Raw genomic sequence first — 72,089 nt, 5'->3', positions numbered from 1 at the left:
TTCTGTACTGCCACATTCATAGCAAGTACAACTGTTTGGCATAATTTGATTTCTTTGGATGGATTGTTATTGAAGTTGTTGGGTTCGGAGTGGTTGTACACGAATGGGTTGGGGTTGTCGGTTCACATGGCTTCACTTGGTTCTACAATTGTGGCATTACGTCCATCTTTACTACACATGTGGCCTACTATCACTCGACATTCTTCTTCCTGCCGATAACCATATTTTCCACATTTAGGGAAGAACCCCTTTATGCGGTTCATGTTTTCACACCAGAACTAGTCTTAGTATAATTCTGAGTTGTAGGACTTACCTACTTATTCAAAGGCCTATCTTGCACTATGCCTTTATCACTTCTCTTCTTTAACACCCGACGTCTCACCTAACGTCCTTCCAGTCCGCTTCCCATAGAGTTAAGTATATCGATGCTGGCTTGTGACACAACCCTTCCAAAGGTTGTATCTTTTACCGGATTGACTATACTCTTTATCGATGGAGTTAGTCCCCAATATAGCGCTCACTTCGCTTAGTTTCAGGGGTAATTAGCCATGTTACCAGACATGACAATTCCTTCAAACTATTAGCGTGTTCTAAGTAATCAGCACGCAACATTTCTATTTTTCATAGCTCAGTTCCCAATCTCTGGACTTAATTACTCGAATAAAAGTGCTCTAGCACAAGAATTTTAAATTCCAACCATGTCCTCTGAGCAATAATTTTCTAACTATAATTTTGTACCATCGTGTTCCATCACGATACAACATAATCTACCAACATATCTGTAGCATATTTCACTACACAATGTTCTAGTCTCTTACCAATATCCTTAATCATTTCGATCTTTTCTATCTACTCGTTAATCTATTCCTCCCTTTACCATCAGTACCCTATTAATAATTTCCTTAACACAATCAACAGACATATCCTTCATACCGGATCTATTCATTACGACTACTATTCATGTTTAGTTTATAACTAATACTTGTAGTCATAATAGTATTCGGTGGAACATTATCACTTTTAGTAATACCACCAAGAATTGAAATATTCATATACATGTGATTGCTCGATCTACAATCTTGCGATCACATTTGCATCAACACTAGTAGTGATCTATGATACGACATTCGGTATCATCATCTGCCATCTTTGAGCAATCAGCTGAATCATATCAATCTCCATCATTGGAGTTACTCTTTTTATGTCATTCTGCCGTACTCATCCCGTACGCAGTAATCAATACTAATCTCACCGTATAACTCATTACCAGCTCAATCATGACAGCAGGTACACATACACACCAAATATTATCATACATATTACACATATCAGTATCTAATATATATGTCCCACAAATATAATAACATATGGACTTAACCTGACGTCGGTTAACGTTCAAATATGTTTCATAATCCTTGTTACCAATCGACGTATAGATCTTTCTCAACAAAGATTAATGTTTAACAGGCTTGATTTCAATATCCTTCTGCATGTCAGCATAACCGATACATGCTCACCGTGAGCACCAAACGATTACATACCACGGAGTTATAATGTCCGTGTTTATTCGTATATCCGGCATACACAGTATACCACCTACGAACGAATATCCAACAATGCTGTAATGATTCCAACACCTCTTTGTGTATAGGTAATCATTCTATTCGAGCATACATGGGTGTAAACATCTAACGGATGTAAGGATAACATAGGGAGTTGCAAGGTTCAAGGTAATTGCGCAACATGGGTTGCCTTCAAATATTATTAATTACTATTATGGGAAACTCTACACTTGCTCAGTCAATGTCCTCAGGCGTTCTAGGCTTGCTAAAATCGGTAATTCTCGATCTGAAGTTGGTCTGTCTCATATGTTTGTGAGTGAGCAATACATATATATATAAATATATATATTTCAATATATTATTTTATTTTATTTTATTTATTTACTCCTTTACCTTAATGGAATAAGAATGGGTTCAGGTACAGGTCCATCCGTACATGAGGGTCGTGGTTCGGGTGGACATAGGGGGTTATTAGGATATACGGTACCGGTGTTGGTAGGGTAAGGAACTTATCAATTTTGGTTGGGAGTGACGGTTACTAGATATTTCTGGTTAATGTCAAACGGAAGATCTAACTTGGTACTATCATAACTATGGCCCGATAAGTCAGACTCATTATCAACCGATGCTCTAGAAATCTCAGCATCCTCGGTACTTTTTATTATTTCCTTCCCCGGTTCCTTATCCGGGTCCTATTTCTCAATACTTGTACCCACATGATATGCACATATGTATATACCCCTTAGCACGTATAAATAATATTATATACTTTACACATATGTTGCCATTTTTACCTATTAATGTACCCCGTGACTTCCCCTGAATTCCCTCGTGCGGACAAGTCTGTTATTATGTTCCGGACCATAATAACTCACTTGTCCATCCAAGTTCATCCAGCTCTCGTCACTAAAAATTATTAGTTGATATTCAGATCCTATAATACTTGAGCTACTGGTTATATTTTAGGTATCTTTTAAAGACATCCTAATTCTTTTATAACCAATGGCTCTGATACCAAGTTCTGTAACACCCCGCAACCGCAGCGGAAACGTAAACGGGATGCGACAGACACCTCTGATATCAACCACATTGTTTATAAAGAAAACTGAATGCATTAATATACTTCAAAATTACATTATCTCATCTTTCATTACCGTCTAGGTGATACACACATCATACAATACGATTCATAATTCTATCTGTTATAATGTATCCTAACATCCCGCACACAAATCTTACACACATCAAGCACTTAGCACGTAAGCAATCACTTCATCTAAATTGTACCTGAAAAGCATGTGAGAAAACGGGTCAACTACGAATAGTTGGTGAGTTTCACAATTTTAGTAAACCATTATAAATCCATATCATAATATAATATTATCTGGGGACACTGTTAACCCAGTAGTGTACTCACTCCGGGGACACTGTTAACCCAGAAACACATCCAATAACCTCTGGGGACACTGTTAACCCAGAAACACATTTAATAACCTCTGGGGACACTGTTAACCCAGAAACACATTTAATACCCTCTGGGGACACTGTTAACCCAGAAACCCATTTAATAACCTCTGGGGACACTGTTAACCCAGAACACTGTTTCGGGCCTTACACTGTTAGCAACTCAGACAATTACCATCTTAATACATTACCGTACGATTCCCGTACAATAAACATTATATAAATACATTCATTTCCATGCGATCAGCATGTACTTAAACATTTTGATAGAAACATGCTTTCCGTCCCGGGAAAATATTTAAAACAGTTCAGTAAAAAGGGGCTCGTCAAACTCACCTTAGCACATGCAAGCAGGTAACAACAATCATTATCAATTAACGCGTCCAATCTGTAATATGATCCCTAAGATCGTTATTATACACTTATTGTTTATATAATCTTTTAACCGTATCGACTGGTACATCTGGGGACACTGTTAACCCAGCACTGTACCCGTTCTGGGGGCACTGTTAACCCAGAAACACTTTTCCGGACTCAGATTGTGATATCGTTTAGAGTTCCATGGTCACAATTGCTATTAGTCGTTTTTCTCGTTTTGCGTGCCTAGCACGATTATCCGTTTTTTTTATGTTTCAAAAATGAGTTTGGTCACACTCGACCCGAAAATAGTGGTTGTCTGATAATTTAATTTAAAATGTGAAATTATAGCTCGGTTTAGACGTCCCGATTGGCCGCGGGACCCGTTTCCGTCTTTGGCGTACCGGAAACTGTTAAAATAGGTTAAAATTACTCAAATCATCCGAATTATTTTCGGATGATTTATTTTTACTTGTTTAACTCATTTATATGAAAATAGTTCATTTTTAGGGTTTTTATACACCAGTCAGCTCGCTTAAGCGAACTTCACCGGTTTACGCGTTTTAACTTTAAAAGTTTGATAATTAGCACGATTAATTATCCGTTTACTCTCGGATCTTGAAATTTTGTGCAAATCACTTTTTAACAGTGGGGAATTTTATAAAAATATTTCCAGAATTAATTTCTATATTTAAAATTTATTTATCTATTTTTAAACACCATTTAAACACTAAATATGTCGTAAATACCAAACGATCTTAGAAAAATCCCAAATTTTTCCTGGATGTCCCCTGCCATCCACATAGTCCCCTGTAATTTTTCCAGAACCAAAATCTTCATTTACATGCCCTTTTTACTAAAACCGAGCTAGAAATCCCTAGAACTCGTTTAACCGAAAAGCCTACTTAGACTTCTCCAACGGACCTCAAATTTTGTGTGTGACTTATACATGATATGAAAAGCCTATCTGAAATTTTCCAGAATTTTTCATGATATTTAACTATTTTTCACCATTTTTGGCCAAAACCGAGCATTAAATTCACCAAATATTCATCCTTTATCCAAAAATTACCAAAAATTCACAGAACTCATATTTTCATGTAAGAACATCCCTGTAAAATTTCATGATCTAACTCTAAACGACCAACAATCTGTCCAAAAACACATACACCGACATAAACCGAATATACCTTTCGTTTTCCGCCACTACAAGCTACAAACTCGTCTTTCCGCCTTATCTACCACTAAACACAGAGCCTACAAACAACATACCACAATACCAAGCAAGTTACACTCACGATCAAGCCATTTCTTTCATGGTTTCGGTTATGATCCCAAAAACAAGGATTTAACCGTAAAAATTCGTTTTTGATCCGTTTAACTCCTTTCTTGGACCAAGATCCCTTGTATAACCCGTATACATCACTTGATCATGCAAGAATCGGTTTCCATTTTTGAAACCTCATTTTCTTGCAAACAAACTCAAGAAACGAAGATGAACACGTGGTTAACTTGATTCTTACCTCGGTTTTCTTGCTCAATTTCCGGATTTTTGGATGTTAAAGTGGAAAGGATTGAAGGATGTTGAGAGAATTGATGAGAAAAAAGAAGATAAGAATGGGAATGTGGACATAGAGTCCGATCGGCAAAAGGGAGGGGTGGGGTGGGACCCACCTCTTCATTTCTAGCCACAAGTTTGGATTCTCGAAATCCGGATAATGTTTTGGATAATCTGGTTTAGTTCGTTTTTCGGTTAAATGTCTGATTCGGCTTAAAACGAGGTTAAAACGGTCGTTTTTCGGCTTAAAAATGAAATTTATATAAAACCGATTTAAAAACTTTAAAAACTTAAACCATGACATTTATTAACTTAAAACGTTATATTATTAATAATTGCGCATCTTTTTCGGCTTGATCGATCATCTCTTGCTCGGATTAGTATTAAAGGTTTCGTTTAATGTACCGACGTACCATTAAATCGAAATTCTTTTTCTGTGCCGTACTTTACTTATCCCGAAGCATTAATGCTTCGTAACATCACTAAATATCATAGATATCGTCTATGATTGAACCCTCAATTCGTTCGGGTTTCAATAACTATCGATCGATTAATAGCATAATCAATACGATGAATTATATATTCACGTACAATCAATACAGTGAACCATGTATTCTCGTATAATTACTGTGGTAATTCATGTACCCGACATTAAATATGACGTAACTATTGTCTACCGGTTAGGGTATACCGGGTTTCGTCGGAATCGTTACATTCTCCCCCCGTTAAGAAATTTCGTCCTCGAAATTTTACACGCCCACTATCCCTTTTCGAGAGAAAGGTGGGGGGTTTTTCCTTCAGAATTCACCCTCGCGTTACCAGGTATAATCTGGTCCTCGCTGCGAATTCCACTTAATCTTAATCAATAAAGCTTGGTATGTCCAAACTGTTTAGTTTTCCCGTCTACTATCTCTACAGAATTATTTATCATATCAAGCATGCCTTCTATGAGTACTTCCATTACTAGTACTTTCGTTGTCTCATCGCTTAGGTACTTTTCATTCCGTATACATGGCAAAACATCATGTATAATACTTAGCCCCTGGAGTACTTTAATCGATAAACTAAATGACCAATCATGGAAATAGTCTCATGAGGTCCAATATATCAAGGAGCTATTTTCGGTTTTTGCCAAACTTTATATCACCTCTCGATGGTGATGCCTTAAAAATGCCTTGTCACCTCTTTCCAGTGACAATGGTTTCCTATGAATGTTGGCATAAATCCCTTGCCAATCTCGCGCTGCTTTCAACTCATCTTAAATATTATAAATCCGATTGGTTGTTTCTTAAATCAATTCAAATCTTATGGCTTGATAACAATTTGGTGATAATTACTTCACCCATAGAAAGCTTCGAGCTCTCGATGCATCCTTCCCCTACTTCCAATAATGGAAGTAGGATGACTATTTCGATCTGAGATCATTGAAAATGGTACTCCACGACGAGATACCATTTCACCAACAGGAATTTGGGCGAGAACTCATTGGGGTAATCGTCATGGATTGGAATGAAATGCGAGGATTGGTTAATCGATCCGCGATTACCCAATTTACATCATGCCTTTGATATATCATAGGCATTCGCGTCCCGAAATCCATTGTAATTTATTCCCACTATCATTGGCGAATTTTCTGTCGTTGTGGCGTTCCCAAGGGTTTTCGGTATGCAGCCTTATCTCTTGCATAACTTAAATTTTCACCAACATACGTAACCATATCTTTCTCCACACTCGGTCATCAACAAAATCCTTTCAGATGTTCGTCTCATCAATAGACTAATCCGATCCCGGATGTATGGAATATTTCGATCTATGCGCTTCGTCCATGATTAATTTACGAAGGTCATGGAGGGTCGGAATCCAAACCCGATTTTTGAAGTAGAGAATTTCGTCCACGCGCTGTTCAAAATTCTTCTCATTGCCGTAAAGTCCCTCCTTTTCCAATTGTTCCTCTTTCAACGCCTCACGTTGAGCGACTCGAATCAGGTCCGCAAGGTTCGACTGGACTATCATCCCCAGCGCTTCCACTCGCAATGGCTTATCCCGATCTTTCCTACTCAAGGCATCGGCTACGACGTTAGCATTGCCGGGGTGATAACGGATGTCACAGTCATAATCGTTTAACAACTCGACCCATCTTCGTTGCCTCATATTCATTTCTTTCTGATCGAATATATGCTGCAAACTTTTATGATCGGTGAAGATGGTGCACTTCGTACCGTAGAGATAATGTCTCCAGATTTCAAGCGCGAAGATAACCGCTCCCACTTTCAAAAGGTATATAAGAGGGAGTTAGAAATATTTTTCAACATTACTTTTCCCTCTCTCTCCTTCCACTGCAACTGCTTACTCACAAAGAAACCTAAACCGACTTATCGCTTCATCTTTAATCCAAACCCTAACTTAATTAGCCTTCTAATTCTGACTCGGTAAGCAATAATAATGTGTTTACCGATTACGATTAGACTACATTGAGATTTGATTGTGTATTTGATTACTAATACTCTGTTTATGTGTTTAGGTTATAAACTTGTCGAAGAACAGGTTCTTGATGATTTATCTCTCTTTCTTCTTCATTTTTATAACTTGAAATGACTTAAAGTACTGAACTTTATGACTAACTTCACTTTGAATATGTTTGATTATGTTGTTCAGATATGGCAGGAGAAGAAGTTCAACCCAAATACTTCTTTGAAAAGAAACATAACATGTGTGCACTGTTACAAGTCACACCTGACAACGATCCGGTGGCGAGAATGATTACTTGGATGGTTCGATCGAATGTCAGTTTTGCTTTCACTAAATGCCCAATCATCTACAGAAATCATTCACTGGATTTCTGGAGATCTGCAAGATACGTTGATGACATTAATGGGAAAAGAATCGAAGAAACAGTAGCAAGACACGAAATTCAAGTGACAGAAAGAGTGATAAGAAGATGCTTACGATTGAATGATGATGACCATAATCCAATAAACTTCAATACAGCACACCTGATGAGAATATTTGTAGAGGCAATGGGTTACCAGGGAACTCTACATGATGGGCAGTTTCAAAAGGGGATGCTCCCTATGCTGTATAGATTACTCATTCATCATGTGGTACAGGGGTTTGCTCCACGAAAAGGATCATGGACTTTGATGAGTCGTGATCTTGCAAATGCCACTGTAGGAATTATATATGATTTGCCATTTAATTTCTCAAAGATGATCTTTGAGGGATTAGTCTCAAATTTGAAGAAGGCTGAGGTAGATAGATTTCTGCAGTACCCAAGGTTCCTACAGATAATCTACAACAGTGAATTATAAGATCTACCCACTATTGGCATTACACACCAACTGCAGAATCCTGACACATATAAGAGAATTAAAAATCCAGGTGTTGCCAATAGATTCAATTCTGAAGTTCCCTTTGAAATTTTACCATGGTTGTTGGACCATAATTGGAGGTGATGCCAGTGCCTGAGTTAAGCTCAGAGGAGGAAGGAGGGGAAGATGTTTCTGGAAGTGATAGTGATGACTCTGATGAAGAGAACAATGCTGATGATGGAGATGAAGCAGGGGCTGGAGGAGCCATGATTATTGGTATACATGATCAGGGTGAGCAACCTGAGCAACCAGAACAACCCATTATATCATCACCACCACAAACTCCACCACACCAAACCACTCAATCCCCACCCCAAACCTTAACCATAAGCCAACCTGAAACATCAACACATATATCCCCAACACCACAAACACCACCAACATCTAGCCCAATTCATTCTGATCCATTCATTCCAAGCCCACCTCATACACAATCACCACCACCATCCATATTCCAAACTCACACTACAACCCAAGACCCACCTGAACATGAACCATTATCTACATCACCACCTACAACACCACTCACTTACACAGACTTATTTCAAAGAAATCTAGACTTAATGTTAGAAAATGCTGAATTGAAGAGGAGGAATGAGGAGGTGACTAATGAAAATGTAATGTTGCTAGAACAGTTGGTTCAAGCAAAATTAAAAATTCAAGCCCTGGAGCAGGAGGTTGAGAAGACCTCAGCTGCCCCAAAACAGGGGGAGAATGAGAAGATACCATCTGATCACATTGAAAATGTTGAAGCTGAGAAGAAGATGGATACAAGTGTTGAAACTGTGAATGCTTTGAAATTGATTTTAAATGTTTATGACAATGAGGATGAGGACAGTGAGGAGAAGAGAATTGAAGAGATAGATTATGAGGCTGATGTGTCTGATGGTGCAGAACAGGATTATGATGTGAATAATGATGTGAATAATGAAGGGAGAAATGAGAATGAACTTGAAAAGACTAATGATGAAGAGATAGTGTTGACTACTGATGTGGTCACTATTGTGTTGAAAGAAACTAAAACCTATGAATTATTCAAGGGATTACTGCTACTAAGGAGCCTATCACTCAAACTGAACAACCAGAAAGCTCCAAGAGGGTAGAGTATGACCCTGAATTAGAAGCACTTGAGAAGGAGATTGATGATTATAGACAATCTGATGACAATGAGGAAGAAGTGCCTAAAAGAATGGATAAAGGCAAAGAAAAGGTTACAGAAGAAGAGCCAATTAAGGCATATCCAGAAAAAGATGTGTCATTTAAAGATGATGCTATTGCTGCTGCCTTAAGAGAACAAGAGAATATTCTGAGAGAAACAAGGGATAGGGAGATTCTGGCCCAAACCTTGACTCCTGAAGAAATGGCAGAACAGGAAACCTTGATTAAACAAGCCAATATTGCAAAAGAAATCTTTGATGATGTGGCCGATCAAGAAGTAATTGATGCTTTGATTAAGTTAAAGTGAGTTGAGGAAGCAGACAACTCTTTGGCTATGGTGGTTAGCATGTTTCAATCCCATAATCAACAAGAAACTAAGTCCACAGAAACTGCTGAACCGACCAATCTGAATACTGATGTAATTATTGAAGAAGAAATTGGTGAGTCCATTTCTTCAATGGCTGCCAAGAAATGGGCTGAGCAAGTGAAAGAAGATCTTAAGAAGAACCCAACTGACAGCTGGTCAGAAAGGGTAAAAGTGACTCAACCCCAAAGATCAGAAACACTCCATCAAAAGAAAGAAAGACTTTCAAATTTGTATGAATAATTTGCTGAGAAAGTCAATAGATTTGCCAAGATTTACATGAGAAGAAATAGGACAAAGGTACAATCTGAAGATGAGAGATCTGCAAAAAAGGGGGAAGTGGGATGAGAAAAACAAATATTTTGTACAAACTCCTGAGGATGATTCAAGCTCAATCAGGGCAGTCCCATTACAGACCTTGCAACCAGATGAAAGAGTTCAAGGTGTTCCTGATGTGCCCATTAGAACTGAACCAAATCCAGAGCACCCACCCTCTGATGAAACCAAGATTGATGTTGTAAATACTTCAACTGAAGAGGAGGATGAGTTTGATGATTCGGATGATGATGATAATCCTGATGATGATCAAGGAAAGAATGTCAAGACTGCCAATGATGAGTCCCCACATGTAACAATGACTGATGAACAGAAGGATAGTATTAAGCAGAGTTTGTTGAATGCCAAACTGAATAATCCATTGATTATGAAATTAAAGGCTCTTGGTGTAAAGTTTGAAAGTGAGGCTCATTTGAGTAATGAGGAGTTAAACGAGAAAATTGAGCAAGAAAATGAAAAGGTCAAGAGAGCCATGCAGCAAAAGAACAGAGATAGTCAAAAGTACAAAGAATATCTAAGAAGACATGACTATTCTGAGAAGGACTTGACACACTTCAACTTTGACAAGCTTCAAGAACTCTACAACAATGAAAGAGAGAAAGTAAAAGAAAAATTTGTCAAATAAAATGATGAGATTGAAAAGATTGAAGCCTTGAAGAAGAGATTTGGAGGTATGTGTGGTTACCTACTGGAAAGAGGGTTGAAGCCTGATGTTGTAGAAAGCCTGTCAAGAGAATCTGTGCTGAATCAATACAACAGGCTGAAAAGAAAAGAAAAACTTAAAAGGACACAAATTGAGAAGTCTGCCAAACAATCTGAACCATCTGATGAACCTCATGCAAAGAAAAGAAGAATTCAAACTTTGAGGGAGAAACAAAAGAAGCAAGTTGAAAAAGAGAAATCAAAAGAAGTACCTGCTGTTGAAACACCTATCCCAGAGGAATCAAACTCTGAACCAGAAGATGATCGAATAATTCCTTGGGAAAATGCAGAAATGATCAATATATTGAGGGGTATAATGTTAAATCAAAGAGGTATGGATGAAGCTTCTTTTAATGCCTTAGAAAAGGAAGACTTGAAAGAATTATTCTATATTCAAAAGGCAGAGTGGGAAAAGGCTCTAAGGAAAGGTGAAAACCCTAGAAGTTTTGTTGTTGGAAAGTTTGTTCCTACAGGATTATTAAACAATCCTGGGTTAGAAAGAATGATGATTCTTCTGAAAGATCTAGCAGGACAGGATGTTGTTGAATTGGTGGCCAACCTCCCACCTGAAATGGTAACTTCAATATACATCAAAACTTTTAATTTGGAGCCTAGCAAACCAAAGAAGTCCATTCCATTCAGGCCTCCAATCTCAAGAAGACATCCACAAGGTGGTAGAGGTGAATCAAGTAGATCTGCACAACAAAGAACAATAAGACCACAATCTGATGTGGATCTTCCATGAGAAATCTACTTTGATTCTGTAACTGAGTCACTGAAGGTAATTATGGAAAGTAGGCAACTAAGAGACATTGTTGTCAGAAGTGACTTTCATGAATACAATGAAGAGCAATTGGAAAGAATGGCCGCGCTTAATTTGTATGATTATAGAAACAGAAACAGGATGGCTGGAAGGCAGATGAATGATCTGTCAAAGTTTTTGAAAGATGAAGCTGACAAAGGATTTAAGTTCCTAAGTCAAAAGAGAAGTTGGAAAATGATTCAACTCCACCGATCAAAAAGAAGAGAAAAGGTGAGAAGAATGGACATTGCTGAAAGGAACTATAAGATGAATGTCAGAGACAGGAATCCATTGTCAAATATGAACACATGCATAAGTCTGGGAAGAAGAATGACACGCCCCAACTACACAGTACAAAGAAATGGCATCATAACTGAAGTGGAATACAAAGAAAATGATGACCATTACTTGCTGAGAAACTCTGATGGAAAAGTACTGGGGATTATCAAGAAAGATGAAGACTTGACCTACTTGCATGATGAGGATCTGATGGATATAAGGGATTTGGTCATACCAGAAAGTCATATTCACTACCGAATCCTTAATATCTTTAAAATGAAAGCTGCATCAGAAATAGTCAACCGAAGACAATGCAAGGAAGAGACAAGATTCATATATTAGGATTTGTTATGTAATATCTTTGGACAGAATTCTGATTATGTAATTTGTTTATGTTTTGTTGAATATGTAACTTGATTTTGATTTGATGTGTATTTTGACTAAGTGTAAGTAACCATAGAAATGTTTTGGGTCAGCTGAGGTGTTCCAATCTAGGGGGAGATTGTTGAGTCAAATATTTGACCAAAGGAAGATATATGGAAGATTGGAATCTTCTCAACCTCCTCATAATTCGCTAAGTATGGATCCGGGCACACCTTAGACCTCCGAGCAAGCTTTTACTTAGCCGGATACGATATTTTGTCTATCGGGCAAGGTTACCTTCAAGAAGTCTTCTTTAGTGGATATCCGAGCAGGGTTTGCAAGTTAGTGTATTACCAACAAGGTTCACTAATTTACGTAAATCCGGGCAAGGTTCACTTTATCAAGCAAGTCTGTTCTTCATAGCCAAGTAAAGTTCACTTCTGAGTAAGCTTTTGGCTAACCAAGTCCATGAAGCCAAGTGATTGGAAGACCGGGCAAGGTATTCATTAATAATAGTGGTCAAAGCATGCTTGATGATTTAATGGAATATCCTTAAGTAATATCGGGCAAGGTTCAACTCAAGCAAGGAACAGTACTGCTGAGTACACTTTGCTAATAAGTTATTTTCTAGCAAGGAATTGAATGGACCATTTAAGAACAAGGTTGCTCGTAAGGGTTTGTCGGGCAAAGTCTGGCAAAGTCACGAAGATTGAAGTCTACCCGGTGAGTATTTTACTTGGTAATATACTCTTCAAGTAAAGTCTACCCGGAAACTGATCCCGAGCACACTTCTATGTTACCAAGTCTTGAAGGATGGCAGAGTACACAGCCTACTCGGAAAATGAATATTGTTGCAAAGCCTACCCGGAAGACTTGTTTTACACTTAGAATATTTCTGATTATGTAATTTGAATATGTATGTACATTTGGGGTTTCTAGAAGGAATGACAGCTGTATAGGAGGTGTCAGGCCTATAAATAGAATGATTTAGGGCACACCTCCTAAGCGGCAGACAAGGCAGACAGACTCATTAATCCAAAAAGAATATTATTGAGTGTGACGGCCGTCGTAGGATAGTACGGATAAACTTTCTCTCAAGAAACCCTAAATCGATTACCTTTGTATGATGAATATTATATGAATGGAAATATTTTGAGTGAATCCTGAGTGTGTTAGTTACCTTTGATTATTAATTGCAACTACCTTGTTTGTTATTGATTCCGCCTTTAACAAATAGTAATCCTTCTAAATATAGCAACCTGTCATTAACTCACTTGTCAACACATCTATTTGTGTGAGTTATGACATGATTTGACTAAGATCTAGCTGAAATCGGGGACCTGACATTAATTAAAAACCTATTGTTCTTTTACATGAATAATCTAGCATTCAAAACATATCCGACATTTTATGTACATCAATTCAGTCATCAAGAATGAAGATCACAATAAAACACGAACCTATGCCCCTCCACACAGACTAGACATTGGACATACATCATGCATCACATTCTACAAAAGGAAATATCACATAAAATCTGAACTTGAGTTAGGTTTTGTGAAGGCTTTGGGCGGTTTTTGGTTTGGTTTCAATCGACGACAAGAGAACAAGGGTTTTGACCCGTATTTGTTTCTTGTTCATCAATAAGTTAAACCCTAGCTTAATCTCTATAAATACTATTCACTATGTGATTGAAATCTTTGCATCTGAATATAATAAAATAACCTAGTTTCAGCCCGTGATATAAGACTATGATAGAGTTTCTTGGGTTTGCTCAACTCAAGAGAGTTTTCAAAATAACTTTACTATAATTAAACATGATCTTAACTCACACATATAAGATAAAGATGCACAACTAAAAGTAGAGGCTTTTGTTGACAAGTTCTGTAGGGTTGGATTCTAACTATCTCATATACTTGTAGGCAGTTGCAGCTAACAAGTTTACAAAGAGATACATCAAAGGATACGACGGTCGTCTTTTACTAAAATGGTTCATAAGACATGTTGCTTTAAAATGATATATCTTCAACATCCCTAACTAATTGAAGTAAAAATTGTTCAATTTATTCATTATTAGACATTTAGCATAAACAAAATTTAGCTTGATTTATTTACCTTCAATTTGTTAGCTATAGATTTGAGAAAGAAGAAATATACAGAGAAGAAGATGGATTAACTCCATTCAGAAAATTGCTAATCTCACTCAAGAGGTTATGTTCGGTATTAATACAGTAACTGACTATCTATCTTGACAAAGCTACCCCAATTGAATACAGCAATTACAGAATAGACCCTAGACTATAGAATCATGATTTGTCATGTTTGGTATTTATATCTTATGTAACACAATTTTATAATATTTATAATCACCTTAATAATTAAATTTTTAAGGTTACCAATCATTTTATTGTTGACATTATTAGGCGAACCTTTTGAAAAATCCTTACGATGAACTAGCTGCAAATACAACCATCAATAGTTGCATAATTAAAGTACAAATAATTTATTCGTATAGATCAAACGGATTTAACTAATTTTTTTGTTTATTTAAATCGTTTTATAAATACTTGCAAAGGTAGTGTTGAAACTGCGTGTCCTTCCAAAATTGAACTACATCAAAAAACAAAGCCATTGCCTTGATCAAATCTTAATCTTCAAACTTAAGAATAAGGTATCACCAATACGACACGGGTGGAAGTCGGCAAGAATAACGTTATCCTCCAAATGCTTTTCCTAAAAGGCAATTTCCTGATGGGAACGAGGAATACCAAGCTTACCATAGATCATGGATTTCACACATCGGATAGTGTTGGAGGGTTGTACATAAAAAAACAAAGGCCATCCGAGGGTTACTTAATTTCAGAGTGAATAACAGTGTCACACCCCGACCAAAAGCGGCAGAAAATGTCAAGGTGTAACGATTGCCCATAAGCGCATGACACTATTTCAAGCGACAATATATAACAAACTCATTTCATTTCACAACATCTAAAATGTCACATAACGATATTCATAAGTCAAATACAACAACATATAACAAAATATAGCAAATCATATATTGTTCATTTTTGCTAATATCCTGGCGGTATTTGTGACGTTTTCTTCTCCAAACTCCATAATCAACCTAGATGCAAACTTGTAACATTTTATAAAATAAAGTTTATCAACACAAAGGTTGGTGAGCAATTTATAAGTTTGAACATATAAGTATATAATAAGAAAAGCCACAAAACTTGTATACAAAACAATAAATAAGAGCAATAACTTGGATAAATAGATAAAATCGCAAATAGAATTTCGTTAGCGACACCTTGCTATAAGGGGATGCCAAATAGTCTAGGATTTCATAGTTATCATTAATTGCATTATGTTAACGACACCTTGCTATAACAGGATGCCAAATAGACTAGGATTTATAGTTCCACCAACCAAAAGCGATAAACACGTAGGCATATACTTATAGAACACCAAATCGAGCATTTATTTAAGTAAGGTATACAATAACGTTTGTGGTTTAAGACCCAAGTATAAAACATTTAGTTTAGATAAAATGAAATGTCACCCCAAAACAAAAGATAGAAAACGGGGTATGAAGTTACTCACGTTCAAGTAATAAACATGAAAAGTTGGTAATTTAAAGATTTGCCGTAACGACAAGTTAACGTATGAAGCCTAAATAAAAGAAAGTCTTGGATTTAGAAAGGTTGTCTTGAATATCTTTAAATAAAATAATTGTTGCAAAAAGTAAACAATTAAAGTTCAAGGTTTAAAATGTAACTATTTAAGAATTTATAATAATAACCCTTTAAAAATGTAAGTTTGCTCGAAACCGGGTTAAAGTATCTAACCTTAATATTTACTTAACTTATGTTAAGTAATAAGGTGAGAAAATGCTAAATGCAAGTTCCTTTGGGACAAAGATACTAAAACGGGTTTTTAACGAGTGTTCAGGTTGTTGGTTCGGGTCTTGATAATTGGTCAAAACCAAAGTCAACTTTCGATAATAATGAATGTTATGAGATAACTCAATAAAACTTAATAAGACTTAACCAAGTATGCAATTCTATTGTTTTAGAACTAACAACACACGTTAAGCTAGTGTTTGGTTTTGTCGGTCCAAACTACGTTATGAGATCAAGTTGGATCCAACATTTCCAAGTACTTAAGAAAATAATTAAAATTATTTCGTAAACTATTTTTAAAGAAATATACAAGTCTTGATAGCTAAAACATACTTATGTTTCTTAAGCGAGTAAAAATTGGATTGGTTCAGTTTCCATCTCACAGTACGTTCCTTGATGGTCTCCACATGCCCAAATAACCAAGAACTTGTACAAATGAATTTAGAAACATAAATATAACATAAAGCATGTTTAAAACAATTATTTAACAAAACAAGTAACAAGTTCGGTTCACGGTTTGAACTATTTACAGTTAGACCGAGGTTAGTCTCTACAATCCCCACCATGGAACTTCATAAATATGACAAACAAACTAAAAAGAGCATAAGTTTAACAGAGGGTGTGTATTATACATATGTTGTGCCACCATAAACAAGTATTAAGAAGACTACATAAGCTAAAAAGAATGAAAAATTAAACTTAGTTTGACTTTAGGAAGTCAAAACTTCAAGAACACTAAGAAATAACAACCTTGAATCTATGGATAATTGAGAGAGAATTTGGAGTGAGAGCAAGAGTAAAATGAAGAAGATGGGTGTGTATATATAGGGTAAGGGTCAAAGCTTCTTTGCAAGGTTCTCTTTTATGTTTGCATGAAAATAGATTGGTTAAACCAACAAGCAAAGCACAAAACAACAAACAAAATCCGGATTATGTGCAGACACCTCCAGAAGCCGCGCGAGCTCCTCTTAGTCCCTGGTCGCGCAGCGCAGCGTACCCAGGGGGCTGGCCCAGCTCGTCTAGTGGTGCGTTTCACGTCCGGAAGTTCGTTTTTTATGTATTTTGCTTGTCTTAAATGCGTTTTCAAATCCGTAAAAGGGGTTTTTCAAATTAAACAAATGGAAATGATTTGATAACATACAAATCCACTATTTTATATAACATGAGTTTCGGCTTACAAAGCGGGTCGGTTTACAACATAAAACAACACGAAACGAATACAATCGAGACCCGAATTTGACAAATGTCACAGTATCCCCTACTTTAGGAAATTTCGTCCCGAAATTAAGACGAAGATGATGATGCAAACAAATGTGGATACTTATCTTTCATTGTGTCTTCTCGTTCCCATGAAAATTTCGCGCCACGCCGTGATTCCCATCGAACTTTGACTAACCGAATACGAATACGCTTGGTTTTCTTCTCCTTGCGATCCATGATCTCAACGGGTCGTTCAACCATGATCATTGACTCATCGACATGTACTTCATCGAGAGGTACATGGAGATTACCCTCGGCTAGCCACTTTTTGAGATTCGAAACATGAAATGTCGGATGAACACCGGCAAGTTCTTGCGGTAGTTCAAGTCGATAAGCTACTTTTCCAACACGCTCAAGGATTTTGAAAGGACCAACGAAACGAGGAGCTAGCTTACCCTTCTTTCCGAAACGGACTACCCCCTTCCAAGGAGATACTTTTAGAAGGACAAGATCGTCAACATTAAATTCGATAGGTTTTCGCCGTTTGTCGGTGTAACTCTTTTGACGACTTCTAGCGGCTAAGAGGTTCTTACGGATTTGATCAATGACATCGGCAGTTTCTTGGACCATTTCGGGTCGCGTGATTTGAGCTTCACCGATTTCGTTCCAACAAATCGGGGAACGACATTTTCGACCGTAAAGAGCTTGAAATGGATCCATATCAATGCTAGAATGGTAGCTATTGTTATAGGAGAACTCGATGAACGGAATGTGAGAATCCCAATTCCCACCGAAATCACACGCTCGTAGCATATCCTCGAGTGTTTGAATTGTACGTCGGATTGACCGTCCGTTTGATGATGATAAGCGGTGCTAAGATCGAGACATATTCCCAAAGCTTCTTGAAGAGATCGCTAAAAATGAGAGGTAAAACGGGCATCGCGATCGGAGATGATAGACAATGGTAAACCGTGTCGACACACAATTTCCCGAACATAGATTTGAGCAAGCTGCTCGACAGAATACTTTTCGTGAATCGGAATGAAATGAGCAGCTTTGGTCAAACGATCGATGATCACCCAAATGCTATCGTTGCCTTTTTGGGTATTGGGTAATTTGGTGATAAAGTCCATAGCAATGTCTTCCCATTTCCAAACGGGAATCGGTGGTTCCTCGAGTAGACCAAAAGGTCTTTGATGTTCGACTTTGACTTTTGAGAAAGTAAGGCATTTAGATACCTACAACGCTACGTTCTTTTTCATACCCGACCACCAAAACGTAGCACGAAGATCGAAATACATCTTATCCGCACCCGGATGAACAGAATTCCGCGAATTGTGAGCTTCGTCGAGGATACAAGTACAAAGATCATCGTGATCGGGAATCCACAAACGATTGAGAAAGTACAAAAAACCATCGAGTTTGGTTTTGAGTTGAATCGGCTCCACATGACATCTTGTCGTACATGTTACCTTCTTCAACGGAGGTACGTTGAGCATGGAAGATTCGGGTTTGGTTTGAACAACAACGCTTAGAAGCAAAAGCGTTGTGATCGGTAAAAATTTAACATTAACCTTTCGACTTAGGGCGTCGGCGACAACATTCGCTTTACCGGGATGGTAGCGAATTTCGCAATCGTAATCACTAAGTAATTCGGCCCATCGTCGTTGTCTCATGTTGAGATCTATTTGGTAAAAAATATGTTGAAGGCTTTTGTGATCGGTAAAAATCACACATTTTGTACCATAAAGGTAATGTCTCCAGATTTTGAGAGCGATAAACGACGACACCAAGTTCGAGATCGTGAGTTGTATAGTTCTTCTCGTTGACCTTTAGTTGCCTTGATGCGTAAGCGATGACTTGACCTCGTTACATATGAACACAACCAAGTTCTTGATGAGATGCATTGCAAAATACAACAAAATCGCCGTTTCCATTGGGAAGGGTTAGAATAGGAGCATTGCAAAGCATTTCCTTGAGAGTACAAAAGGCTTCCTCTTGCTTCGAACCCCAAAAGAATGGTTTCCCTTTATGAGTGAGGGAGGTAAGAGGCAAAGAGATCTTAGAAAAATTTTGAATGAAACGCCGATAATATCCGGCCAAACCGAGGAAGGATCAAATTTCCGTGGGAGTCGTTGGAGTTTTCCAATCCTTAACGGCCTCAATTTTAGCGAGATCAACATGAATACCTTTGTCGTTTACGATATGTCCCAAAAATTGAACTTACTCGAGCCAAAATTCGCATTTGGAGAATTTGGCATAGATTCATTCGTTTCTAAGGAGCTCGAGAATGGAACGCAAATGATGTTCATGTTTGGCTTTGGATTTGGAAAAGATGAGAATGTCATCAATAAAGACAATAACGAATTTATCAAGGAATGGTTTGCAAACGCGGTTCATGAGGTCCATAAACACCGCGGGTGCATTTGTTAACCCGAATAGTATAACCAATAATTCTAAATGTCCATATCGAGTATGGAAAGCGGTTTTAGGAATGTCTTCTTTGCGAACATGCAATTGATGGTAACCCGATCGAAGATCGATTTTGGAGAAACAAGTTGCGCCTTGAAGTTGGTCGAATAGGTCGTCTATTTGTGGCAAGGGATAACGATTTTTTATGGTGAGTTTGTTAAGCTCTCGATAATCGATGCACATACGAAACGAACCATCCTTCTTTTTCACGAAGAGAACGTGAGCGCCCCAAGGAGAAGAGCTTGGACGAATGAAACCTTTATCGGAAAGTTCTTCGAGTTGGTTTGATAATTCTTGCTTTTCCGACGGGGCTAAACGATAAGGAGCCTTGGCCACAGGCATCGCGTCGGGCACAAGATCGATACAGAATTCAATCGGACGAATGGGAGGAAGGCCGGTGACATCATCGGGAAAGACGTCAAGGAAATCACGAACGATGGAAATATCTTGGATTTCCTTTTCCTTTTTGTCTTTTGTCACCGCGAGAGCTAGAAACGGAACATACTTTTGGCGTAAATACTTTTGTGATTGGATGCACGACATGAGATTAAGTCTCCTAGGAGTAGTGTTGCCGAAGACTTTAAGAATTTTACCGTTGACAAGTGGAATACGAATGAATTTATCGAAACAAACGACTTCGGCACGGTGCAAAGATAACCAATCCATGCCTACTATGGCATCAAAACTTCCCATTTGCATCGGGATGAGATCGATGGAGAATTTATGCTTGGAAAGAATGAGAGAACAATGGCGGACGACGGAATTGATGGTAATAGAATTGCCATTGGATACTTCAACAAAGAACGGTCAAAAAGCTTAGTTCGAGGCATCGTAAGTTTCGACTCAAATTTAAAAGAAATAAAACTTCTATCGGCACCGGTATCGAATAAAATAGAAGCCAATTGATATTTCACCAAAAATATACCGTTCACGACATCGTTTGCCACTTGAGCTTGATTTGCATTCATCATGAAAGCTCGCCCTTGATTGCCATGGTTAACTTGAGGTGCTTGTTGTGGAGGTGGAGGTGGTGCTTGGATTGCTTGGATGGGTTGGATGAGTGGTGCATTGAGTTGGGGAATTTTGGGTTGGTAAGTTTGGACTTGGTAGGCTTGGGTTTGGTAGTAGGGTACGGTCATGGTTTGGGCTTGGTTTGCAAAAGTTAAATTTGGGCAATTGTAGCGGAAATGGTTAGTGTCATACAATTAAAGCAAGCTCAGGGTTGTTGAGGTTGGTTTGGTGGGTAGGTTGCATATCGGTTTTGGGCATTATGGGGAAAGGTTCTTGGTTGGTTAGGTTGGGTTCGTTGGGCGGATTGGCATGTGGTGTGGAGATGACCAAGTCGGTTACAAATGGTACAATGACGACAAGGCATATTTGGTGGGTGGTGAAGTTGGAAAGTATTGAAAAGCGGGGCGGTACCGGTATAGGGTTTTTGGTTTGGTGGTGGAGCTTGAGTTTGTTGTTGAGGTTGGGTAACGGCAAAGTTTCGGTAGTTGGATTTGGGTTTCTTGTTGTTGTTGTTGTTATGACGGGAAGAGTTGGAGTAGTTAATGGCTTATGGTGCGGGTTAAACCTTGGCTTGCGGTGCGGGCTCGGGCTTGGCTTTTTCACTAGGTTTCTTGAGGGTTAGAGTACCCACCTTCACATGATTTTCCGATAGCGCACCGGCTAAAGTGATGGTTTGCTACTCAAGACGGAGTCACGGATTTGCATCGGTAAACCCCCAACGTACCCACCTTCAAGATTCACGGGTTTGCTACTCAAGACGGAGTCACGGATTTGCATCGCTAAACCCCCAATGTATTTATCAATTTCACGTTCGGTTGGGGTAACCAAATGAGGAACAAGGATGCTCAACTCATGGAAGCGGAGTGAGTAAGCGGCGTTATCACCACTTTCTTGTTTTATGTTTCAAAATTCTTTCTCAAGCTTTTGGAGCTCGTGTTTGGGACAGAACTTCTTCATCATAAGTGCCTTGAGATCGGCCCATGGAAGAGCCATAGCCGTATCCGAACCTTGGAGGTGCATAACACTACCCCACCATGTTAGAGCGGTTTGTCTAAATATGCTTGACGCGAAATTTGTCTTTTTCGCGTCAGGGCATTCGCTGTTTCGGAACACACTCTCGGTCAATTCTAACCATTGTAACAAGGTAGTCGCACAATTGGTTCCAAGGAACTCGGACGGGTTGGCACTAGTAAATTGCTTATACAAATAGGATGCGGGTTTGGGTTCAACGGGTGCAATAACGGGTGCGGGTTGGGTAGCGTGGATTTGGGTTATAAGTTCGGGAATCACTGCGGCCATTTGCTTGACGACGAAAGCAACCATACGTCGGTTGGAGTTCTTGCATGGATGACGGCTAACCGGAGGCATGCTAAAAGATTATAAAGAAAATGAGATAAGTTTTGGGTAAAAAAAGATGAATATGAGGGTGTATAAAATAAAATAAGATTTCAAATTTTGTGATTGTGAATCCTAGAGTTAGTAAGGAGAAGATGTTAGTGTTAGATAAAATATAAACCTTTGTTTATAAATAACAAAAGCGAAAACAAACGTAAAAGATTTTGAGATGGTTAAAGCTTAAAAATTTGAGATTTTGAGATTTATAGAGTCGGAAAGTCGTGCATGAACCACCATGACTTGATATTCCAACACTAAAAGTTTTATAAGACACCACGTGGGAGTCTAAACTAGGGATGAGTGTGGGACAGTACCCGTATCCATACCTGTACCCGAGTGTACTCGTACCAAAAATCAATAAAAACACGTACCAATACTCGTACCAAATTTTTCGGTATGGTACGTGTACGGGTACGGGTATTGGTCCGGATATTTCGGTACAGTACCCGTTTTTGTACCACTTTGCCTTTTTATTTCCAAATCTTCGACGATCTTGAAACCGGTTCCGTTACGAGTAAAAACAATCTGAATTAGTCCGGGTATCGGTACTTTCACAGGTACGTGACGGGTACCAAATTAGTACAGGTACCAAATTGGCCGTCGATTTAATGATAAGATAGTATTGAATTAACAAGGTAGTCAACGTTTGACAATTGCAACCGAATTAACAAGGTAGTCAACGTTTGACAATTACAACCCTTTGCAACTTCTAGTTTTATGGGATCGGTTAAACATCATATGTTTAGTTGGCACGTTTAATCCCATCAATACCTTTGAATTCCATGTGTTGGTGACCCCTATCCACATGTTTTCAAATCAAGTCGTCTGACTTACACACACGTCTGAGTTTACACATACAAGTGGCTAGGTGACCCTCATCCCAAAAGTATTATAAAACCACCTTAAGATCACAAGTTTTCTTAAATATGGTTAGGTGACCCTATCCCAAAAATCAAGTCTACAAGTGACTTAAGTGTCGTATAAAAGGATGGTGTTCAACTTGTTTTGAAAGGGATTTTAGTTTTCAAAATTCTAGATTGGAAAACTATTTAATGTATCTTCCATTTGCATGCATTCAAATGTATGGTACCTTTGAAAATCAATTTTCAAATTCCTTTTAATAAAACCCATTTTATTATGAAATCATTAATTGTTAATAAAACCAATTTTATAACTTAATAATTTCAAAGGAATCACTTTTATGCTACTTGTCAATTTTAATTGTTAACATCCAAACATGATAAACAATAAAATTAAAACAACCATACAAGCATAAAATACAAGCACATGTCCATAACCATAGCGACCTAAAAAATAGGCAACACTTGTTGACCGAACAAGTGTGTCAAAAGGTATCTCCTAAGGGACAAGAATGACACAAGGCATGTGTCGGTGAACTCCCACTTGATCCCGCATCCATATGCTTCAAGTGTCCACCTTATTTTGTGACTCTTCCACTTTATTTGGGCTTCCACTTGGGCTCCAAGTTCAGCTCCTAGCTTCCATGGGCCTCCAAGTTTGGGCTTTGGTCTTTGGGCTAAAATCCCATCTTGGACTATGAAGTCCATTAAGGCCCAAAACCAAAACCGTAACTATGTTGCTTCTTCTTTTACAAAAAATTTATCCTAATACATTTTTCTCTAGTAAAAGAAATACAACTAATCAACTTATTATTACAACCAATATGAAATAAATAAATAGATTACAAACCCAAATAAAAGAATATTACAACCAAATTGAATATTAAATAAATCACAACATAAACACACATCCAAAGGTCATGGCTAGGTTATGAACATCCAAATGCACATCCAAATATACAAGGTCTTAGAAGACCAAAATGGTTCCCCTCTTACCCATAAAACTTTCGGCCAAGAGAAACAAAACCGAAAGTTTTGGGTTTTTGTCCAAACAAAATAATTAATCATCCATATGACTTAATTCTTCAAGATTATCACATGCATGTAAAGTATAATCTTGAGGAACCAAGGGGTAACCAAAAAGGCAAAAACTTTCGGCTATATGGTGAACCACACCATAAAACCCGAAAATTTTTAGATCTATGAAGCATGTATCCGTATAAGCGGCTCTTTATGCCATTGTTGGGTTTTAACAAGATTATCAAAGTCCATATAACCCATTATATAGAAAAACGCAGCGGAAAAATTCTGTTTTAAATCTTGTTTACCAATACATATAAAACCCGTTTTATATAAAACCCAATGCCCGGATCCATATACGAAATACATACTATCAAAACAACCATAGGGTGTTTGGCATACTACCTTCAAGTCTAGAAAACCGAAGGGGATGAATGATATGAACGGCTAGATTCCAAAGGAGGAAACCTCAAGCTTGTATACCCCCCAAGCCTTCAACAAACACCTTGTATGCTAGGATTTGTACTTAGATAGCCTCTCCTTGTTTTTGTTCTCCTTATGGCCGAAATCAAAGGAGAAGAGAAAGAGAGAGTTCTTGTGTGTGAGAGAGAAAGTGTTGTTGAATAATAACTCTCTATCTTCAACATTACTTGCATGTCCTAGTAAATAATAAAATAATAAAGACAAGAGACAGGGGGGGAAGGGGTGGCCCCACTTTTGGTTTCCCTCCAACAAATTCAAATGTCAAGTATTAATATTTGTTACTTATGTGACATGCCTTTTATGTTTGTTGTTTAACCAACTTAAACAACAACATAAAATACTTTCTCTCAAAATATAAATTAACCATATAATTTATATATTACACAAGTGCAAATATCCAGAAACCCATTTCTAAATATTCCAAGTGTTTGATATTTACTTTTAGATCATATCTTCAATAAATATCATGGTGTTTGTCTAGCTTGTTATTGGGTATGACCCGAATTGGATCATAACGTACTAGCCACATCATCTCCAATATGTGTCTTGGGCAGACCGATTCCAACATTCTCCCACTTTCACAAGATACATAGAAGATTGATGAAAGTAGCAAATACCGCCTAACAACGGTTTACTACCCCTAATACGTATGACGAAGTGCCATTCAATAACATCATCCCCTTCAAGTCCCTTGAAGTTATTTAGGTGAAACTATCAATTATCCTTTTGCCACAAATGTCATGTTAAATACAGAGACACAGAGTGATCATTCTCTGTTGATTTAACTTTTCAGGCCTTAGACATTTAACTCTCAACGAATAAGAGGGACAAATCCCGTATTAACTACATACATCTCTCACTATCACCTTGTACTATACTTGAGCTTAGCCTTATGTGCTGACATATTTCAGAGCAGCGAAGAACTAAGTCAAGTATAATAGTCGGCGAATATCAAGACCCAATATGTATCTCAGGTCGGAGGATACTATGATGTTCGCCTTTACTCAAATTTACTTATGATCACAAATCACAAGGATTCCATGCAGTAAAATTGAGAGCGGGTCATGTCCAATATTTATCCAATAAATATCTATGAACCTTGGCAGCAAACCCTTTGCTATATTCATACCTCATGAATATCTACCAGTCCAAGTTCATAATAGTCTTACTTTCATATTTTTTCCCACAAGTATGATCGACTACGTACGTTTAGAATAATCTAATTATTCACGGATTTAAACATGCTAAAATGGAACATAACTCAAAAGTCATAATCATAAACCATAATCATATGAATGAGTCAAAATAACAATTGTTCCGATATCCAAATACAAAATAGATCAAATCCAATCACTAGAATATCGAAATCCTAAGGCGTAAGTATGACCCTCATGCTTCGGCCTTTCAAGGAGCTTCATGAGTGGATCCGCAATGTTTTGATCAGTGTGAACTTTGCGAATACATATCTTTCCCTTTTCAACTTCATTCTTTATGTAGTTGAATCTCCGCTCAATGTGCCTAGTCTTTTGATGTGCACGGGGTTCCTTGATTTGAACAATCGCACCCTCATTGTCACAAAAGATTTCTAGAGGGTCCTGAATGGTACAGACTACCTCTAAATCGGCAATGAACTTTCTAATCCATGCAGCTTCTTAAGCTGCCAAGGAGGCGGCGATGTATTCCGATTCAGTGGTGGACAAGGCAACCACGTCTTTTTTTGCGACAGCACCACCATTTAGAACGAATACATATCCCGACTGTGATCGAGAATCATCTCGATCAGTTTGGAAACTCGCATCCGTGTAACCCTTTACAACGAGGTCCTCCTCACCAGAGCCATATATAAGAAACATATCCTTAGTCCTTCTAAGGTATTTCAATATGCTCTTAACTGTCATCTAATGGCTAGTTCCCGGATTTTGTTGGTATCGACTTGTCATGCTCAAAGCACATGACACATCCGGTCTGGTGAAAATCATGGCATACATGATGGATCCTATAGCAGATGCATATGGGATTCCATTCATTTTGTCTTGCTCATCCTTTGAGCTTGGACATTGAGAAACACTCAACATTGTTCCTCTTTGAATAGGTACCAAACCTTTCTTAGAGTTTTCCATCTTGAACCTTTTCAAGATTTTGTCAATGTATGCACTTTGATTCAAACCTATCAACCGCCTTGATCTATCCCTATAGATCCTTATTCCTAGAATATAGGCGGCCTCACCAAGATCCTTGATGGAAAAACAGCTTCCAAGCCAGGCTTTTACACCTTCCAAGGTTGGAATGTCATTTCCAAATAGTAATATGTCATCGACATATAATACCAGAAAGGTAATGATGCTCCCACTTGCTTTCTTATACACACAAGCTTCATCAGCGTTTTTGATGAATCCAAATTTCTTAACTTCATCATCAAAACGGTGATTCCAACTTCTAGATGCTTGTTTCAATCCATAGATTGATTTCTTCAACTTGCATACTTTATTAGATTGTTGTGGATCGACAAAACCCTCAGGCTGAACCATATAGACATCTTCCTCAAGATGGCCATTTAGATAAAGCAGTTTTGACATCCATTTGCCATATCTCATAGTCGTAATATCGGCTATGGCAAACAATATCCTTATAGACTTTAACATCGCCACGGGCGAGAAAGTTTCATCATAATCAACCCCTTGAGTTTGAGTGAAACCCTTTGCTACAAGTCTAGCTTTATAAGTATCCAAGTTTCCATGCATATCAGTTTTCTTCTTGAAAACCCACTTACTTCCAACCAGTTTGGAATTTAGAGGTGGTACAACCAAGCCCCATACTTGGTTGTCATGCATGGATTGCATCTCAACGTTCATGGCTTCCAGCCATTTATCACAATCAGATTGTGACATTGAATCTCGGTATGTGGTTGGTTCGTCGCAATCCACCACATAGCATCCATCCAAGAAAAATCCATATCTTTCAGGTGGGGTGCTAATTCTACCAGATTTGCGAACGTTTTGTGTGGGTTGATCAACCAATTGATCATTATCAACAACCTCTTGTTGATTGCTAGTGTCAACCAAACGTGTATCGGCTTGTGGTTCTCTATCCTCCTCGAGTTCCATAGTTCTATCAGTTCCTTCCATAAGGAACCTTCTTTCCAAGAACTTAGCCTTGCGAGCTATAAACACTTTATGCTCATTTGGATTGTAGAAATAATATCCCATCGAATCTTCGGGATATCCTACAAAGATACACTTAGTGGATCGGCTTTCAAGTTTGTCCGGGGTGTAGATCTTAACATAAGCCTCACAGCCCCATACCCTTAAATATGATAATGATGGAGCCTTTCCATGCCATATTTCAAAAGGTGTCCTTTCCACTTTCTAGGTTGGTGCTATATTTAAAATACGGGCAGCAGAGATCAGTGCGAAACCCCAAAATGATAGAGGTAATGTGCTTCTAGCCATCATGGATCGAACCATATCTAATAAAATTCGATTTCTCCTCTCAGAAACACCATTATGTTGTGGTGTTCCAGGTGGAGTAAGTTGTGAGACAATCCCACAACTCCTAAGATGTTCTAGAAACGCATCATTGAGGTACTCACCTCCTCTATCGGAACGTAATACTTTGATTGTTTTGTTGAGTTGATTTTGTACTTCATTTTGGAAGACTTTGAACATTTCAAAGGCTTCATTTTTGTGTCTTAACAAGAACACATACCCATAGCGACTATAATCTTCGGTAAAGGTAATGAAGTATCTTTCACCATTCCTTGTCATTGTCTTAAAAGGACTACATACATCCGAATGTATGATACCTAATAAGTCTTTCGCCCTTTCATTAGTTCCATTAAAGGGCTCCTTGGTCATCTTTCCCAATAAACAATATTCACATTCATCAAATGAATCATCGCTTGATTTCAAAAGACCATTCTTTTGAAGTGTATGAATGCGATCTTTGTTTATGTGACCAAGGCGACAATGCCAAAGAAATGTTTTACTCAAATCCAATTTGAGTCTTTTGGTGCTTGCTTGGTACAACGAGTTATCAATGGATGTATCATCATGAACCAATTCATAAATGCCATTAAACGGCATCACTTTAAAATAAAAGACATCATTCATGAATACATAAAAACCATTGTTTACAAACTTGAAATCATAACCAAATTGTCTTAAAAGAGAAACGGAGATAATGTTCCTAGTCAAACTAGGAGCATACAAAATGTTTTTCAAAATAACTTCCAAACCATTTGGAAGCTTCAAAACATAATCTCCTCGGGCTTGGACGTCAACCTTTGCTCCATTGCCCATGAAGAGACTTATATCTCCTTTCTTGAAATCATTTCTTCTTTTGAACCCCTACAATGAATTGCAGATATGAGTTCCACATCCGGTATCCAATACCCATGTGTTAGAAGAAACAATATTAAGATCAATATGGATCATGAAAGTTGTACCTGAGGTTTGCCCCGCATCCCTCTTAGCTTTCAACTCCTTGAGATAGGTCGAACAGTTTCTCATCCAGTGACCTATCTCCCCACAACCAAAGCACGGATCCTCAGCGCTAACATTTAGCTTCTTGAGTTTGGGTTCCGCCTTTGCCTTTCCCTTGAACCCCTTCTTAACTTGCCCTTTACCAACAGAAACCTTTGCCTTTGGTTCCGGGTGATGCCTTTTCTTCAAGCCACCCTCATTGATCGAAAGAACGGGTAAAACCTTTTTACCCATACCGGCTTCGGCTGTCTTAAGCATTGCGTGAAGCTCACCAACGCTTTTGTCCCATCCGTTCATGTTGTAGTTCATGAAGAATGTCTCAAACCTTTTAGTTAGGCCGTTCAGGATCAAATCTGTGGCTAACTCTTTTGAGACGGGACAGTTAAGCCGTTCAAGCCGATCAATGTGGCTTTTCATCTTAAGCACATAAGATGACACGGATTGGGTTTCTTCCATATGGCATGCATGAAGTGCTCGAACCGTTTCGAAGCGCTCCACCCTTGCTTGAGTAAGGAACATTTCCTTAAGTTGGGTTATCATGTCATACGCCCCATGATTCTCGAAATCCTTTTGGATCTCGGGAATCATTTTTCCCAACATGAGGCAAGAAACTTGCACCGAATCCTCGGTGTATTTAAGCCAATCCGCATAGGCATCCAAGTTGTTGACATCGGGTTCATCGGGAATAGGATCATCTAAAATATAGGAATTATTCTCTTGCTTGAGAAAAATTCTCAAGTTTCGATACCAGTCCATAAAGTTATTAAATTTTAGACGATCCTTATCCAGAATGGATCTAAGTGATAGATTATGCACATGAGGGATAATAACGTTCCGTGGATTGTTTGCGGCCATCTATAAAGAATTTAACAAAGTTCAATTTAGTATCTTCGATATCAATAAATTTTAATCTTTAATACCCTTTAAAGTCTCCAAGACAATTATTGATTAAAATCTAGAATCCAACGTTTCATTCAAATAGTAGTTAGGTGACCTTTATCCTACTATCCGAATTAACAAAGTATTCAACGTTTGACAATTGCAACCCTTTGCAACTTCTAGTTTTATGGGATCGGTTAAACATCATATGTTTAGTTGGCACGTTTAATCCCATCAATACCTTTGAATGCCATGTGTCGGTGACCCTATCCACATGTTTTCAAATCAAGTCGTCCTACTTACACACACGTCTGAGTTTACACATACAAGTGGTTAGGTGACCCTCATCCCAAAATTATTGTAAAACCACCTTAAGATCACAAGTTTTCTTAAATATGGTTAGGTGACCCTATCCCAAAAATCAAGTCTACAAGTGACTTAAGTGTCGTATAAAAGGATGGTGTTCAACTTGTTTTGAAAGGGATTTTAGTTTTCAAAATTCTAGATTGGAAAACTATTTAATGTACCTTCCATTTGCATGCATTCAAATGTATGGTACCTTTGAAAACCAGTTTTCAAATTCCTTTTAATAAAACCCACTTTATTATGAAATCATTAATAGTTAATAAAACCAATTTTATAACTTAATAATTTCAAAGGAATCACTTTTATGCTAGTTGTCGATTTTAATTGATAACATCCAAACATGATAAACAATAAAATTAAAACAACCATACAAGCATAAAATACAAGCACATGTCCATAACCATAGCCACCTAAAAAATAGGCAACACTTGTTGACCGAAACAAGTGTGTCAAAAGGTCTCTACTAAGGGACAAGAATGACACAAGGCATGTGTCGGTGAACTCCCACTTGATCCCGCATCCATATGCTTCAAGTGTCCACCTTATGTTGTGACTCTTCCACTTTATTTGGGCTTCCACTTGGGCTCCAAGTTCAGCTCCTAGCTTCCATGGGCCTCCAAGTTTGGGCTTTGGTCTTTGGGCTAAAATCCCATCTTGGACTATGAAGTCCATTAAGGCCCAAAACCAAAACCGTAACTATGTTGCTTCTTCTTTTACAAAAAATTTATCCTAATACATTTTTCTCTAGTAAAAGAAATACAACTAATCAACTTATTATTACAACCAATATGAAATAAATAAATAGATTACAAACCCAAATAAAAGAATATTACAACCAAATTGAATATTAAATAAATCACAACATAAACACACATCCAAATGTCATGGCTAGGTTATGAACATCCAAATGCACATCCAAATATACAAGGTCTTAGAAGACCAAAATGGTTCCCCTCTTACCCATAAAACTTTCGGCCAAGAGAAACAAAACCGAAAGTTTTGGGTTTTTGTCCAAACAAAATAATTAATCATCCATATGACTTAATTCTTCAAGATTATCACATGCATGTAAAGTATAATCTTGAGGAACCAAGGGGTAACCAAAAAGGCAAAAACTTTCGGCTATATGGTGAACCACACCATAAAACCCGAAAATTTTTAGATCTATGAAGCATGTATCCGTATAAGCGGCTCTTTATGCCATTGTTGGGTTTAACAAGATTATCAAAGTCCATATAACCCATTATATAGAAAAACGCAGCGGAAAAATTCTGTTTTAAATCTTGTTTACCAATACATATAAAACCCGTTTTATATAAAACCCAATGCCCGGATCCATATACGAAATACATACTATCAAAACAACCATAGGGTGTTTGGCATACTACCTTCAAGTCTAGAAAACCGAAGGGGATGAATGATATGAACGGCTAGATTCCAAAGGAGGAAACCTCAAGCTTGTATACCCCCCAAGCCTTCAACAAACACCTTGTATGCTAGGATTTGTACTTAGATAGCCTCTCCTTGTTTTTGTTCTCCTTATGGCCGAAATCAAAGGAGAAGAGAAAGAGAGAGTTCTTGTGTGTGAGAGAGAAAGTGTTGTTGAATAATAACTCTCTATCTTCAACATTACTTGCATGTCCTAGTAAATAATAAAATAATAAAGACAAGAGACAGGGGGGGAAGGGGTGGCCCCACTTTTGGTTTCCCTCCAACAAATTCAAATGTCAAGTATTAATATTTGTTACTTATGTGACATGCCTTTTATGTTTGTTGTTTAACCAACTTAAACAACAACATAAAATACTTTCTCTCAAAATATAAATTAACCATATAATTTATATATTACACAAATGCAAATATCTAGAAACCCATTTCTAAATATTCTAAGTGTTTGATATTTACTTTTAGATCATATCTTGAATAAATATCATGGTGTTTGTCTAGCTTGTTATTGGGTATGACCCGACTTGGATCATAACGTACTAGCCACATCAATTCTAATATGTGTCTTGGGCAGACCGATTCCAACATAAAGAATTGACATGTATAACACGATTTGTGGCCTAGAAAACGAGCACTATAACTCAACCATTCCAGGTAAGTAAATCACCTTCGATCCTTGGAATCTTTTTGTCAGATGGTCATTTTATAATGTCTCATTTTCTATGATGGCTACAAACCTGATATAAACGCAACCTTTAAGGGATTTGAAACAACGGGATCCAAGTTAATCTTGTAATCCATAAAACACAATAAAAATCTACGTTTTGCGTTTTAAGGTATGGATACCTTGGAAATACTATGAAAGTGTGTGTATGTGAACATTTAGGATATTGGTGAATTTAAACAAGTTTATAAATAAATGCGATATGAACAATCAAATATAGAGTAAACACGTATAAGCTCACGTATAGGACCCTAAGCATAACAATACTAGGTCGTTACGTCTAACCACATATCCTAATGTCAAGGCTCTGATACCAATCTGTCACACCCCGACTAAAAGCGACGGAACATGCTGAGGTGTAACGATTAAACTTAGTTTGACTTTTAGAAGTCAAAACTTCAAGAACACTAAGAAATAACAACCTTGAATCTATGGAGAACTTAGAGAGAATTTGGAGTGATAGCAAGAATAAATAAAGAAGATGGGTGTGTGTATATATAGGGTAAGGGTCAAAGCTTCTTTGCAAGGTTCTCTTTTATGTTTGCAAGAAAATAGATTAGTTAAACAAACAAGCAAAGCACAAAACAACAAACAAATCCGGATTGTGTGCAGACACCTCCAGGCGCCGCGTGAGCTCCTTTTAGTCCCTGACCGCGCGGCGCTGCGTGCCCAAGGGGCTGGCCCAGCTCGTCTAGTGGTTCGTTTCGCGTCCGGAAGTTCGTTTTTGATGTATTTTGCTCGTTTTAAATGCGTTTTCGAATCCGTAAAAGGGGTTTTTCAAATTAAACAAATGGGAATGATTTGATAACATAAAAACCAGTATCGTATATAACATGAGTTTCGATTTACAAAACGGGTCGGTTTCCAACAAAAAAAAACACGAATTTGAATACAATCGAGGCCCGAATTTGACAAATGTCACAAACAGGCTCTTTCATTATCAGCAATCAAGACATTAATTTTTATAAATCGTTCAGACTTACGCATAAGTGTAAGAACCGCATTATCCTTGATGTAGTGATCAAAAAGGGTATGGTGGTTCTTAAGAGCCACTCGGTTGAAGATGAGCTCCTGCTGGTGAAAGGAAATATGTTCCTTAGCCTGGATCATTAACTTGATGTTAGCAATTTGGTATAAGCATTTGACTTTAAGAGAGATGATTTTACCGGTGCATGTCAAGACTATAATACAAAGATGGAAAAAATAAACATTAAAACAACAACAAAATGTAGCAAATATTCAAATAACGGTTGAAGAAGAATCCTTACACTTTATCTCGTAGACGGTCAATGTTAAAGTACTCTCACCATCGCTAGACCCGCTTTCATCGGGGTCACTAGTGTATTTTCTATCTTGGTTATCCGCCATTACCGATATTTTTAGAGGTCAAGTTGAGAGGAGTATAATACATTGTGGTGTATCTAAAGAACTAAAATTATGAGGCTTTTGGATTGATTCTAAAGCTGAAAGAGAAACGACTTTTCGTGTTTCATTGAAAACGATTTTTTCTTTCTTTTTGTTTGGATTTGGTTGTTAGTGACAGATATTGTTTTTTATAGTTTGGGTAAGCAAACAACACTTTCTTTCTAGTTCTTCTGGCTTAAATTTCCCTATTGCTTCATTTCTTTGACTTTCATTTTACTTCATACACATGTTTACATTATTACCCTTTTTTTACTAAGACATAATACTTGATATGAGTTTAAATCAAATAAAATAAAATTAGCATGTTAATTATAAGTATCAAGTAATTATGTAATTACATTATAGAGTAATTACATAATTACTCAACTTGTATATATAATTACTTTACTTGACAGTGGAAAAGCTTGGACGAAGATGTCAAGGGGGCGGACGAAAATACACATTAAAAAACCGTAAACAAAGGGGGACGCAATCAAATTTTCGGTTGAAAACGGGTACACTTACACTACATATAAAAAATGTCGGATGAATACTACCGCACAAAAAAACAGAGGGGACCGGGGCCACCCCTGGCCCCAACTATCCTTCACCACTGCTACTTGATTATCACAATTAGCACGTTAATTTAATTTGTACATTATGTTTCTCTTACTTAATATTAATTAACATGTGATAAAAAAAAGTTTAGAATTATGTACAGCATATACTAATTATTCGATTAAACTCTAGTTACGTAATTAGATTTTAAATTTTATGAAGATAAGAGATAATTTAAATTGAATGTGTTTTGTTAGTTAAATTAGTATTGTATATTTTTATAAGAGATGGAGTCTGAAAAAAAGGATGAAAAGAAACACAATGTCATGACTTATGACTTATGAGTGATATTTATTTATTAGATATAGATTCACCACTAGAAAAGGATTTGAAACAAAAACTACAATCAAAAGATTCTATTCTTAATCCACCTAGAGTTCCTTTATATACTTTACAAATAAAACTTATGCTATGTAAAAATATTATGAATACTAACACAAATCACATATAGGAAAGAAGTCCGATTCAACCACTAACCCGGTTTACTCACGTTGATTGAGTTAGTGATGTGGTGGCCGACTCTATCAGTCGAACCGCTTTTAAAACAAGGAGCACAAAGCTATTGCTGGCCGGTTCCATCAGTCGAATTAGTAATGTGGCGTTATCTTTATACTATAGATTAAAATTCACATGTCGGTGCCATATAAAAGATTCAATTTCTAGAACTATTTTAGTCATTATTTAGGAAACAATACCAATTATCATTTGGTGGTGTGGTGGTTAAGCCAGCATTCATTGAAACATGAATTGTTGCTCTGTCCATGTTCGAACCCCTCTCATGTTTTTATTTTTGGCTACTTTATTGTGCTGCAATATTGTTTTTAGAATATATTTTACTTTTTTTTTTATTGTTTTCATTTTGTAAAGTATGTTTTCTTCAACCAAAAAAATACATATGTTAATTTTTTTTAATATGTTAATTGTATTTTAGCGTTGACGAATTTAGATTTTTTTGTTTAGTTCCAGTGTCATTGATATTGATCGAATTCACAACTAACGATCACATTTTGTGTGTATTACCAACCGACTACACGTTGTTTTAGGCATGTTTTTTTATCACAACTCTATTCCACAACATGCGGGTTTTTCCAACCGACTACACATCTTTTTAAACATGTTTTTATCACAAGTATATTTGATTGTCAATGTTATTTTAGCCGTTTACTTATCCTTTTGGATTTGTCACCGTAACGAATCTAACTAATACCAACCGAGCACGTGTCTTGCATCGCCGCAACACGGCAGTTTATTACCTAGTTGTTTTTATAAAGTATTTGTCGGTTACAAAAATGAATGCCAATCTAATCATAAGGTAATAACAGAGCCACATATCAAAACAAATTATTTGTATATCAAAAACAACATTTATCATAAACAAAATGAATAATAGAATCAACTCAGAACCATCGTAACCAAAACAATACAACCAAAGTGTCCCGCCAACAATCAAACACCACAAGAAACTTATACAACCATCCACTCGAACCAAATCAGTTGGCAGCAACTGCAGTAACCACCTGGTCAACTATTGCAGTCAAAACCTCAACAGTCCCATTAGGAGCATCATCTTTAGCAGCTGTTGCTGGTACTGCTGCTGCATTCTTTGTGTCTTTAGAATCCTTGGAGGCAGGCGGTGGCGTTGGAACCATGTGTGCTGGCTGTGATTGCTTCAACTTCACCAGAATCTGTCTCAACCTGGACAGATCAGTTGGTTTTCCAGGCTTCGGTCCTTGAATGACTTCAATGGACGGTTTCTTGTCTTTATCTTTCTTGCCTCGTTTCTCGATGTTCGGAACCTCAGGAGGAACCAACTCGGCTATTGCTTTCCAGTATTGTTTATTGGCTTCTTTGTGGAATTTCTCTTGCTTTTCTAGATATAACTGTTTTAAACAAAAAATACTGATTTAAAGCAAAAAAGATGAAACCATTGAGATATAAAACACAAAGATGTGAGTTTAAAATGCAGTCCTAATGAGGTGTGAGCAAAGGGGTGCTAAATGGGTCGTGTTCGCTGGTTGGTGGGTCGAATGTGACACGCTAACCAAAACACGACAAGAGTAATCACAGGTTAGCACAAACACAAACCGTTAACCCGCTACATTTTATTTGCATATCAACACTCTAGAATTACAAATTTACAACCCAAAATATACAACAATTATGTTTAAAGTTTAAACTACTAAAACATGATGCCCATTTCTCTTTAATCTTTCTAATTTGACATAAAATACCTAATTAAAAAACACGTCTTAAAAAGTCAAAACCCTGCTTGCGGTGCGCGCATATAATGTATATATGTGTGAACCTTCGGGTGGGCAAAATTGAAATTGCACTTATTTTGACGTTATTTTACTAATCTCGTAAAAATAACGTTAAAAGTAGCGGAAGGTTAATCAGGCATCATGTGGTGGCGTTGATAGCCGAAAGACAAGGGTACATGCACCGATCAGCCGGTGTCCCGATGATTGAGTGCTATGTGCCTCATGTCCAAGGCTTGATGCAAAACTACTATCGAGCCGGGGGTCTCACCGGAAGCAGCCTCTCTATCCCTATGGGGTAGAGGCAAGGCTGTCTACATCTTACCCTCCTCAGACCCTACCATAGCTTTGCTATTGGTGGGATATACTGAGTACGATGATGATGATGATGATGATGTCTTAAAAAGTCACAAAGGTAAACGAATCAGCCCGTGAACAAGCCAGGTATGGGTTGACCCGTGGCTTACATGTTCGCAGGTTCAACACTTCAAGCCAGATTCATTTAGACTAACGCCTAACTTATGAATTCCGTGTTAGGTTCAGGTCAGAAACTCCCAATTCCCCACCCTTATAATAGTGCCAAGTGTGTTTGAGTAATAAATTTTTAATGGTTAACAAAACTAGTACTATAATTATTAAAGAAACTAATCATTGAGTGATTAAATCTTTAAAATATTTAAAAAAGATTAGAAATCATAATGTTCATCATCATCATCATCATCATCATCGTACTCAGTATATCCCACCAATAGCAAAGCTATAGTAGGGTCTGAGGAGGGTAAGATGTAGACAGCCTTACCTCTACCCCATAAGGGTAAGATGTAGAAATCATAATGTTGATAGTGTATAATAATGTATATCTGAGGGGGAGTGTTATAAACCAGATATAAATAAAGTACCCTACATAACTATATGTGACGGTTATATTCTTGCTTATACATATAAATTCATCTTGCACAGAAATATATATCTATACTATTGTAAACATTAATAGCATGATAACATATACAACAAACCGTGAGGATGATTATGTGTACCCGAATACGATGAACAATCGGATGAATTTATGTAGAGAGCAATTTGTGCTGATAATGTAAAATGAAACAGAGAATCCAGAGAGACTTTGTATAGTATTGAATAATATCAATCCTAAATGTTCAGTACATCAGAATATATATACAAGAATATAATCATCACATATAGTTATGTAGGGTATTGTATATCTGGTTTATAACAGAAAACAATATATTGCTGAAATATCACACTAGTTCACTTTCAACTAGGAGTGTGCATAAAACCGGAAATAAAAAACCCAAAAAAACCGATCCTTCACAGTAAATCTGAACCAAATTAGCCAAACCCAAACTAAAACCGACGGACTGGTTTTCATTTTTCGTAAAAACCGTATTTTTGGTTCAGTTTCGGTTTTGCATGTAAAAAAACAAAAAAATCAAACCGAGTTTAAAAATCTTCATTTTTCATTTAGTACTTTGTAAGAATTTAATAAATAGTGTTAACCCGAAAACATTAGCCCAACTTATAATAATCAATTGATTATTAACCAACAAAAAAATTAACGCCCAAATTTTTGTTCAAAATCTTTGTTTTGGGCCAAATTATTTTCGACCCAAAAATTCAAGCTCAAATGGTAAAGCTGAAACATAAACAAAACCCAAACCGAAATTGCGCGCCGAAACAAATGATTTAAAATAAAAACCAGATATTTTGGTTTTGGCCCAAAACTGACCCATGCAGACGGCACACACCCCTGCTTTCAATTAGAGCAAGCATGCACGGCAGCTTTTAAAACTAAGAGGTGGACAATTCAACCCATTTAACTATACGTGGGCCGTTTTGGGTCAGATGAGCAAACTATGAAATCTTAGCTATAAAAACATGTCAAAAGTGACGCAGAGTGTTCTCAAATGCTTAGTTCCGCGATTCTTGGGTTTAAAAACAAAAAAAATAACAAAATGTGTTGACGTGTTGGCCCGATCCGACCTGACCAGTTTAGAACCAAACCCAATTTGACCCCCCAGCACGCCCATTTTGTCTTATACGTGTAATCAGAATTACCTTTTCTCCTTGTCTGTTGGTGAGCTTGTTAGTCTCGGTGTTGTGGTGTCTTTTCTCATGAAAAGCTCGTTTGTACATTTCACTTTCTTCCATGATCTGGTTTCTTAATTCTTTCTCCTTGTTTTCCTTGTCCTCTAGGCGAATTGCATTCAGTCTGGACAAGAAAGATAAATCACATTCTGAGTACTCCTACAGTTGAAAGCAAACCTAAACTTTTGCTATACACAACAGAGGTTTATACATATCAAGATCTAAAGGCTGGTGATCTGGTGGTAAGACATATCAAGATCTAAAATAAATAAATAATTTGGTCGGAACTTGAAATGAATATCACATATAGATCTTGATTTGTATTCAACATATTAAACCCCTTGAAATTCTTTTTTATTTTCTTTAATACAGATCAATAGATTAAACTAAGCACAAAAGCCACTCAGTGTTTGAACCAAAAACATACAAATAAATTATTTGCATATCCCAAATCCAAGCTCATAATTATGGATGGGATGATGAAGAAACAGAAGAGAATTATGAGAGATCCAGTAAATAATAAGTTACCGGCGCCATTCACGAAGAGCGAATCCTTGTTCGTGTTGTTTCATTTCAGATGGAGGCGGAAGCAGTGGTCCGTCGGAAGTGAATATTCCGTCAGCATCTTCTCCGATATTATAAGCATGAGTGCCATTGCCGTTGGAGTAAGTGCTGGGATCGGAATGACCGAATCCGAATGGATCTGATGCGGGTTGTTCGCCGTTGAAGTAACCGTCGCTCAGGTGGCTGCCGGAATATTGGATCGTGGATTCTTCGCCGGAGAACGATGTCATTTCTCTCTCTCGACTCACTGACTCTTCTTCCGGGTTGGAAAGTAGGAATACGAGGGACTTCAACTTATTGCAACCGAATACATAAATAATTTGGATTATTATTAATTAAATCATATTAATATCTTTCTTTTCAACATGGTGTGGTGGCAAGAAAAATAAAAACTCCAAGTTCAATCTTCATTTATTATGATTTGAGAGGAAACTAATGAGTCAATGAAAAAGTTAAGATATTTGTGATCTTCAGTTCGATCTTAAATGCATTTAGGTTATTCTATTATTGGGTCTTCGGACATGTGGGTTTTTCTTAAAACTATATATAACTTGGAGGCGCTTAATAGCTCCGTACGGCTAGGTTGGGCTAGCTGGCTGTAACCTTTTGTCATTGAGTCACCTCATACGATGTACCTAGACATTATGTTGGTCATTCAAAAAAAAACAAGTTGATATTAATGTTTACTAGGGTTTGGCTCAACGTGTTCTATTTTGTTATCTAAACATTCCTATTTATAAAATAATAAATTAAAATAAAAAAAATCTATAACCTACAAGCTTGAACTCGTGTTGAATTGTAATAGAACATCATTACCTTTCACCACAACATAACTTTAGATTTGTTATTGTTGATTTAGTTTCAAATCTATACATAGAAGAAATTACTGTTTTCTTGAAAAAAGAACTTAAAACGGGTTGAACAAGGCTCAAGCCTTGATCTACCGGCTCAAAGACAAAACATAGTTACTACCACACCACCTTACCTCTTTGTAGTTTTTTTTAATCTTCAAGGCTATATATACAAAAACGGAATTCGGAATATTATATATAAAAAAAGAAACTCAGTTGCTGTCACATGGAAACCACTGATTGAACCTCAAAGTACCGTAGCAATTAAGTTTGCTATTACAAAAAAAAAAAACATCAACGGCGCCCACATTGCAACCACTGATTAGACCTCAAAATTATTGTAGCAATTTGTTATAAGATTGACCAAGTGTTACGGTAAACAAAAATGTAGATTTAAAAATAGGAGAAGCAGGAGTAAATGGGCCTATATAAAAAAACATTAGTGTGTGTATTGTTGATTCAAGGTTGGCATATGACAATGATCATTGATATACGATTATATGATTCTGTAAGTGTCAAATTAAACCACGACATCAAGTTCGCGTACAAATGCCCTAATAAAAGCGGTATCATAGGCAAGACTAAATGTGCAATTGTTACGTGAAATATATGTTTGAAATAAAGAATTTAATGATCTTATATTGTTAAACAATTTGTGTGAAAATATAAATGTAAAACATATATGTTTGTTTTATAGAAATTGAAAATTCTATAAAATATAAACTTACATTTATAAAATGTAATTCTAGAAGGAATTTGACTTTGCATGTGAGATGAGAGAGGCGATGGCGTCCACCTCATTTGTGTTGGCTTCTTCCAAAGAAGTGATTCCTTTTTGGTTAATGAGGTCAACAAAAAGTGGTGAGTTTCGTATTCAACTTTTGCACTTCCATTGTGTTCTTCTTTCCTTCCCATATATATAAGACTTGGTTTTTAAAACGAGAGCGATGAGAAGGAGAGGTGAAATTGAACAAAAACCTTGCAAACTTCTCCTAACATAATTCATTTTTCATTAAGTTTGCTCAAGATATATTTTTCTACTTTCACTTGCTAACATTTGTCATAGATTGTTTATTTGGATCAAATAGAACTTCTGATATTGGCCAGCACCACCTCTTTGAACTAAAGACTGATTGGTGTGTATATTGTAGGTTTTATCTTCTACTACAATAGAGAAAGATTATGTTGGTATTCCTTTAAGTACTCCTATTTTCTTGAAAATTCATGTTTCAACGTTGTGTCTGTTTTAGTTAAAAATCAGTTCAGGATAATGTAACCAAATTTGTAAAGTGAGGTTTAGTGCTTGAATGATAACAACGATTTTGAAATGAATGTAAGCCATAACACAGAGATTTGTTGCGAGGAAAAGCCCTTGATCTTGGTCGGATCGCCGGCACAAAAACCTCGGGTGATGACAAGTCGTCTATCACCGGTTTATTAATCAAAAAGGGTGTTACAAGGGTTGGAGATTATGATCAGTAATACAATAATCGCTATGTGTGTGTGTCTATTTCTAGAGAGAACTTTGAGTATGCTAACGTACATGAAGTGTTAGTATCTAATCTAATTGATCTTAAGCTCGTTATAAACAAAAATAAAAGCTAACAACTAGTCCAATCTTTACACCACTCTCCCACTAGCTGTGTCCAAGTCTTTTGACCACGTACTGAATGAGTCCAGTAGAGAAATAATAGGTAGACTAGGTCTTCCAGCCGTTAGACCTATTAATTATAAACCTACACATGAGAAACAATCATTAGTAATAACAAATATCGAGGATCCTTGATCCTGATTTATTTCTGGAACTCTTATCAAGGATAACTGATCCAGACGCGTCTCAAAAATAACATATCCTCAGTACAGATTATCCGTAACCTAACAGTTTTACTATAGCAAACATCATATGCACGTTCGCTTGTGATTTATTAACTTAGACTATTGGTGGAAGTTTCAAATAGATTAAAATTGATGCATCTTAATCTAACTATCTATATAATTGTCTACTATAAAATCCTAAGTGTCGCTCTCAGGTTGTTCCCCCTTTCTTTAGAGCCACCAGATTACTTGATTTATAAATGGAGGCTTCTCATGCATTTGACCCAAATTCGCGGGTATGGGTCTCACTGAACCCGGATAGTCTTTAAATGGGTTATAACATCTCATTTATTTGTAAAACTATTTCATAAGCAAACAATAATTTTCACGGGTCATGGGTCTCACCAAATCCGGATAACCCTTAAACGGGTTATAACATCTCATTTATTTGTAAAATTACCCCTTAATTATCAAAGAATATTTTTTACGGGTTATGTGTCTTACCAAACTCTAATAGCTCTCAAATGGGTTATAAGATCTTATTTATTGATAAACACTCTCATTATCAAAACTTAATTTAATTTATCTACTTTACATGTTCTTCGTTGCTGGTCTATCATCTCCATCGTCGATTAACTTCCAATACTACCCACTATCGTCAACTACATCAACGCCTCTTTTTTCATTAGACAAAATTTGTGTTCATGTTTGTACATGTTAAAAAATCAACATGCTCGTGTTCGTTTATGTTTGTTCGTTAAAAATAAAAAAAAACCTAAGCATCTCAACTGATAAAACCCAAACGTTAAAAAATATAATAACAAACTAATATATATGTATTAAATTAAAACAAAACTACGTTAAAAAATAAAATAATCATCATAAAATAGCAAAACGATTAAAAACAAAACTTTAAATAAACTCTCGTTACACGGGAGGATCAAACTAGTAATATATATAATCTTATACAAATCCCAATGAAATTGGGAAAAGATATCATTCTTTTCGAATATTGGATGTAAGTAGAAACTTATAATTTTTATCTTACATTGTGTTATGCTACACATTTTTTTTCTTCTTTTTTGCAATATCTTTGTGGTGAAACATACAACATAGATTGTTTATAAGATGATAAAAACATATACGAGCCAACTCCATCAACCTACCAACTAACTACTATCCGATGATTATGTTAATATATATGCTTACTTTGAGATTTCGTTAAATATTAAAAAACTGCAAGTCCACAACCCAAAACCATGAAGTATGTATGTAACATGAAAAGAACTACATGACTCAAACATAACATATGTGATATGACATTAATACGTAAACATATCAAAATTGCAACGCGTTTAATAATTTCCTAGCTATACCAACATTTTTTAAAATTCTTTCAACTCATAATAATAAAACAAATCCATGAAATACGTTATGTTTTTAATGAAAATAAAATCATATTAATACCTTTTATTAGTACCATGGTAAATAGGGTTTTAATCAGGGGAATAAACGAGCCAAGTCATTCGCGAGTAACTCAAGATCGACTCATAAAAAGCTCAAATCCTACCGAACTTATACGGGCTTGAACCTAAAAATAAAGTTGTTTAATAAATGAGCCTGAGCTTAACTTATTGTGTTTGAGTTGACTCGTGACCTTAAATGAGCTTTTAGGCTTTTATCTATATAAATTTTATTTAATATTTGTTTAATGACTATTGTTATATGTAAAATAATGATAAAAAGTAGCTAAATAATAGATAAGATGTTATATTAAAAAAACATGTAAAAAATTATATTAAAAAAAACACATGTATAAACAATATAAATATATCTAAGTTAATTGATAAATACAAACGAGTGGAGTCCGAATCAAACTCATGCTTCAAAAACGAGTCACGAGCAAACTCGAGTTCTAGTAATAGACAACGTTACACAAATCCCGACTAGACATCGATTAATTAGTTATTCTCACTTCACTGATTAATTTTGTAGTAATTGGCTCGAGCGGAGTTTTAGTTTGGGGTTACAAAGTTACACCCCAAGGTTTTAATACTATGGTAGGGTTAACGTAAAAAACAATAGTTTTGTGAGAAATATAAGAATAGATGTAGACCCTTGGATCTAGTGGTTGAGATTCTATTTTATTTGAACCATTTTATTTAATACTATATATTTTATAATTGTTGAAAGAGGGGAAAAGAACAAGGGTTCACCATCATCAGCTTCACGATCCAAACCCATCGACAAAAATAAGAAGAAGAAGAAGAAGAAACACATCAACAAGATGATCCAAACACTGAAGAAATCCTCACCGCTACTGCCGCCACGGAAGAAGGTTCCAGAAACAGGGCCGTTCCAAGGGCTGGCTAGGATCAAGCTATTGTCAGATTTATATATCCTAAGTCAAAATAATAAATATTTTATGAATTTCAAATTCGAATTCCGTTATTACGATTCATCGTTCATTTGGTCAAGGTACTGGTTCCAAAATTCACTACCAATACTCGTACTCGCTCTTGATCTGAAATTTCTAAACGACTCTCAGAAATTCCAAGTCTTGTATACACGAAATTTTCCCAACACTTATTAGAGAAAAGGCTTTAGATTAGAAAACAGTTGATTCATGAAAATGTATTGCATTTAATTTTCTTCTGAATCTATACAGTCCAATTGCAGTATACCTAGTTGTTACAAATTTGGTATCTGCACGGCAGGATCATTGAAGCTCAATGATTTATGTATATTCGGTGTTCTTGTCGTATCTATGAAGGTTTTTTTTACACCTAGACGACATCTGAGTGCTCTGAGTCTTTCGTGTTTGACTACCTAGGTTTGATTTACACTACAAGACACTTGTGTTTTTACCAACCTCTTCTTTACTCGAGGGGAGTTGCTTCATAATATAAAGCTGAACCATGCTTAAATTGACTTTGAGATGCACCTAGATTCTATGAGCAAGGCTTGGATAGAATGATTTTGAGGACCACAGGTTTATGCAAAAGGGTTGTTTCGCATAAACACTAGGGCAAAACTACATTGAAAATTTTATCCTAGCACACACAATCTTGAAGAACCTTGGTACGTGAGGTTGTCAACTTGTCATTCCTTTACTTAGCTACCATAGTGATTGGTAGGTCTGGGCAAAGGGGTTCTTACGATTCTTTTGTTTAGTACATAACAAACAAACTATTTCCTGTCTGTAGTTTTCTCTAAGATTGACAAAAGTGCAAAACGGCAAGTCGGGTTGGGTTGGCTAACAGGTAGGTCAAAACAAATTTGGTCAAAATGAGTTTGGGTAAAAAGTCGAAATGGACCATTTTTTCTAAAAGGCATGAATATTATGCTTTTGATTAGATGATGCCTGTAAGTCGAAGCATGAATATTAGCATTGCTTATTGTGTTTGATATGGCTGAAGTGCCTTACTTGATTGCCATAACCAATACTTTAAATTATTAATCCAGGAACTGCTTCAGATTAGAGAACAATTGTTACATCAAACTGTGTTGCATTATTTTTTTCTAAATTAATACACTGCCCAATAGCACAGTATACCTAGTTGTTAGTTTGTTACCGGCAGGATGATTGACATGACACGATAGTAAATTTGGTGTCCGGGACGATCATTGAACTTCAGGGATTCATGTTCATTAAGTGTATCTTAGGTTGGCCATGTGAGTTATTTTAGGTGAAATAATCTATGTTTAGACTTGTGTGAGTTTAACATACATGGGAAAGGATTGTATGTTGTATGGATTTTACGCCTAGGCACTCGTGCGAGGCGGTTGCCTGGTATTCGAGTTGATAGTATATGCTTCTCTTTTCTTCTTTCTTTTAGGAAGGTGCTTTTTTTCTAAGCCGATGCCTAGTTTCTAAGGTTTGGGCTTTCTTTTAATCTGTATATATTAATTGCAGCAGACTCAAACTTTTATGTGCATGCTTTCAACCTTTTCTTATATACTTAAAGATTGAGTATTTGACTTGTACTTTTTAATTTGCTTATCGAATCAAAGACTGCAAACTTATAATTTGCTAAAAGTGTATTTTTACGTTTTTAATTACTGCAAAAGGTTTTGTTATGATTTGATTACTAATTATGCTAGGTTTGCTTTTTTATTTTATTTTTGGAATAAAATTAGTTTTCTAAACTTATTTATTATTGCATTTTCTTTGTCTTAGGCGTGTGTGTTTTTTTATATACCTAGGCAACGCGTGAGCACTCTGCACCCTGCACTTTTCACCTCCTAGGTTTTATTTACTCCAAATTCCACAAGAAACTTGTGTTTCTACAAACAGCTTTCTATACTCTAGGGGAGCTACTTCTTAATGTAGAGTTGACCCATGCTTAAAATGCTTTTGAGATACACCTAGACTGACAGATTTCAAGAGAAAGCCTTGGGTAGAATGCTTGCTTCTTAGTGATATGAAGACCATAGGATCACGTCTTATAGAAATGACCCTTTCGCATAAACGCCATGGCAAAATCACAAGAACCTTGGTGGCTGGTAACACCGGGTAAAGGGGTTTTTATGATTCTTCTGTCTCATACATTGCGCATAAAGTACTTCCAACCTTTAGCTGTCTCATTAGTTTGAAATATGCATAGGCTAATATCTGGTTTCATTTTCATCTTTTGGATACAGCTGTCCTATACTAATTGCAACTGTTATCTCATTTACCTCTGGTAGATAATTACAGAGCTATTTGACATGTCTTGTAGGACCGCAGTCGTTACAAATTTAAGTAATTTAGGGGTGACCGCAGTCTAGTTCTTTTGGTTTTCACAAAGTTCTAGAGGCAAATTGATAGTTATGGTTTTAGGAAAAGACAAACAAACCTGCCTGGTCGTGTGGGTTGGCCGAACCGGTTAGTGAAGCTGTTTAACGCTTTGGCCTTTGGCTGTTGGAGCTTTTTTTTTATTAATTTTTAATTTGTGTTAAAAGTGATAAAGATGGTTTGTAATAATAATACATATATGCAACTTCATATTCCGATAATGAAAAATAATTTAACAAATAAAAAAGGTCAAGCGGTCAGTTTCAAGTTTCAAACTCGGCCAGACCGTTAAACCATCAAGACCCACCCGTTAAAATCTCAAACTATCTGAACTGGCCAACTTGCTTCGGTTTGGGCTGTTTGGGCAGCTTCAACTGTTTATGAACCGTCAAAACCGAATCGTTAAAATCTTGTTCTGCTTTTAAGAGTTAACAAGTTTTTACACATCTATAGTTTGTTAATGTTTTTTCTAGTCACCTAATCTGTGTTATAGAATGAACAAAAACAAGCATAACATCTAGATCTTGCTTACTAAGATTTTCGTTTCATGATTCATGACAATGATTTGCACATATCTTTGTTTGTTATCTTCATCTCCTGGTTCTTACAAACTATGTTTTTTGGTTTCTTGGCCTTGAACAGCATAAATGTTACTTGACCTGCAAGCAAGAAGTTGCATCTTCATGTCACCGAGCCACTTCTCGTCCACCAGAATGGGTGTGCTCTTCTGGTTTAACTTAAAAGATACAATTTGACTGAAGTTTGTATTAAAAGAGTGTACATCTTTAAGTGTTATTTATAAACTTTCGCTTTATCAGTTTTGTAGACCTATACATAGTATTAATCAAATGCTCATTGTTTCGGGCTTCGGTGGTCTGTCACAGTTTGCGGTTGTCCATCCGATGGTTTGCTTTTCATTGTCGTATATCACCATTTTATCTTGCATCGATATATCTACAAATGCAAACCATAAATTAAAACATATGTTTATATCATCATTTTAATTTGTTACTCGATCAAAATTTTACCTCCGATTATGTTGAAATTTTGAAGTCCGACCTCTGTGCCATTGAGAATTCCCAAGCATACATTCCCTCTCGACTGCCCAAAATAAACGCTTCGATTTTTAAACTTTCGTTATCTGGATGATATGTATCGTTAGGTTAAGAAAGACGAGTTACCGAGATTAGAAGGTATCCTTCAAGGGGGATTTCAAACTGAGTTTTGGACCTCCATCCACTAGAGAACCTCAATGCTAAAGGCTTGAAGTACTTGCTTACATCCTTTATGCTTCTAAATGGTTTTCTTCCTTTCCAGCAAAAGGGTAGTGTTCTGTCATCTAGTGCTTCTTTTATAGGCTTCCCACTCAATTCTTTTGTTACCTATAATAATAATATCATAGAATATTAATAGTAAGAACAATAATTATGATATATTCTTATTATATTTATTATGAAAATTTACCAAATAAAGTAAGCCTTCATAAGCTTGAGAACTTAGGTATGTGAATGAACTTCCACTATCAAATATTACAAGTAGATTCTTAAGCCCAGTTTGTTTTCCACCATAAATGACTTCTCCATACCCAGGTGAGTAGTGCTTTCTGAAACCAAAATGCATTAAATTTTGTATAAAAAAGTGTATTAACTTTCTACCGAAAGTTGCATACGGGTGCTTCGAACCTATAATCGCGTGACATTGGGGTTGATACGATACGTGATGGATCATATACGTCGTCTCCAAAGAAGAGAAACCCACCTCCACGGCTGCTAAAACAATGGCCAACAACTTTCCGGATTAGACCCTGACTGTGAAGTTGTGAAACAATTCCGGTTTTACCCTTCCCGAGCCCGAGAACCCCATCGAGAGGTTGGTAAGATGGACCAGGGATCTGATCATATCCACACCTGTCAATAATGCGGAACAAAGTATTAGAAAACTAAGTGTTTCTTTACCCAAAAGTGTTATATGAACCATAAATTATGTTAGATACGTGAACCCCAAACATCATACACGCTTATACGCGGGTTAAGACGAATACAGACCGTTTTGACTTGAATATTTGTGTTTTAAAAAACAAGTTTTAACTGGTTCTACAAACTACTCGTGTGTAATCATAAACTACTCGTCACGACTAGTTTATAATACCTATTTTGGGAATTTCTTGCAAATGACACCTAAAACCTGAAAAACGTTTTCATAAACGCTTATTTTGAGAATTTTCCCATGAAACAATTACCTTTAGACTACAAAGTCTAATAGCCATTATATTTTATGTTAAAATGGCATAAAATACTAATTGACATAAAACATGCTTTTTAAACAAACATGTCAAGCTGTTAATGATAGCTTGACTCGAAAATGTTTAGACTAAGCACAAACCCACGAATGTCATGGCAGCTTCATATCGCGTCAGAAAATCACAATTCACACATGTAGGTAGTTTTCGCTAAAAAAGTGTTACTAACCCTATGGTGACACGAGGAGTGATCCGAACTCCAGTAGTAAGATTAACAAGCGAGACATCATTGATAAGTACACCGAGAGACGAACCACCATCGGCATACTCGACCTCATAATCACATTGACCCGGGTCATCACATCTATGATCTCCTGCATGTAGTGATGCACAAAGTGGATCTTTACAAGGAACCAAGTCATTGTTTGGTCTGTAATAAGGATGTGGGGCCTAAAACATACAACATAGTACCAAAAAATCGTATGAGTGAAAAATAATCAAATGTTATAAAACCAGATCATACTAGTAAGGCAATAAGTCAATAACAACAACAATACTAACCTGAGTGCAATGTACACAAGGCGCGTCACACTGAAGCCACGTCAAATCACTGCCCGTATCGGGGTCCACGAAATACGGCCTAGGAGGATGTCCTATATTAATCTGAGCATAATAAAACCTGTCGTTTTTACCATAAATAGAAACTTCATGTGACAATGTTTTCATTACATAACAACTGCCTAAATCTTAGAGCAAACAAACATGATTCCTTAAAACAAGCCATATGTTAGGGTTGTTCGTTGAGGGTGTTTAATTGTGATGACGTGGTATTCAAAACCATTGAAACCACTATCTATCCGTTAAAACCAAAGCAAGTCAGCTGGCTATTTTATTTTTAAAAGTATGTAATTATAAAAATGTATTATTTAACGAACCATCTTTATTTTAAAGTTAATACAAAATAGTGATTTTGAAAATTTTTAATTGAACAAACAGTTAAAAATTTTGGCGACGGTGTTCGTCTGAAAATTTGTATATGTATTGAGTCCCCGAAAACAGGGTCCGTGACTTTCAGTCCCAGTATAAAAGTCCAAGCTTCGCCACTAGTTTGGTGTGTATTTTACTAAAATCATAGTTAGCGGTATAGCATAAAATATTTATATATCAAAACCGGCTGACACAGACCATGAACACCAAGACAGCTAAAACATAAAATCTTCAAATGTAAGTCAAAATTAATAAAAATAAAATAATATTGTCTCAAAAGTCAAGTTGAATCAATCAGCATTTAATTATGAATTAAAATATATATATATATATATATACTACAATTTACCCTTGGGGATAAACATTGCCGTATAATGGAAGTACAACGGACGAACATATTGAGTTGCCTGCCTGAGAAGACGACGGCCAGTCCCACCATCTTTTACGTCGATCATCGGAAGCCAATACGTTAAACAACATAAAACTCAATGCCAAGATTACCCTTGCCTTCATCGTGTGTTGGCTGATTAATGAGAGCAAATAAAAGGGTATAGTAGTAATTTGATAATTCCTTTTTTTGTAGTTGTGTGTAAAAAACCGTTTTGGTGTGTTGAGTGCCTATATATAGAGGGAAGCTATGATTTGACGATACCTTCCTTGATTGATGAGTATTACATAATAAAATATTATTATTTATTTATATAGATTATATATTTTAAAATAAATAAATGTGCTATTATGTTCTTATGATTATATTTGTATTTTAGTTTGAAATCACTAAAATTTTAAGATACTAAACTAATTCAATTGTTTAATTTCATCAATTAGATTGATTATTGTAATTGTGAGGAATATGAAATTATAAAACTTTACAATATTGATTATTTTTAAATTTAAGTTTATAACAAAAGTAAAAATTTTAGAACAATTTAGTTAGCTAATATATAGGATTAAACATCATTAAATTTGATAAAACCATGTTTATACTATAAAAAACAATTGTGGCTTGAGGACGATGCCTTGAGGGAATCTCTTGTAAACTAAGGCACAACAATGGCATCGCTTCATGCACTTGTCTTCTTTTTCTTTATACATGGGCTTTATATTCATATATTCTATAATTTAAAATCATAAAAACATTTAAAAACAATAATAAAAAAACCACAACTCAACATATAAATCAAAAAAATTAAAAACATAAAATATTTCCTCCGTTGAACTCGTTAAAAAACCCCGGAGAAATGAACCGAAACCGTAAAAATCGGCAAAAAAGAAAAAACAAAACAAAACCGAAATGATCGAAACCGAAGAAATCGATCAAAAACCGAAACTGAAAAAACAGACCAAAATGAATCCGAAATCGACCAAAAGAAGCCGAAACTCAACCCGTCTCGTTCGAAAAGCTCGTGTCGACTTGAAACCCGATCCGAGCCAAAATCTGAACCGAACTCATTTCAATCCAAAGCCCGTTTCGACCTGAACCTACCTCATTTCCTTATGACACTAACTCACATCGACCCATTTTTTTTAAATTTGTCAACCCATTTTAACCCGAAAACAAAAAGGTTAAATTTCAAGTGACCCATTTTGTGACATTCGTCAATTTCCATTTCGAAACCCAGCCCAAATTGTTTTTTCAAATAAAATTCGCATTTCTTTTATAATTAAAGTGTTGGAATTTTATATATGTTACATATTTTGTATGCAATAAACTTCTTAAATTTATTAATGATATTAATCGTTACTTTTATATATATAGATAAATGGTCCAACACAATAATCCATTATCGTACAATAGGTACGCGAGTGCCTGAAACGTCGATTTATGAAAATACGCGGTGGCAATATTGTAATTTTCTTCAAATCCTATTCCGTCCCTAATTAAATCATTCGCTCATCAACCACGATCATACATCGACTCCTAAATTGCAGACCAATATCAGAAACATAATCAAATTTCATTCATAGCCATCGTCTGTTGTTTCACTGGGTTTTAAACAAAACATCAGATACATGTACATGATAATCAAAATCGATGAGAATTGATCAATTTACATCAACCTAATTGATCAATTAACCTTAAAATTGATCCAATTGATCATCAATTTAAAGTTTCAATCGATTAATTTTTTGAACGTATTAGTTCATTTTGGTCAGAACGTTTAAACTTGTGGTTTTGGTCAGAACGTATTAGTTGAACGTTTAAACTTTTTGTGTCATTTTTGGTGTTCATTTTTTGTCAGAACGTTTAAACTTGTGGTTTTGGTCAGAACGTATTAGTTGAACGTTTAAACTTTTTGTGTCATTTTGGTGTTCATTTTTTGTCAGAACGTTTAAACTTGTGGCTTTGGTCAAAACATATTAATTAGCTGAACGTTTAACCTTTTTGTTCATTTTAGTGTTCATTTTGGTCAGAACTTTTAAATTTGTAGTTTTGGTCAGAACGTATTAGTTGAACGTTTAAACTTTTTGTTCATTTTGGTCAGAACGTTTAAACTTTTTGTTCATTTTGGTGTTCATTTTGGTCTAAACTTTTTACTTTAGAAGTTCTAGACAAAATATTTTAGAAGTTCTGTACAAAAGTTTAGAAGTTCTGTACAAAAAAGTCCAGAACGTTTAAAGTTTTGTGCAGAACGTTTAAACATGAACCCTAATCATAGCTCAATTAAGTGTATTATTCTACAATTTCATAATCGATTGATGATTCTAAACACTTCTACACATCAATTCAATTGATTAAATCAACAATTTTTGATCAATTTTGAAGATTTCTTGATTTCAACGACGTTCAATTTTGATTTAGTTTTTGACTTTAGAGATTTCATACTTTAAGCTATGATTAGAGTTTAGAAATTGGATTAGATTGAGCGACAAGTTCCAAATTTGGATCAGAGTTGATTTGTAATCGACGAATTTTGATCGCGAACTACTGTTGGGTTATTTACAAAATTGCCACTGCACGTTTTTTAATCAAACACTCTGGAATGTCGCGTACCTAATGTACGATAACCCATTATTGTACGTTAACCCACCCCTATATATATATATATATCAAAAAAAAATTTATGACACTCATACATTATACTTATGATTTTTCCTTTTTCAAATATCACATAAGTGACATAATTTATTATTAACCTACACATATAATTTAATTGAAACATGTCATTATTTTTACTACTTAAAGTTATTTATTTTTAATTTGTTAAAGAAAGATGAAAAATATCTTCTCACTCGTTTTAAAACTTAGTCACCAACTCCCTACTATTTAAGTTTTGCATTAAAAATTCTTTTTAATTCACCTTCATTGATTCTTAACAGGAGGCCACATTCACTAATTTTTCTCTTGCATATTTCTTTGTTAACTTTAGAGTCAAATATTGTATCTCTTTCTCACTCAAAACAATGAGTGAACTGCGGTTTTTATTAATGTGCTTTGTTCAAATCTGCAGTTTTAGTTCAATAGTTCCAAATTTGTGAATTTTGTCCATGTGATTTCATTTCACTTGAAATTAAACCCAAAATTTATTAACGTCTGGTCGTTAAACTCATCAACGTGCCCCTCACTAGAGGGCCATTTTTGTCATTTTTTCTCCCCAAATAAACCCATATCGTAATTCGTAAGCCCCCTCACGTGAGGGCTGGGTGTATTTGGGGAAAAAGGACAAAAATTCCCTTCACGTGAAGGGTACGCTGATGGGTTTTACGACCAGACTTAACGGGGTTATGAATTCGGGTTAATTGCAGGTGAAATGAAATCATAGGAATGAAAATTCACAAATTTGAAACTATTATACTAAAACCGCAGAATTTGAACAAACCACATGAACGAAAACCGCAGTTTACTCCAAAACAAATTAGCTAAGTGCTATCTTCATTTATGTTATGTAAATGATTGCATCATCTTATTATTCTTTTATTTCAATTTCTTGTTTTATTTATTTAATCAAATGGTCATATGATCATAACAAAATCATGTCTAGGAATCCACATAGTTCATACACCATGGTGTATAGGGTGGATTAGACAAAAAACACAAGGAGATGATCAATTACACGAAGATAACACTTGAAAACGTTCTTACATCTTTCTTTTCTTTTTTTGAATCATTATATTTTATTCAAAGGATCCAAGATTAATGATGATATATCCTCATAAATGTTATATCATCAAAGTACATAATTTTATTTCAATAAAATCCTTTTCAAAATCGTTAAATTATTGCTTCAAACAATGTTTCAGTTTTGATATTAGATTTGGCTATCAAAAAAATGGTTATATCTTGTTCATAAAAAATTGAAAACATGCACGGCCATATTATATGATAAACACCATTGAAATATGGTTCTAACCATTAATTTTACACAATTTAACTCATTTTTACGAATTTACAATTAATATTTCAAAAATAGTGCATAAATTCGTATCATTTGATATAAATGGCTGTATTAGCCAATTTAGGGTGTAAAAACATATAACAAAATTCTAAATGAAAGTTATTTAAAACATTCTAATTTAGTGGATTGGAAAGTCTTGATTTTTAATGAAATTGTTTGATATTTTAAAAACCTAAAACAAAACAGAACAGTTTGTTGTCCAAAAACTGATTTTCTATTCCATCTTCCTTTTGATCCTTTTTCTTGGTTTTATGTTATCATTTGTTCAATTGGTTTACAGTATTTCTCATCCTTATCCTTAAACATATTTCTAAACTTTGATTTAGGGCTTCATGGTTATGATTGATCAAGTCACACAAACATTCAATCATTTCATTCACCAATCTAGTGAGTTTTCATAACCCTATTTTTGCTTTTACTATTTTGGGGTGCGTGTTAAAGATATAAAAGAGTTCAAGCAAAACACTCAAAATTAAGTTATCTTTGTATATAATATCAATTTGTTATTTCTTTCCTTATTAGAATATAAATGATTCCTTGTCTTTAGGATCAAGTTTTGTATTATATATATTTGCATATAGTGATATATATTGATCAATAAACATCACGATTGATAATTCTTTATATGGTATCAAAGCTTACCCTGGTTTTTTCTACTGCCGCCACAAACTAGCTGTCCTATAATCTCCGACCACCTCTCCTCTAGAATCAATAATTTTTTTTTTCTCACCAGAACCGCCATCTTAGATTCGGCCATCCGTTGATCCGGCCATGTCTACCAAACTACACCAGCCCACCACCGCCTCTTTTCGCCCATTCTTAGGAAAATGTCAGTATTGCCTTATTAAATGTCACACCTGATGGGCAAAAATGTAACTATGAAAATTATGACTCGTAACTAAGCTTTAAATTAAAACGGATTAACCTAATAAAACTTCACACAACCGGCAAGTGTATCGATCGTAAGTAGTAAAGACTAAGGAAGTCTGAGTATCGAACACAAAGACATGTGAAACTATTTTGTTACTAAACCCTAACTAAGACTTACCTAAGAATAATATTTCAATTTATTTTATTTATTTTAAACTAATTTGACTAATTAACTTAACTTAATGAAACTAACATGAAACTTAACAATCATCATGGTGCAAGGCAATGCAAACCAAGTATGCTGCTCTCATCCGCAACAACACTTGGACTCTTGTTCCCCCCGACTCTATTCCTAATATCATCGGGTGTAAATGGGTTTACCATACCGAATTTAAACCCGATGGTCCGTTGACCACCTAAAGGCAAGCCTCGTTGCCAAAGGTTTTTAAAAACGACCCGGCTTGGATTACAAAGAGACATTTAGTCTGGTTGTGAAGCCGGCCACCCTTTGTCTCATATTTTCCCTAGTCGTTTCCCATGATTGGTGTCTTCGCCAACTCAACATTAACAACGAATTCCTTCGAGGTAACCTTACCGAGACCGTATATATGTCTCAACCACACCGATTCCTCCTTCCCTAACCATGTTTGCAAACTTAATAAAGCAATATATGGCCTTCATCAAGCTTCGCGTGCTTTGTGACATTCGTCAATTTCGGGTCTCGTTTGTATTCGTTTTTGTATTCGTTTATCATGTAAACCGACCCATTTTGTAAACCAAAGCTTATGATATAATCAAAATGATGGATTTTATGTTACAATATTGTTTTACACTTGTTGGGTCTTGAAAACATTCTTTTTGGTCATTAAAACTCCTTAAAATGACTTAAACCAAACTTTGGGGACTATTATTGCCATTTACCAAAAACTTGTTTGACCATTTCAACCATCACATGCATCTTTACCCTATTTGTATGAACCATACTCTTACCATTATAAAAGCAAGGCTCCATACACCATTTTGGTTGTTCATCTTCTCCAAAATCTCTCTCAAATCCAAGTATTCATCTTCAACATTTTGTTATTTTGATTTCTTAAGGTCAACTAACTATAGTCTTTCATTTTAACTTGTTCATATAATATTACTAACACTTGAATATGGTGGTACAACATATATATAATACACACCCCTTGTTTCCTTTATTTGTTACTTCACCGACTCCGGCTGGTTAAGTTTCGAATGTCATAAGACAAGGCTTTACGGAGGACTTCGTGTTCTTAATATATATATACACACACACATAACTTATTATACATATCACTTATGACTAACTTCTAACCCTTTTAGTTTGTTCATCTTATTTACAAGTTCCATGGTGTGGGTTTGTATAAGACTAACCTCGGTTTAACCGAAACTAGTCCAAACCGGAAACCGAACTTTTGTTTACTAGTTTTGTTAAAATAGTTATTTAAACATGTTTATTGCTAGATTTGAGTTTCAAAAATAATTTTTACAAGTTCTTTGATATTAAGCATATGGAATCCATCTATGAACTCGTTGGGAGATGGAAACCGAACTAAACCGAAACTTTTGCTTAAAAGACTTGTAGTTAACTTTTTAGTTGTAAAATTTAAGTTTTCTTCATTTATAAACCAATATACAAGTTTTATGATATTTGGTCATGTAGAAACCATCTATGAACTATTTGTGAGATGGAGACCGAACCAAACCGAACTATACCGACTTTTACTCGCTTAAGACACACAAGTGTGTTTTTAGCTATCAAGACTTGTATATTTCTTTAAAAATAGTTTACGAACTGATTTTAATTATTTTCTTAAGTACTTGGAATTGTTGGATCCAACTTGATCTCGTCACATAGTTTGGACCGACAAAACCGAACACTCGCTTAACGTGCGCTGTTAGTTCTAAACAATAGATCTACATACTTGGTTAAGTGTTAGTATATTTTAATGAGTTATCTCATAACAATTAATATGTTGGAAAGTTGACTTTGGGTTTGACCATTTTTCAAGACCCGAACTGACAACCCGAACACTCGTTAAAAACCCGTTTTAGTATCTTTGTCCCCAAGGAACTTGCATTTTAGCATTTTTCCCACCTTATTACTTAACATTGGTTAAGTAAATATTAAGGTTAGATACTTTAACCCGGTTTCGAGCAAACTTACATTTTTAAAGGATTGTTATTATAAATTCTTAAATAGTTACATTTTAAACCTTGAACTTTAATTGTTTACTTTTTGCAACAATTATTTTATTTAAAGATCTTCAAGACAACCATTCTAAATCCAAGATTTTATTGTCATTTAGGCCTTGCTCGTTAAACTTCATCCATCCGGTTATTCATCTTTTACCGATCAAGTTTTATACTTGAACGTGAGTAACTTCATACCCCGTTTTCTATCTTTTGTTTTGGGGTGACATTTCATACTTATTCAAATCAAATGCTTTATACTTGAGTCTTAAACCACAAACGTTGTTGTATACTTTACTTGAATAATTGCTCGATTTGGTGTTCTATGCTTATATGCCTATGTGTTTATCGCTTTCGGTTGGTGGAATCTATAAATCCTAGACTACTTGGCATCCCCTTGTAGCAAGGTGTCGTTAACGTAATGCAATTAACGATATTCTATTAAATCCTAGACTACTTGGCAATCCCTTGTAGCTAGGTGGCGCTAACGTAACTCTATTAGCGATTGTCAATTTATCCAAGTTGTTGCTTTTATTTATGGTTTTGTATACTAGATTTGTGGCTTTTCATACTATATATCTATTGTTCAAACTTATGAATTGCTCACCAACCTTTGTGTTGACAAACTTTATTTTATGAAGTGTTACAGGTTTACATCTCGGTTGATTTGATGCTTGTGGAGAAAATAAATGTCAAGACCTCTAAGTTATTAGCAAAAATGAACAATATTTGATTTGCTATATTTTGTTGTATTTGACTTATGAATATTTGGTTATGTGACATTTTCGATGTTGTGAAATGAAATGAGTTGTTAATATTGTCGCTTTAATTAGTGTCATGCGCTTATGGGCAATCGTTGCACCCCGGCATGTTTCGCCGCCTTTGGTCGGGGTGTGACAGATTGGTATCAGAGCCATGACAATTAAGATAGGTGGTTAGACGTAACGACCTATAATTGTTATGCTTAGGATCCTATACGTGTGTTCATACGTGTTTACTCTATTTTATTGTTCATATCGCATCTTTATTTATGAACTTGTTTAAAATTCACCAATATCCTAAATGTTCACATACACACACTTTCATAGTATTTCCAAGGTATGCTTACCTTAAAACGCAAAAAGTAGATTTTTATTGTGTTTTATGGATTACAAGATTAATTTGGATCCCGTTGTTTCAAATCCCTTAAAGGTTGCGCTTATATCGGGTTTGTAGCCATCATAGAAAACGAGACATTATAAAATGACCATTTGACAAAAAGATTCCAAGGATCGATGGTGGTTTACTTACCTGGGATGTTTGAGTTATAATGCTCGTTTTCTAGGCCATAAACCGTGTTATAAATGTTAATTCTTTAAGTAGTCGAATGCGAGCGTTCCGGTCGCCATCCTAATTTTTTGGTGTTAAAACAATAGGGCTACGGTGATTTCGTGGACTAGTGTTTTGGCATGACGTTGTATCTCGATTTATTGTGTTATCATTGTTATTTGAGTCTAAAACATGAAAAAGTCGCGGTGGTTACGTACACATGTTTGGACTCCAACGTGGTGTTTTATAAAACCTTTTATTTAGTGTTGGAATATCAAGTCATGGTGATTTCATGCACGATTCTTCCGACTTTATAAATCTCAAAATCTCAAATTTTCAAGCCTTAACTATCTCAAGCCTTAATTCTATTAGCGATTGTCAATTTATCCAAGTTGTTGCTTTTATTTATGGTTTGTATACTAGATTTGTGGCTTTTCATACTATATATCTATTGTTCAAACTTATGAATTGCTCACAAACTTTTGTGTTGACAAACTTTATTTTATGAAATGTTACAGGTTTACATCTCGGTTGATTTGATGCTTGTGGAGAAAACAAATGTCAAGACCTCTAAGTTATTAGCAAAAATGAACAATATTTGATTTGCTATATTTTGCTATATTTTATTGTATTTGACTTATGAATATTTGGTTATGTGACTTTTTCGATGTTGTGAAATGAAATGAGTTGTTAAATATTGTCGCTTTAATTAGTGTCATGCGCTTATGGTCGGGGTGTGACATGCTTGGTACGAAGAACTCAAATCATACGTTCTTTCGGCCCGTTTCAAACCAACAATTTCCTATCCATCTTTGTTTGTTGACCATTCCACCTCTTCACCCCATATATATTATTGTCTATGTTGATGATATTATCATCACCGGTCCAAACTCCTCATTGGTTAATAACTTTATACAATCTTTTTCCTCTTAGTAATGTATCATACTTTCTTGGGGTTGAAGTATTATCTCATTCACGTGGTCTTTTTCTTTCTCAAGCAAAATATATTCTTGATCTCCTTCGTCTAGCCAACATGAACGATTGCAAACTGACCACCACACCAATGGTTTGCTCAATTCCGCTTACTAAAGACAATGGTACCCCTATAAAGTTTACAAAAGATTAGACAATGGGATGTTGTCTTAATTATTTGTTTTAAAGGTGGAGGATTCAAATTTTAAAAAGAGTAGCAACTCCAAGACACATAAAATGTAATCTTTAACGAGTTTCGTAACACAAAAGGCAGTCTGATTAGTTGGTAAGTGTTTAAAGCTAAATTTAACTCGCTTAATGACCTCCCGTAATATGGTTTGCCAGTTCATCATTCCACAAGTGATAATTAGGGTTTTTTTATTTATAAATATTTATTGTTGTTCAGTGTGAGGATATGGAAGCATTGGAGCGGAAACTAAAGGATTTAGACATCAAGTACAAGAAGAGAACGGTGGGTGGGAAGGAAGACGGGGTGATCGACCAGATGTTTTTTAATGATCCGGATGGATTTATGATCGAAATCTGTAACTGCGAGAATGTGAAGCTCAAGCCTGCAGGTTCTTTTGGCCGAATTAAACTACCACACGACCGCCACAATCCGCCTGTCGAGCTAGGCTCTAATGCTGCGAAAGCCAGCTGAATCATGGGTTTCTACGTTTTCCAGTTGTATGGCGAGTTGTTTCCTTAATTTGTACGTGTGATTCGTATGTGCTATGTTTCTTCATATCTTGAAAACTATATTAGTATTACTTATACACACGATATTGTTTTTTTTTTTTTTTTTTTTTATCACTAGTTGTTACTAATAATACTAGTTGATCAGATCAGACAAGACATCCAAAAAGCTCATAAAAAATAGGGGAAAATAGGGGTTTCATGTAGGGCCGGCATATGGTATTCGATCTCACTAAAAATAAGTTTGCTGGCATATGGTAATTCTCACTAAAGATAGTTTTCTCCCAGAGGAGAAATTATAGATGGCTTGTAGTGCGTTAGGAGGGTTTGTATTGTTGTGCGTTAGGAGGGTTTGTATGGACCCGAACCCGACCCGGTTTCTACCAATACCTGATCATACCCGAACCTGGTTCCATACCCGAACCCGGGTATTTAAAAAGCCCGATATGTGCACCTCTACTCCAAACTATTAAAAAAGCGTTATAGATTAATATATATTTTATCGGCGTATTACATACTGAAATGACCTTTGTGTTGCTTAGTGGTAGGTCGCAAATTCAAGACCGATTATCAACACTTATTTTTAACATAAATTTTTAGAAAGTGGCATAAATCTCATTTTGATTTTAACCCATGTCATTTCCTTTTATCATCGTTGAGCTGGCCCTTCTAGTGGTACCAAAAAATGGGTTAAAATTTTTAATTTAACTCATTTCCTCTATCATCATCATGCTTCATTGAAATTATATTTTCACTTCTAACACAAAAATAATATTACTAACATGGGTTTTCAAATAATAACAATAATGATTATATTTATTCAAGTGCGCATTAACATATGATGCGCGCTATACATAAATAGTAAATGTGCTGTTTATGTAGAAATGCTAATTAAGATTTTGAAGAATTAGTCTGAGAAGCAAGCCATTTCTGCACAATGATCATTGATTCTTCAGGCTTGTAAATTGCCACCGAGTGTCCCGCTCCCTGCAAAGCATATATCATTTTCTCGTGTTTAGTCTATAAAATATAAATCATATGAGAAACTATTGTTTTCAACTCACTTTAGTTAACATGACTAAAATAAATGGTCAACTGGGGACAAAGTTTAGTCTACAGTATTGCAGATGTTCTTATAATTAAATACAAATGAAAATGCACATAAGTGCTCAATACTATTACTAGAGTATTAATATGTGATTGATAATTTTTGCATCTTACCTTGATGGTGGGCATATTTCAAAGAGAAATTGGCCTCTGAGTATGTCTTCTCATATCTGCATATCAACAAGACAGATGTTCATAATCAAGACTAGGCATACTTAATACATTTTTTGGTGTTACTTTTTACACTTTGTGGAACGAAAAAGATTTTGCATTCTTAATAATAAACAACATACGCATAAGCCGGATTTTATATGACAAATGTCTAGAACATTAAGAACTCGAACTCACCCAACAACTTGGGTTCGAATGAACCATGGTGAAGAAACACTAAGTGACCCCGGGCAGATTATAGGTAATCTGGGGGCTAAGTAATGTTTCCCACGAAGGTTAGGTCCAGCAGAGTAAGTTGTACTTCAGGGAACCTGCAAAACAGACACCGTAAGCTCGTCACTGAGAAGGGGGGGGGTTCCTCCTTGTGACCACCCTCCGGCGTGAGAATCAGTCTATATTGCTCTTTGAATATAAAAGTATATGAATACTATTAGAGCAGTTATCAAGTAAGTTATACGAGATAGTAGATGATGAAATGATAATACCATTTGCTGTCTTTTATAGCCGAAGGTGGGTTTCCAAGGGGTTTAGCCGGCCCAACACGCTACCAACTGTAACCTATGCACGTGCCCTACCTGTGAGTGGTGGATAGGTAGCGGCTGACACAGAGCAGGCGTGCCGTGCACTCTTCGTCTTCTATCAACTGCAGGCTAGGCACGTGGTCTGGCAGGAGTTGGTGGGCAGGCGGCGGCTATTGGTCACAGTGCTGTGGCGTGCTGTCTGCCACGCTGCTGTCAGTGAGCTGTCGCATTCTTGGTCAGATCTTTTGTCTTTACCTCGTCAGGTATCACGCAAAAGATCCTCCATCATACGGACTGGCCCATTTTGGCGGGAGTTTTCCCCCTCCCGCCTTTGCTCATTCTTTCAGGTGACACTGAATATTTGTAAGTGTTAAGCCTTATGCGTGTAGCTATGCTGTGCGGGTAGCCTTCCCTGATGGCTTGTATTCGCAACTGCGGGAACAGGCGGGTTACTTTACCATTGGGAGGCTTTTCCCTGCATATGCAGCTTGCATACTGCGCGTAGGCTTCTCTGAGCATGGTGGGTCCTGCGGGAGTAGATGGTCTTTGCGCAGACATCCCTGTTCAAGGTGAGTCATGCGGGACCAACTGAGCCCTGCTGGGACCTACCTCTTCAAGTCCCCCCAGTCCAATGTTCTTCTCACGAATGTCTAATAAAGTGAGGTGAATTTTTGGACTTAAGCAAAGGGTTTTGAAAAGGGGTTTTTGTAAGGTTTTCCATGGGGGTTCTTCCCGCGGAAGTCCTTGTCACTTGCAGAAATTCCCGAGTTTCCTGCTTGGTCTTTGGGTATGATGCGGGTAGGTCTGTAACCTCCTCGCAAGTCAGGAGCATTGAGTCTTAGTTGTGCGGATTCTCCCTGTGGTTCTGGTAGTTTTTGAACATAGTGATCAATTATGTTTAAACCACCAATTCCATCTTGGAGCCTCAAACAACGTAGTACTCGATGTTCCCGCAATGCGGGGATATTACTTCCGTTTTCACAAGCATTGCCCAGAAGATCCTTCCTGGTTTCAATTCTCAGCGGGTGCTAGGTATGTGAAGGGTTTTGCCTTTACACTGTACCTGCGTCCGTCTTACGGTTACTTTACTTCCAAGGTATTCCTGGCGTCCATTCCCTGCGGGTGCTAGGTATGTGAAGGGTTTTGCCTTTACACTGTACCCGCACCCATCTTATGGTTACTTGGTTGCCAAATATTTTGGCTTCAATTCCCTGCGGGTGTTAGGTATGTGAAGGGTTTTGCCTTTACACTGTACCCACACCCGGCTTATGGTTATTTGTTTGCTAAGGTAAGGGGTATTTTCCCGCTTACTTTTTTGAACCTTAGTCTTCAAATTTTTAAATTTTGAAATTTGAAGAGTTGGATGGATAACAACCCAATACCTCAAACGTCGTGCGACGGTTTCTTCTGACTGTGTCAGGACGTGCCAGAAGTTATGGCGACATGACATTATGTGGTCATTCCAGTTGCTTTTTCAGGCGCGTGGGCACGGGATTTCGGGTGCGTGGGCACGGGATTTCGGGCGCGTAGCCGCGAAATCTCTGGCACACGTCCTTTTTGACAGCTGTTGCCAGTTTGCTTTTGCCACGCGTCATAGTTTCATTGCACCTTTGATTTCTCTCTCTTCCGTATTAAATTCATCGCATTAATTGCGATTGCTATATAAAGGGGGAGAAGGTTATTTGCAATTCACACTTTCCACTTTCATCTCTTCTTCTCCAGTAATTTCCGGCGAATTTCTCTTTTTCAGTAAAGCATTGCTCTGAAATCTCTTCTTTCTTCCACCATGTCTTCTCACGATGCTGATGATCAGAAGACTGCTGGCGAATGCCAGTGTTATCTTCCTGTCGAGCTGTACCAGTATATCGTCAGGAAGTTCATGCTCGAGTCTCTCGAGCCTGAGTTTCCTGAACCCCACCATACTGTGTACGATGCCCCTAGTGGCAAGATCGGGGTTTATGCTGCATTCTTTGTCTACGGGAACCTTAGGTTTCCGTTGACAAAGTTTGTGTACCGTGTCCTAGAGAGGCACGGTGTGCACCTGACAGAGGTGCACCCCATGGCCATTGCCAAGGTCCGGCACTTTGAGTGGGTGTGCCGGATACTGGGCCTTGAGCCCCTTGTTGACCGCCTGATGACCTTCTATACTTGGAGGTGCATCCAAGGGTGGTACACTCTTACAACCCGTATCAAGGGTTTAAAGATTTGTACCACCGAGCGGAGTCTTCGCTCATGGAGAAGAGAGTTCTTCTTTATATCCGCTCGAGCCATCCCCATTGCCATGAAGTTCAAGAATGGCCAGCCTCTTCCGAACCTTCCCGCCATCAACTACGAGGAGGCGGAATGGTTCGCGAAGATATCCCGGGTCCAGTCCCCGGTTTTCCGTTTTCCGGAGTCGGCGATGGTGATGCTGGGGATGAGCCGGGTGTGGAAGGCGGCGAATGCGGATAAGGTTCCGATCGTCCTTGAATATGGTTCGAACTCTACCCCTTATGGTATGTCTTGTTTCTTTTTTGCTGACTACGATTTTTTCTAACTTTCTTGTTGATTTCAGAGGGTAACGATCTTCAGTCGCTCCTGAATCCGCGGGAGGAAGATGGTCCTGCGCGGATGGGTACTCGTGCTCTGGACGAGAACGAGTTGCCCATCTTAGAGCAGACTGCGGGTCGGTTCGTGGAGGTTTACCCGCCAGGCCAAGAGATCCTGAGCCACCGACGGCCAGGTAAGCCTATCTTCTACCCTGAACCTCTCAATGCTGTGCCTGCTGCTGGAGTTCATGACATTTCTTCTTCTGAGGAATCCGCAGAAGGTCCTCCACTGGTGCGGAAGAAAAAGGCTGCCGTCGGGAAAGGCAAGGAGAAGGTGGCCTCTACGGCCGACCCGGTAGTCCTATCTGACTCGGAGTCAGATAATGCAGAGGTGGCGGGGAAGCCCGGTGGTGAGGAGACCACCGCTCCGGAGGCTGCAGGTGTTACCTCCGGGGAGGCAGCGACGACGACGGTTACCGGTGTCAAGAGGCCGGCTCCATCGGGTTCGCCCCCGCTCGTCCGTAGCGTTCAAGCTCAAGAAACCCCGTAAGTACCCCCCATAATTCTTGTCTAGATTTGTTGTTTCAAATAAATTTTTCTAACACTTTTGCTTGTGCAGGTGTGGATGTTGACGCATTCCAGGGTGGAGTTGGAGTAAGTATTCCCCCGCCAATGACGGTAGGCTCGGTCAGCCTTCCCGAGGCGTCGACCCAGGCGTCTACGCTTGCTTCCGCTGGTTCCAGCCTTCCTGAGGCTGTTCCAGCTGAGAAGGTGTCTCCGCCGGCCGTGAGTGCAATTTTTACAGCATCTTTCACGGAGCCGGCGGTTACTGTTGCTGAGGAGACGGCGCCAACAATGGCTACCACGGCGGCTGCCACTATACCTGCGCCACCGGCACCGACGGCCGGACCATCAGGTACGCGCCGGGCTCCCCGCCGATCTACGCCACCTTCCCGTCTGCCTGACCTGTTGGATGGATTTCCTTTAGGTTCAGGTGATGGGTTTGGCGGCTATCGGCCTGTTATTGACCCTACAGGTACGTAGGGTTCTTTTTTCTTTGTATATTTTTGTCATCTTTTCCTAACTGCCTTTGTTTCTTTTGCAGTGTCGGATTCCAATGAAGTGTATGTTCCAAGATGGAACATACGCCGAGGAACAACCCTTCGCACCCCTGTGGAGTGCGTGGACTGGGCTCGCCACGCTGCTCCTCATGGTGCGTTGGGGGAAGCTATGGCTAGCTACCAAGAGGGTAGGCTAACCAATGAGCTTCGGGTTCTCCAGGCCCGAACGCAGCCCCGCGTCGAGCTGCTTTGTCGTGAAAACGACAAGTTAAAAGCAGCTCGCGCCAAAGATGTATCTGAAGCGCGGGCTCTTCGGGAGGAGAACCGGCAGTTGGCCGCTGCCGCAGCCGAGAAGGAGAAGGCATTCAAGGCCCTCGAGGTTGAAGTCCAGGCGCGACTCGAGGCCCGCTCCAAGGCTGCCCAAGCTGTGAATGAACAGCTTCGGCTGGCCAAGGAGACTGCGCGAAACTCAACTGAGAGGGCTGCCAAGGCTGAAGCTGTTGCTGAGACCACTTCGCGAAGAGAATGAGCAGCTTAAATGCAAATTAAAGGCTCTTCAGCATGCTCATGACGCCTTGGCAATGGAAGATGCCAAGAAGCTGCAGGAGATCCTTGACCAGAGGGGGATGCTTGACCGTACTGAAAGGAAACTCAAAAGCGTCGAAGAAGCTGCCGCCAAGGAAGTTCAACTTGCCAACCTTGATAAAAGCGGAGCCGAACGTGCTTACAAAGAAAGTCAAGCTACCCTCCAATGGCTGCTTCGAGAAGCGTTGCCTGAGGTATCTTTATATTTTTCTTTACGCTTTCCGCTCGTAATTAGAAAATGTTCTAACTTGTAATTTTCTTTTGTAGGTTGTGCGTCGGGTCCTTTCAGAGACCTCTTACGACGATGCAATGAGCGCAGCCCTCAACGCTTCTCATGAGGATGGGCAGAAGACTGGCTTCCTGCTTGGTCTAGGGTTTGCTGAGAGAGGCTTTCCGCCCTCCAACTTCCCTTTATTCAATGTTAATACTGAGGCTGCTTATGACCAAGCTGTGAATCAGTACGCTGCCTTCCCGCATCCAGTGGTGGAGAAGGTGAATGAAGCTGCTGCTGCTGATGATGGGCTAAGCATCCTTAAGGCTTTCCTTGGGCAGCCGCGCTCTGACGGTGCTGGTCCAAGCGGAGGTGGCCCTGAAGCCTGATCCTGAAGATCCCTTCCCACTGCTAGGATAGACAGCCTTGTATAGATTTCTTTTAGGCGGGTAGTTACCCAGCCATTCTTGTAATTGATTGTGAAATATTAATCTCTTTGCGTATAAGATTGTTATTTCCTTGGGTTCTTTGCTTTATAAACTTATGACTTGCATACTTAGTTTAAATTAGCAATTTCCCAAGTGTTTAGAATAAGAACCTTTGAACGTGGTTGATGATGGGTTAAAGTTTCGCCTCCTCCTTCGTGATTGTGCGGGTAAAACCGTCACTTGCACTTGGTAGGATGGCTAATCTTTACCCTCTATCTGACCTGCGTGTAGGTTTTCCTTTTCGAAATTTCTAAGGCATTAAGTTAAACCTTTGAACGTGGTTGATAATGGACTAAAGTTTTCGCTTCCTCTTTCGTGATTGTGCGGGTGTAACCGTCACTTGCACTTAGTAGGATGGCTTTAACTTTAGACCTATATCTGACCTGCGTGTAGGTTTTTCTTATCCTTTTTTAAGTGTTCATAAGTTAACCTTTTAACGTGGTAGACGGTAAGTTAAGTTTGGCTTCCTTGTTCGTGATTGTGCGGGTAAGACCGTCACTTGCACTTACAAGGATAGCTAAACTTTACCTACATCTGACCTGCGTGTAGGTTTTCCTTAGAACTTTTTAACATTTTGGCGTTGTGTTTATGCGGGTATTGCCGCCTTCCACACGCAACTACTTCTTCCCGTAAGGGAAGTTCATAGGTTACAAGCTATTAATACATCATGAAAGGAGAATCATTTCCATTAGAAGTGGCTCTAGGCCTTTTCTTTACAAGTTGGAATTGATCTACATATAACATTTGCGTAATTGAGCTCCATTCCATGTTCTAGGGATGGGAGTGCCATCGAGCCTTTCGAGCCGGTACGCGCCCTTTCCCAGAACTTCTTTGATAATGTATGGCCCTTCCCAAATCGGGGCCAACTTTCCTGGGCGTTGTTGGTTCGAAGCCTCGTTGTTACGCAGTATGTAGTCTCCTTCCTTGAAGTTGCAGAGTTTTACCCGCGTGTTGTAGTATTTTTGCATTTGTCGTTTGTAGTTTTCTTCACGCACGGCGGCTAAGTCTCTGCGCTCTTCGGTTAGCATAAGGTCTAACCGTCTTTCCGCATCATTGTCTTCTGGTTGGATTAAGACCCTTGGTGAGGGTAAACCGATTTCGACTGGGATCATGGCTTCAGTGCCATAAGTGAGACTGAACGGGGTTTCTCCCGTACTGGTCTTCTTCAGCGTTCTGTTTGCCCAAAGGACGTGTGGAAGCTCGTCCACCCAACCGGATCTATGTTCCAAGAGTCTTCTCTTTATGCCTTCGACGATGCTCTTATTTGCTCTTTCCACCTCACCGTTACCTTGCGGGTGTGCCACTGAGGTAAAGGTGTGGGTGATTTGAAGTTCTTTCAGCCACTGCTGTAGCTTCTTGTCAGCAAAGTTGGTGCCATTGTCGCTTACCAAATTCTGTGGAAGTCCAAAACGACAAATAATAAATTCCCAAATAAATTTTTTGATATGCTTTGCGGTTGTTTGGGCTAAAGGTTTCGCTTCTATCCATTTGGTGAAGTAGTCAATGGCTACCACTAGGAACTGAACATTCCCAGCTGCTGTTGGAAATGGGCCTGTCACGTCAATGGCCCACTTCTGAAATGGCCACGAGGAAGTGACAGGAACAAGTTCATTTTTCGGGCGATGCGTGTTGGGTGCGTAAAGCTGGCAAGATCTGCATTTTCTGATGTATGCCAACGCGTCCATATGCATCCCCGGCCAGAAGTATCCCGCGTTGTTTAGCTTGGCTACCACAGCGCGGGGGCCTGCGTGTACTCCACAGATGCCTTCGTGAACCTCCCTTAGGAGGTAGTCAGCATCTTGGTTGTCCACGCATCTTAACAATGGGCCAAGAAAGTTACGTCTGTAAAGGGTGTCATTGATCAGCTGATAATTCAGTGCTTTACAGCGTAGTTTTCTTGCCTGTGACTTCGACTCTGGTAACGTTCCTGCTTCAAGGTATTTTATTATTGGGGTCATCCATGTTTCTGTACCGGTTTGGATGACACAAATTTCCTTGTGCGGGACTGATGGTGTTTCGAGGAGTTCCACGCGGATGTCCTTTCCCAAGTGGGTGAAGGCCAGTGATGCAAGCTTGCTTAACGCATCCGCAGATTTGTTTTCGCTGCGCTTGACGTGTATCACTTTACAATCATTAAAATCGCGCATGATGGCTTTGGCTTGGGCAAGGTACAGGGCCATTGTGTCGTTCACAGCCGTGTATGTCCCGTTTATTTGGTTTGCCACTAGCATGGAATCTACGTGGGCTTCCAAATTTTTTACACCCATCTTTCGCGCAATCCTCAATCCGGCCAGGAATGCTTCATATTCAGCTTCGTTATTCGTACTTGGAAAATCCAGCCGAATAGCATAAGTATATTCCTGGCCTGCTGGATTTGTTAATTTTAACCCTGCGCCTGAACCCTCGTTACTAGCTGCTCCATCAGTGTAGAGTCGCCAGACTTCATCGATTTCGTGTGCTGGGGAGGGTTGAACCTCCTCCTGGCACTCTTTCTCCCGTGAAGCGGGGACTTCTGCAATAAAATCAGCCAGGACCTGACCTTTAATGGCTGGTCTCGGCTTGTATTGAATCGCATATTCTCCCAATTCAATTGCCCATTTGGCTAGACGTCCCGATAACTCGGGTTTGCCTAGAACATTTGAGAGTTTGAAGTTGGTGAGAATAGTGATTGGGTGACCCTGGAAATATCGTCTCAACCTGCGTGAAGCGTGTATAAGTGCCAAGACCAGTTTTTCCAGGGTAGAGTACCGGGTTTCCGCGTCTGCCAGCACGCGGCTAACATAATAGATTGGCATCTGGATGCCTTTTCGTTCTACAAGCAGGACTGCCCCGGTTGCTCTATCTGTTGCGGAGAGGTATAGGATTAACTCCTCCCCCGCTTGTGGTGCCGTGAGTGTTGGGAGTTCGATCAGGCGTGATCGAATCTCCTGAAAAGCTGCTTCCGCTTCTGGTGTCCAGCGGAAGTGCGTTTTCTTTAAACAATTTCTTAGCGTTGACACAAAAGGGAACGACCTATCCGCATGGTTTGCCAAAAGCGGTTAAGCGCGACTAGTCGTCCATTAAGTGTTTGAGCCTGTTTTATGGTGGTAGGTGATTCCATTTTGACAATGGCTTCGACCTTTTCAGGGTTCGCTCTGAAGCCATCTTTAGTAATAATGACTCCTAAGAACTTCCCTTCTTCCACCCCAAATGAACACTTGCTCGGGTTGAGCTTCATGTTTATCTTTCTGAGCGTGTTGAAAGTTTCCTCAATGTCTTTCAACATCGCCTCTGGCTCGGGGCTTTTGATGACCAAATCATCCATATAGACTTCCAAGTTTCTCCCAATTTGGGCGTGAAACTCTTTGTCCATTAGTCGTTGGTACGTGGACCCCGCGTTCTTAAGTCCGAACGGCATCATTTTATAACAAAATGTGCCATCGGGCGTCCGAAAGGCGGTTTTGTCCTGGTCATCTACAGCCATGTGGATTTGATGGTACCCCTTATACGCATCCAAGAAGCATTTAAGGCGAAATGGTGCCACCGAATCCACCTTGAGATCAATTTCTGGCAACGGATAACAATCTTTGGGGCATGCTTTATTCAAATCTTTGAAATCTATGCACATGCGCCATTGTTTGTTATTCTTCGGTACCATTACGGGATTTGCAACCCATGTTTGATATTTGCTGACGCGCACGATGCCCGCATCAAGGAGTTCCTTGACTTGGGTTCTGCACGCGGTGGTTTGCTCGGGCCCCATTACTCTGCGCTTTTGTACGATCGGCGTAACGGCCGGATCGCATTTGAGCTTATGCTCTGCCTTTCCCCGGGGTACACCAGTCATGTCGGCTGGTGTCCACGCGAAGATGTCTGCGTTTCGCTGCAGTAAGCGCTTGAGTAAGGTGCGTGTTGGATCAACAATTGTCGGGCCAATGGTAACGGCCTGATCGGGATATTTCCCATTGAATGCCCACTGTTCAGGTTCAGTGATGGTTTGTTTGGCCATCTTCGGTTTGGGTTTAGAGGAGACAGATGCGATGCATACCTGGGGAATGCCCGTGATCATCGCTACGCCTTCAGTTGTTGGCCATCCCATCATGCCGTGGACTGAGGATACCACGGCGTTGAATCTTGCCATCCCGTCTCTCCCGAATAGGATGTCATACGTATGATGTGGTTTTTTCATCACAACAAAATCCACATCCTCCGTGCGTGAATAATTCCCATCGGTGAGAGTGATGGGGAAAGATAGGATGCCCAAGGGAGTGTTCATGCTGCCGTCAAACCCTTCCATTGAAGCGTAGACCGTCTCCAGGCGTCCCTTGTCTTCATCATCGAGCTTGTCGAAGAACTGCCTGTACATCACTGTCGACGATGCGCCATTGTCAACGAGGGTGCGGGAGGTGATGTAGTGCCCCAGCTGGCTTTTAATGATAATGGGGCCTTCTTTGTTTGGGCCTCCCGGCACTCGCGGGAAGCGCACTTCTGCTTCCTTCCATGCGCATGGTTCGGTCATCGGTCTCTTTCTTCCTCTGACCTTACCATGGACCATGTTGATGCTGATGTCGACGGGCTTTCGTCCGTTACCCCTGTACCTGTTGTCGTTCCTTCCTCCCTTCTTGATAGATGCCACGAGGTGTGCGAGCCTCCCATCCTTGACGAATGTCTCGACGATGTCCCTCAAGGATGTGCACTCCTCAGTGCTATGGCCCTTTGTCCCATGGAAGTCACAAGACTTGCTCTGATCCGCATTGGGTTTCTGTCGGATCGCTGGGGCTTTTGGCCATGGCAGTTTTTCCGTGGC

The 72,089-nt window shown here is 37.7% G+C and overlaps 2 protein-coding genes across 2 annotated transcripts; both read right to left on the bottom strand.

Moving 5' to 3' along the window:
- Window positions 1-35,958: 35,958 nt before the first annotated feature.
- Window positions 35,959-39,767, bottom strand: LOC143597438 (clathrin light chain 1-like). The gene is made up of 3 exons (XM_077075945.1): window positions 39,467-39,767; window positions 38,909-39,062; window positions 35,959-36,454 (listed from the first exon to the last, which is right to left on the bottom strand). The coding sequence occupies exons 1-3, from the start codon at window positions 39,730-39,732 to the stop codon at window positions 36,065-36,067; spliced, it is 810 nt and encodes a 269-aa protein (XP_076932060.1). The 5' UTR covers window positions 39,733-39,767; the 3' UTR covers window positions 35,959-36,064.
- A 7,691-nt stretch (window positions 39,768-47,458) lies between these two features.
- On the bottom strand, window positions 47,459-50,767 carry LOC143597441 (aspartic proteinase Asp1-like). Its single transcript, XM_077075947.1, has 8 exons — window positions 50,521-50,767; window positions 49,746-49,863; window positions 49,414-49,634; window positions 48,628-48,852; window positions 48,410-48,548; window positions 48,127-48,327; window positions 47,974-48,046; window positions 47,459-47,899 (listed from the first exon to the last, which is right to left on the bottom strand). The coding sequence occupies exons 1-8, from the start codon at window positions 50,682-50,684 to the stop codon at window positions 47,790-47,792; spliced, it is 1,251 nt and encodes a 416-aa protein (XP_076932062.1). The 5' UTR covers window positions 50,685-50,767; the 3' UTR covers window positions 47,459-47,789.
- Window positions 50,768-72,089: the final 21,322 nt, after the last annotated feature.

Source organism: Bidens hawaiensis, unplaced genomic scaffold (genome assembly GCF_021521415.1).
Source record: "Bidens hawaiensis isolate Kalapana, Puna unplaced genomic scaffold, B.hawaiensis_p1.1 tig00048295_1, whole genome shotgun sequence".
Lineage (NCBI taxonomy): Eukaryota > Viridiplantae > Streptophyta > Magnoliopsida > Asterales > Asteraceae > Bidens > Bidens hawaiensis.
Note: the sequence above shows the minus strand (reverse complement) of the source record. Positions and strands in the feature narration are given on the sequence as shown.

What these genes read in the sequence shown, in the direction of transcription:
- LOC143597438 (XM_077075945.1), bottom strand. Translation starts at nt 39,732, where the DNA reads ATGACATCGTTCTCCGGCGAAGAATCCACGATCCAATATTCCGGCAGC. An exon ending in GCTCTTCGTGAATGGCGCCG is followed by an intron (nt 39,063 to 39,466) that starts GTAACTTATTAT and finishes TTTCTTGTCCAG; the next exon opens with ACTGAATGCAATTCGCCTAG. An exon ending in CCAACAGACAAGGAGAAAAG is followed by an intron (nt 36,455 to 38,908) that starts GTAATTCTGATT and finishes TGTTTAAAACAG; the next exon opens with TTATATCTAGAAAAGCAAGA.
- LOC143597441 (XM_077075947.1), bottom strand. Translation starts at nt 50,684, where the DNA reads ATGAAGGCAAGGGTAATCTTGGCATTGAGTTTTATGTTGTTTAACGTA. An exon ending in CTTGTGTACATTGCACTCAG is followed by an intron (nt 49,635 to 49,745) that starts GTTAGTATTGTT and finishes TGTATGTTTTAG; the next exon opens with GCCCCACATCCTTATTACAG. An exon ending in AAATTTCAACATAATCGGAG is followed by an intron (nt 47,900 to 47,973) that starts GTAAAATTTTGA and finishes TTGCATTTGTAG; the next exon opens with ATATATCGATGCAAGATAAA.